Genomic DNA, 60,948 nt, shown 5'->3' with positions numbered 1-60,948 from the left:
ATTTCCTCGACTCTGTTCTCCAATTCTGCCCATCAGCAATGGGAGTCTGGGGGATGGAATTTGTAGCCTTTCTGATGCACTACAGTTCAGGGTATAGGACTGGTGTGGTGAAAGTGAAAGCTGCTCAGTCGTGTCCAACTCTTTGCGACCCCATGGACTTTACAGTCCATGGAATTCTCCAGGCCAGAATACTGAAGTGGGTAGCCTTTCCCTTCTCCAGGGGATCTTCCCAACCCAGGGATCGAACCCAGGTCTCTCGCATTGCTGGCGGATTCACCACCAGCTGAACCACAAGGGAAGCCCAGACAGGTGTGGGGCTGAGACATATTTGCTTACAGATAATCTATAACACTTACCTTATCCATTGTGATATTTTCACCATACATGTGACCATTCATTTGTAATACTGTCTCCTATTTGCCAGTTTCTAAGGAAGCACAGAGTCCCTTGGACTGCAAGGAAATCAAACCAGTTAATCCTAAAGGAAATCAGTCCTGAATATTCATTAGAAGGGACTGATGCTGAAGCTGAAACTCCTATACTTTGGCCACCTGATGCAAAGAACTGACTCCTTGGAAAAGACCCTGATGCTGGGAATGATTGAAGGTGGGAGGAGAAGGGGATGAAATAGAATGAGATGGTTGGATAGCATCACGGAGTTGATGGACATGAGTGTGAGCAAGCTCCGGGAGCCGGTGAAGGACAGGGAAGCCTGGTGTGTGCAGTCCATGGGGTCACAGAGTTGGACACAACTGAGCGACTGAACTGAAGGAAGCATATTTTATGACAGAGCACCATGCCAGTCCTTATCCCCTAAAATCACATTACTAAAATTCTACTTGGATCAAATGACCTAACTTGGTTCTGTTTAATTTCTCCATTTTATTCGTTGACCCCAGCATCAGGAAAACACCATTCCTAAGCTCTGCCTTAGCTTTCCTGTCACATTCCAAGTCTGCTAACTAAGCAGGTCAACTTAACTATAGAGAACCAAGATGACGGTAGTGTCTATACACATTTTAAGATCGGGGGAAACAATCTTTTGCATGAAATATTTGGCATTTTAGAGAGCGAACAAAGTGTATGCAGAGTGTGATTGCCAAACCAGTTTCTGAAGAGATCATCTAGGTAAAGAGACAATCTGGACTGAGTTGGATGCCTCCCTGTATTTCTGTGAATTTAAGAATACAAATCATAACTCCAGTCTTCACTTAACTCAGGCCGAGTTCAAATTTTTATTTTAAAAGAAGCTCTGGGTTTTGCTTCCAAGTGGGACTTGGTAGTCATTAAAAAACGTATCTCTGCTATGAAAATAGTGGACGAGGTCCTTTTTAAGGGGTAAACAAGAGGAGTGGGAGAAGTAGGGAAACTTCACCAAGGGGTAAAGATAAAGAGAGCCTGAGTGAGAATGGTAGAAGAGAATGGTGTCAAGATGCTTAAAGGCAAATAACCAGGTTGAGAACGGAGTGTTTGAACAGTAGATGGATTCGCTGATGCGAATTCCTCTTCTAATTATTCCCACAGGCTCAACTTGGGGAATGTAAATCCCCCAAACAGGCGCTGCCACGCCCCCTTTATCCGCTCTCCACAAGAGGCCTTCTTGCAGCCTCACCTAAAGAGGGACCTCACAGGCCACACGCGGGTAAGATCTTTGCCTGACAACCGCCGGAAGCGGAAGTCGTGCGCTGGAACGTTGCTAGCGCGCCTGCGTGGGCGAGAATTGCGGGCCAGTCAGGAACGCTGTAGTAACCGCCAGTATGAAAAACCGGCCTATGGCGCATGTGTCCCAGTCCAGCTACCCAGAGGACACCCCGGGCTCTGGGAGACAGCGACGCAGCTCGTCCGAGAGCCCGCCATCCGCGCAGGTCAGACACTCCCCGTGGGGCAGCCGTACTCACTCCCGCGACCGCGAAGGCCTCAGGCCTTCGTGGAGTGGTTCGGGTGCCGGAGCTTCTTACCCCTTTAGCCGCCCTGGGTCTCGAGAGCTGCCCCCCGGGCTTCGCAACTACGACTTCTCATCTTCTTTCTCCTGTGGAGGGTACCGTTACTATCAACACCACTATGTCGGCGACCGGCAGTGGGCGGAGGACTGTGAGAAAGAGAAGGAGGAGAGCTGTCGCCAGAGGCGGCTGAAAGAGAGAGAAAGGATTGGGGAGTTGGGAGCTCCTGAGGTATGGGGATTGTCTCCAAAGTTTCCTGAGCCAGATTCTGATGAACACACCCCGGTTGAGGAGGAAGAGGTAAAGACCAAGAAGAGCAGCAGTTCAGATTCCAGCTCCGAAGAAAAAAGGAAAAAGGCCAGTCGTTCAAAAAATAAGAAGAAAAGAAAGAAAAAGTCCAAAAGAAAACATAGGACATATTCTGATAATACTGACAGTGATTCAGACTCCGACACTAATTCTAGCTCTGATGATGATAAAAAGAGAGCAAAAAAACTCAAGAAGAAAAAGAAACGCAGAGCTAAAAAGCCCAAGAAAAAGAAGACTAAAAAGACTAAAAAAGAATCCAGTGACTCAAGCTGTAAGGATTCAGAAGGGGAGTTGCCAGAAGACATCTGGATTGAACAATCAAAGATTGCAGATAACATGGATCTAATAGGTCCAGAGGCACCTATTATACACACCTCTCAAGATGAGAAACCTTTGAACTATGGCCATGCTCTGCTTCCAGGTGAAGGTGCAGCTATGGCTGAGTATGTAAAAGCCGGAAAGCGTATCCCACGAAGAGGTGAAATTGGGTTGACAAGTGAAGAGATTGCTGCTTTTGAATGCTCGGGTTATGTTATGAGTGGTAGCAGGCATCGCAGAATGGAGGCTGTGCGCCTGCGTAAAGAGAATCAGATCTATAGTGCTGATGAGAAGAGAGCCCTTGCATCCTTTAACCAAGAAGAGAGACGGAAGAGAGAGAATAAGATTCTAGCTAGTTTCCGAGAGATGGTGTACCGAAAGACAAAAGGGAAAGATGATAAATAAGGACTTTTGTTCCATAGCAGGACTTTGAACAATTTTATATGACCAAAATTAAAAGGCTTTATGGTGCTGCTGTACCAACTATAAGTTCCTTGAGAAAAAGCTGCTTTTTGAGATTTTTTTAACAATTTATTTTGTTAATTTTGACTGTAAAAGTAATATGTGTACGTGTTTTTAAAAATATTCAAACACTACAGGAGGAGAGTCAGTAAAATGTGAGTCTTCTACTCCCATCCCTAATCCTTCCCTCCTAAGAAATCTCTTTTTGGCATTTTGTTTATCTATCCATGAGTCCTGTTTATGCACAAGCATGTGTATTGCAGGATAAAAGTTGGAGCTATTAACCTAAGCTGGTGGTGGTGTTTTCCCTGTTGCTCTGACTTTTCTCTGTTCCAGGGCTTCATTTCCTCATGGAGCCATTCATTACTCAGGGAAAACCAGGAGAACTCCAGAAAGAACAAAGGATTCAATTGAGTGTGTATTTCTGGTTTGCATTTAACAGAATTAAAAGTTAGTTTTATTGGCTCATTTTTCTCTTCTAACTTGTTTCCCTTAAATAATAGGCTGCCAAAGCTCCTGAGTTTGGTTATGTATTTCCTGGTCCACCTGTGAAGAGAGAAGGAAAATTTTTGTCTTGGCATTCCAAATAAGACTACTGAGACTCAGCCTAATTAGATTAGCTTAGGTCACATGCTTCCCCCAGACTTCCCTCCCCGCCATCCTTCCAGATATATCATTGCCCCGGAAATACAATGACTTACTCCTGATCCACCAAGTTGCTCACCTTATGGGCTATGTGAGCAAGGAATGGATACCTGAGTATCCATATTAGAGTAATGTTAGGAAGGCAGGGGTAGGCAAACAACAGGTGCCCACTACAGTTCTGAATGACTTTTTAAAAAAAAATGTATAGTACATGCGCTGAAAGCCAACATTTTCTTGAAAAACTTGACTTTGACTATCAGAAGCCAAGGACCTGATTGAAAGAGTCCTAGGGTTTATCCATAAAAATAGACATTAAAAAGATAATGATCTAGAGTACTTGGGTATTCCAAGGAGTAGATTAGGTGCCAGCTAGAGGAGGAGGAGAAAAAGCAAAAGGAGGAGGTATAAAGAGACGGTTGGTAGAGCTCATGAGAAGATCAGATCAGGAAGGACCACATGGACAAGAGAGTTAACGCTGAGAGACTGGCTAGCACCAGTGCTGGAAAAGACATTTAGAGTGAGCTCCACTTGTGGTCTATGATAAGACCTTAATTGTCATCTAGTGATATCTGAGCAAACTCAGACTTCAGTACAAATGAAAACTATCTAATTTGGATAAGCCCCTTTTCAAACCTCAAGACCCTGGAAAGCCCTGAAAGTGAAAGGATGTGGCTCTAGAACCTGGCAGGGCAGAGTTGATGTAGAAAGGCACTTTTACACCAGTATGTAACTTGACAGACACTGGATCACACTAGCTTGAGATTTTCCCAAAGAGAGTTGTGTGAAGGCCCTCTTGTTAGATATGTATATTTCCATTTATACCACACTATACAGAAGAATCTATACATAGCTTGGAGATGTTTTATATCAATGCATATAAATATATTTTTAATGACTTTATAGTATTCTAATGTTTGGGTGAACCATATTATATCTGATGTTTAAGATGTTTTTTGTATTTTGCTATTATACAATACTTGTGAAAATCTTTGTGGATGTATGAGTGTTATCATCTGTAGTGTGCTCATCTAAAAATAGAATTAATTATTGGGTGAAAAAGAATGCTTTGTGTCATCTAAAAATGGCCAGTTAGAAGTGGAATTATTGGATCAAAGGGAAGGTATGTACTAATACAAGTGCTTTCCATGTACTAGGCAATATAGCAGATACTAGGGATAAACCAAAAAGCAAATTAGGCTTGATACCTGCCATCACAGAATTTTACATGCTAACTGGGGAGACAGACTTTAAATAGTTAACAGACAAATAATTATAAATTGTAGTATGCTATGAAGAAAAGAAGGGGCTAGAGCCAGAAATGGTGGATGTTTTTGATAGAGTGGTCAAAGTCTAAGAATATTACATTTAACCTCAAAGTGCTTTTAATAGCCATTGTAACATTGCATTCCAAAGAGGATGCACTGGTTTACACACTCACCTGCCAATATTGTATTTCTAAACCTTTTGAATCTGAATCTTTGCCAATCTGATAGGTGGAAATGGCATTTCATTTTTATTTAAGAATATGGTTGAGTATCTGTAATAATTGTAATTCTTTTGTGTGTGTGTGTGAATTATCCATATTATATATTTGTGTATTTTCCTACTGAGTTTCTGATGTTTTTCTTATTGATCATAAGAACTCTTCAAATAATAAATAAATCAGTTTGTTATTACAAAACTTGAAGATACTTCCCCCTTATTTGACTTTTGAATTGCTTTTTTGGGAAACACTTGATCATGTTGCCCGTTAAGCCCTAAAAACTCTAGTAGCCATTCAGTGAATTGTCTTTCTCATGTGAGGAAAAGATACAGCTCAGAAACTGTGGCTCCTAAGTAAACCAAGGTAAGGTTGGTGGACTTCTGTCTCTCTCTCTCTTTTGGCTGCACCAAGCTGCATGCAGGATCTTATTTCCCTCTGCATTGGAAACCTGGTGTCCTGACCCCTGGATCCCTTGGGAATTCTTCGTTTCTTTGCTCTTAACCTAATAAATTCAGCTGCATTTTTATGAAGATACTTATGAAGTTTCACTATCAAGCATCAGGGAGGTTTTTTGGTTTGAGATATGTGTATGTGTGTGTTTTTCCATATAAAGGAAGTATCCATCTATTCCTATTAGGAGTTTCCCCATTTATTCAGAAATGTTTGCTGAATTTTACTAAATGACTTTTTAGCATTTGTAGTTATTAGGCTATTAATATGCTGGTTTTAAAGTTATGGATTTCATAGAATTAAACTATTGAGTTAAGTTTATTAAATTCATCTGGAAGTTTTTGATTGTTTAGAACAATGATTGACTACAAATTTTTCTATGTCATAATTCAAACTAATGAATGAGTATGGGTGGAAGCAGAGAGAATAGTGGAAACAATCATTACAAAAAGATACTTGTATCTCATGGCTATAATGCAGTAGTGCCTCTACTGATCATATAGAAAAGGAAGCTTTTATTTTAAATATCGTGGACCTGGACCTGATGGAAACATATAGATGACCATTTTGTTTACAGAAATGAGGATAATCTTAGAAAATGAAAATCTCAAGTTCAAAAATTGATTTGTTTTATTAGTGAAATGTAGCTGTTTTGGTAAAAATGGTATTTTGATTTATTCTCACTTTATCTACCTGTACCGCTTCCAAAAAATACAGCCTATTTAAAAATGCACACCTTGAATTCTTGTTAAAAAGCCCTTCTTTGTCTAGCTTCATTGTGTTTTTATTTTCATGGGATATCCAATGCAATGACAATAATCTCAGCCTTGATGATATGAGTGACATTTAAGCCAACCATGGTAGGGAGTTTGAAAGTGGGAATAAATGAATTAGGATATATTTGCTTCCTTTTAAAATTGAAATTTATGTTTACCTCTTGTATAATTTTTTGAGGGAAAGCTCTTGAAAAAAAATGAGATACGTATTTTCCCTTCAGGACAGAATTATTAACTTTTAATTAGTAAAATATTCGCATTGATTGGATTTGTGACCCTAAGGAAAAGTTTTTAAGTATATACATTTGACTTTAACTTTTTTTAAAGTTTAACTTTTAAAAGATATTTTAAAGTTTTTGACACACAAGGGGAAAAAGAACTCTCCTGATAATGGAATTTTTTTTTCTGTTATGATCATTTCAGGCTTGAAACAATATGAATTGTGTGATAAAACAATGGTTAGTAAGATATTTGTTTCAAATTTACCAACTGATTAAACCAGTTTGTTCAGATTTTTTAAAGGGTTTATTTTGTTCACAGATAGTAAAAATACAGTTTGTGATGATGTGGGCAAAAGAGGGTATACTTCTGTTTTCTTTGGCACAATTTAGTTTGGTAGTGACACCACCCTATCCCCCACCCCTACCCCTCACATACTTTGCAGAGAATAATGGTTGATTTATTCTCTCCCATAGTAATAGACTGTAATTGAGGAGGACCCTATGGGATCTTCCTGGTACAGATACCTCCCTCCTATCCTCTGCTGTAGCTCCTCTCTGATGTACATAGATAATAGTATCTGATGCACTCTCCTGGGTTGTTTTACAGATGCTAACATTACCACCAAAGGAAGAACTGCAATACTTGATGATCCATGCCTCTAGACCTACAGGCCCTAAGTACCGATAAAGGTGACTCAGATTGCCTTATTTGCCTGGGTAAAGAATCTGCCTGCAACGCAGGAGACCGGGTTTGGATCCCTGGATCGGGTAGACTCCCTGGAGAAGGGTATGGCTACCCACTCCAGTTATTCTTGCCTGGAGAATTTCATGGACAGAGCCGCCTGGCAGGCTACAGTCCATAGGGTTGCAAAGACTTGGACACAACTGAACAACTAATACTTAACTAAGTAGTAATGATGTTAACTGCTCTGTTACCTCAACATCAACCAATCAGAGAACTGTGCAAGAGCTGATCAGGTTCCTGACAACCCTGCCTCCCTCACCTGACTTTTAAAAAATGCTTTGATGAAACCCTTTGAGGAATTGGGGGTATTTTTGAGCACACACCAAGAGTTTTTCTTGCTTGGTCCTGCAATAAACCTCTCTGCTCCAAAACGCCCACATTTTTATTTCTTTGGCATACTGCATCCGGCACACAACCTTGCATTTGGTAACATTCCTTAATTTTTTGTTACCTTAAACCTTGCAAATATACATTCATTGTATATTTGCATATGTACATACATACATGTTCAACTTAAAAACACTTTTACATTTATTTTTGCCACTGTATTTGATAACTTTTTAAATTGGGGAGAATGGTAAAATATGTGTCCGTGTCTTAATTATGTGAGTGAGCAAAGTGGAATACCAGCTGTGATAACACTAAAATGAGCTGGCCTGTTTCCATGCGTGTGTATGTGTGCTCAGTCGTGTCCAACTCTGCAACCCCATGATCTAAGGGCCACCAGGTTCCGCTGTCCATGGGATTTCCCAGGCAAGAATAGTGGAGTGGGTTGCCATTTCCTACTCCAGGGGATCAAATTTGGGTCTCTAAAGTCTCCTGCATTAGCAGGGGGATTACCGCTAAGGTTGGTGATGGACAGGGAAGCCTGGGTGCGGCAGTCCATGGAGTTGCAAAGAATTGGACACGACTGAGCAACTGAACTGAACTGAGGGCAACCTGGAAAGCCCCAAAACACGCAAGGTTTCACGACTTTGCGTGTCATCTACATGAATGAAATAAATTTCGGGTTAAAATTTTAAGAAATCTAAAAACACACTTGGAGGCCCCTCACAGCCTCGGGGCACCCCTTCCTACCTCTGGACTCCAACAGCGCTCAACCAACCAGCCTGAATTTGGCCTCCTCCTGGGAGGCGGGGGCAGGAGGCCGGAGCAGGAGGCCATCGAGCCGCAGTCCTCCAGCATTCCTAGAGCGACGGTCAAGTGCGCCGCAGAGCGAGAGCGGCTGCTCAGTAAAGAGCTAGCTGACAAGCTACTTGAAAGCTTTTGGCTTTTCCCGTGGGTCCTTGGAGGGGTGAGTGGTGATTGTGCTCCAGTATGGGGAATAACTGCGGCCCGTGGGCTGGGGAGCAGCTGATTCCTGGGGGGTGCGGAGAAGCCTTACCCGATGGAGGAGGCGTGTGGACTCTGAGCGGGGGAGGACTGGAGATGTCAATCTTGGGGCCTAGGAGAGGACTGATGCTGTGGTTCTTGTTATAGAGGCACAATCTTCTGCGTGTGTGTGTGTATGTGTGTGTGTATATATGTATATATTTATCCATTGAGCTCAATTTTAATTATGTATAAAGTTAAGCCTTAGAAGGTGACTTCTGAGCAAAGCCTGAGGTTTAAAAGACCTACGTGGCCTTTGCGGTCACCAATCTTCTAGTAAGGAGCAACAGCAAATGCAAAGGCGCTAAAGCAGGAGCTTGCTTATTCTGGAGGAGTAGCTGGGAGTCCAGAGTGGTTGGAGCACAGTGAACAAGGGGAAAGTGTGTAGAAAATGCTGTCAGAGAGATGGGGGTAGGAGGAGGCCTGTAGAAAAAATGGGTATTGTGTAAGGAATTTGTTCATTTCTTAATGTGGAAAGAGTATTCGGAAGGTTTTGAGCAAAGGAAAAACACCTGACAGGTTTTTAAGCATCTACAGCTGGGAACTCAAGATAAGAACAGACTGGAGAGCAAGATTGGAATCAGGTGACTGGAAGGCAGGAAGAAAGCTGATTTCTCAGCTTGAAGGCTCAGGCAGGTGAATTCTCTTACCGGGGGAACATCAGCTTTTTTGTTCTATCCTGGCTTTCACCCGATTGGATGAAGTCCACTTACATTAATGAAAGCCATCTGCTTTATTCAGAAAACTCATTTAAATGTTAATCTCATCTGAAAACACCCACTGTAATGTTTGGCCAAATATCTGGGTACCCGGTGGTGCAGTCAAGTTGTCAAATAAAATTCACCATCATAATACCCAACTTTTTTCTGGCTAATGATCATTACTTCCATGGACATTTTTTCACTTCTTTTTTTTTCCCCCACTTCTTTTAAGAATACAGTTGACCCTTGAACAACACGGGTTAGCGGCCCATAGTGAAGTTGGAAATCCAAGTATAACTTTATAGTCAGCTCTCTCTACTCACAGGGCCACATTGCAGATTTGGCCTATTTGAAAAAAAAGAAATCCATGTATAAGTGGACCCATGTAGTTCACTGTCCTGTTGTTTAAGGATCAGCTGCAGCAGGATTGGCGTTTTGGATTCTAAATCCTGTTTTGACAAATAAGTATCAGCTGGGAGTGGTACTATATAACAGCGAACTGAATTTGGAACCTAACTGGGCACAGCCACTGAGTCAGGCTTTTTCATACTGATTCAGAAGTGTGTGCCAACAATTGGCAGATACTATTTCACTTATCTCTAGAGTCATTCAAGAGTCAAAATCAACAGTCCCCACATACCAAGAGCCTGTTCAAAAGTTTGATGGTATAATTCTCTGAGTTTTGTTTTGGTTTTTTTTAAAGGTTGTGCTGAGTCTTCATTGCTGGGCATGGGGGGTACTCTTCATTGCAGTGCATGGGCTTCTCATTGAGGTGGTTTCTCTTGTTATGGAGCACAAGCTCAAGGGCACATGGGCTTCAGTAGTGCAGCTTTTGGGCTCAATAGTTGCCATTCCTGGGCCCCAGAGCACAGGCACAACAGTTGTGGGACACAGGCTTAGTTGCTCTGAGGCATGTGGGATCGTCCCAGACCAGGGATTGAACCCATGTCTCCTGCATTTTCAGGAGGATTCTTAACCACTGAACCACCAGGGAAGCCTCTCTGAGTTCATTTTGACAAGTTGCGTTTGATAGGCTTTTGTAAGGTGTCCAGGAACCGGATAGCCAGAAGAAAAATCTGTCACTCTTGAGAGGTCTGGGTGGAAAAATAAGGAAATCATTGGCATAAAGATAGTAATTGAACTTACTAACATACCTGTCTTCTATGTTACACTCTGCTAGCTTAGGTCCTATTTCTCCTTTTCCTTTCAATATCCTGTTTTTTGAAAGAGTAATTTTTGCTTACTTGTGCCATTTTTCCCATTTTCCTGTGGCTGGGTGACTGTTCTCCCTATCCAATGACCAGAATTGCCTTTACAGAGGTTGCAGTAACCTCTGTTTGTTTGTTTTTTTTTAAATAATATTTATTTAAATATAATTTATTTGGCTGTGCTGTGTCTTAGTTTTGACTTGCTGGATCTTCCAGATGTGGCATGTGGGATCTAGTTCTCTGACCAGGGATTGAACTCAGGACCCCTGCATTTGTTGTGAAGGGTCTTGGCTGCTGGACTGTCAGGGAAGTCACTGACGTTTGTTTGTTTGTTTGTTTGTGTGTTTTTTAGAAATACTGATATAGTTATAGGCTTCCCAGATGATTTAGCGGTAAAGAATTCACCTGCAATGCAGGAGATGCAAGAGACACGGGTTTGATTCCTGGTTCAGGAAGATCCTCTGGAGGGAGGACATGGCAGCCTGCTCCAGTATTCTTGCCTGGAAAATCCTATGGACAGAGCAGCCTGACGGGCTACAGTCCATAGGGTTGCAAAGAGTCGGATGCTACTGAGTACGATATAGTTATGGACAAAGAGACATGGAAAGTTTTGGGGTTTTCTGTTTGTTTTGGTTTTAATTTTTGGCTGTGGATGGGTCTTCATTGCTGCATGTAAGGCTTTCTCTAGTTGCAGTGAGTGAGGACTACTGTTTAGTTGAGATGCCCTGGCTTCTCATTGCGGTGGCTTCTGGTTGTGGAGCACGGGCTCTCCGGTGAGGGCTCCGTTGTTATGGAGCATGGGCTTAGTTGCCCCATGACATGTGGGATCTTCCCAGAGCAGGCGGATTCTTAATCACTGGACCACCAGGGAAGCCCCCTTTTTAAAAAAGTGCATATGTTGTAGGTGAACTCATCTTACTGAAACATTTTACTCTTGAGACTGCCTCTTTAAATTCCAGTTAGAAATCAATTAGTTACTTTTCTTTTGGGGGGGAGATGGGGTGGTTCCAATGCTGACCAGAAAACTTGCTAAATAAGTTCTAAAAGAGCTGTATTTAGTTGTTATTCTTTATAATTACATATTATCTCATTTACCTCAAAACATGTCTCTGAATTAGGTATTATCTTCATTTTACAGATGAGTAAACAGTGTAGTGACAGAATTGGATTGGAACCCAGGCCAGTCAGAGGCTCAGGCTCTTTCCACCACTCCATACCTATAGAAATAGATCCCCTTGTCTCCTGGATTCTACTGTCTTTGTTTTTGTACCTTTCTGGTTGTTCTTCTTTCTTCTCTTCCTTACATGTAGGTGTTTCCCAGGTTCCAGCCCCACTTAGCCTTTTCTCAGCCATAACTAACAACCAGCCTGAACATGTGAGGTTTTCCAACAGCTCTGTGCTCAGATTTTTCTCTGTCTGGAAAACCCTTTCCACATTTTCTTGTCTGACTTTCACATGTCTTTTAAGAGTCAGAAGGGCTCACCTTCAAGAGGCCTTTTCTGACCTGCTAATAGGGATTAAGTGTCTTACCACTGAGCTCTGCTAGCATCCTGTGTCTACCTTCACCGTGGCACTTAATACATTTAACTGTAATTGCTTATTTACTTGATTTCTTGTGGGGCAGAGAGCTATAGAGGCCAGAGATTCTTTCATCTCTGTATCTTCAGCAACTAAAAGAGTGTGGTACCTAGACAATAAATGAGGTAAGTTGTGAACATCCTTATGTTCTTTTAGTTAATTCTGATAATTGGCTTTAATGAATGAACATACGAACAGCTTTATTCATTTTGTGCCTTTTTTCTCCCTCTCAACATTTGGAGAATTTTCAAATCTACTGAGAAGTTGTAAGAATAGTATGATCAATACTATATACCCCTCATATAGCAGCTTTTGTCAACTTCCTGCTATGTTTGTGTTTTTTCTCTCTCCCTTTCTCCGCATACCTCTCTACAGACTCCCCTCTCCTTGCAACATTTGAAAATAAGTACCGTCTCCTGAGAATAAGGCTATTCTCTTACATGACCGCAAAACTGTATCCCACCCGAGGAGACTCTCAGATCTGCACACTTCTGTGAAGGGCCAGAATAGCTGAGTTTTGCAGGTGGTACAGTCTCTGTGGTAATGCCAGTTGATCCTTGAACAAAAGGGTTTGAACTACATGGGTCCCCTTATACGTGGGTTTTTCCAGTACACATAGTACATGTATTTTCATTTTACAGATCTTTAAGTGGGGGAAAGTTTGTGTTTGGTTAGAAATCATGTGGAGTCAAAAGAACTAGAGTTTGAGTCCTGATCCTGTTGAAGCTGTTTTAGCTTCCTACCCTTGCTCACCTATCAGTTTGTTTTTGCAGCAGAGATAGTAAGTAGCACACAGATTTTTGGATTTTTGACTGAGCAGGGATCAGTGCCCTATTGTTCAAATCCTCAGTTCTGCTAGTGTATTTCTGAAAGCAGATGTAAACACTATCTGCCAAATGGGTTTGGCTGTATTCCAGTAAGAAAAAAATCAATCTTCCCTGTTGGTTCAGTGGGTAAAGAGTCTGCCTTCAATGGGGGAGACTCGGGTTCGATCCCTGCTTCCAGTAAAACTTTATGTACAAATACAGCCTTCGGGCTCTATTTGGTTTGCCTATATAGTATTCAGATTTCTGAATTCTTCTAAACATTTGCATTTTTTTTTTTACTCAAGAGCAAATTTCACTTGTTACGTTTTGCTGTATCTCTTTAATCTAGAGAAATACCTTTCCCACACACTTTATTTGAATGAAATTGGTGTTTTGAAAAGTGCATACCTCGTAGATAAGCTGCATTCTGGACATTCTGGATTTCTCTGAAAGTTTCCTTATTATTAGATTCGTGTTAAACATGTCTAGTAAAAATGCTGCATAAGTGATTAAGGCACGAGATCAGTTATCTTCCTGTTGGTGTTGCTAGGTTTCATTTGATTGCTGGATAGTGCCGTTCTTCCCTTTGTAATTCATAAGCACTCAGTGTGGTGATTCTTTGAGGCTGAGATTATCCTTTCCCCTTACTCCTTTTTATCCAGTGATTTCACCCATTTGTGGTCCTTGATTGAATCAGTTATTTCATCAAGGGCTACAGAATGGTGATTTTTCAAATCTGTTATTTATGCTGTTAGCTGGTGATCTTCGGTAAAGCAGTCTTCTCATTTTGTATGATTGTTTCAGAGAGAGAAGAAATGGGTAGTAATTATTGGAAATGTATAAATCCAACAGAGGGGTATTGCTATACCAGTTATTATCATTACTACTACTATTACTGTTTCTGTGATTCTTGTTATTACATTTTCAGGGGTATCCCTGAGGAGGCAGTCAAAAGAAAGTTGCCCAAAATAGAGCAGTCTGAAGGTGGGGATGGCGACAGCCTGGGGCACCATTCCTTCCCTGGCTCCTGTGAACCCGAAGAAGGAGGGGCTTCGGGTGGTGAAGGAGGATCACCTCTCTGTTCAGGAAGAGCGAGTCAAGCTGCAGGGAAACGGCACAGGCTTCCGGCAGGAGCCCTTGTGCAGGCAGTTCAGGCAGTTGCGCTATGAAGAGACCACAGGACCTCGAGAGGCGCTGAGCCGGCTCCGGGAGCTCTGCCGACAGTGGCTACAGCCTGAGACCCACACCAAGGAGCAGATCCTGGAGCTGCTGGTGCTGGAGCAGTTCCTGACCATCCTGCCCGAGGAGCTCCAGGCCCGCTTGCGGGAGCATCACCCGGAGAGCGGGGAAGACGCGGTGGTGTTCCTGGAGGATTTGCAACCGGAGCTGGGAGGAACAGGACAACAGGAGGTAAGGGTCAGGTGTGCCCTTTCGCAAGAAAGCAGGAGTTGACACGCTGGGCCAGAGCCGTGGCCTTGACTTCAGCAGTGGGAGGCTGCTCAGCTGGGGTTCATTTTCTTTGCAGTCTGGTTGTTTCTTGCTGAAGCTCTTACCTCAGCCACCCTGCCTCTGCTGGGAGGAAACTGAATGTGCTCCGGGTTCTCCAGCCTCTTTACTTTGCCTTTCTGTGGTTTCTCTTCGCTTCCTTTTCTAAACATTGAAGTGTTTTTCTGCACAGCAGTTTCCTTCTAAACCCATGTATACCTATTCACCCCTAGGACCCAAACCAGGCGAAGAAACAGGAAGTGCTCATGGAGGAGACAGCACCTGGAAAAGCCGAGCCGGAGCGGCAGGTCCAGCCTGAAAGTGACGTCCCACAGCCGGAGAGAGAGAAGGGTAAGAAGACTGCATCTTCGCATGCGAGATGTGGCGGGCTTTGTGGGTCTGCCCAGAGGCCTGACTCAGCACTCTTGGCATTTTGCTTTTCTGTTTTTGTTTTGAGTCAGGTTTATTGAGGTTAGTTTACATGCAGTAAAATTCACTCTTTGTAAGTGTACAGGCCAATGAGTTTTCACAAACATGAAATAATTACAGTTGTCTAATCATCACCACAATCAAGACAGAAAAGTTTCCATCTCCCCAGACATTTCCTTTTTCCCTAACCCTTGTTTCTGTTTTTGAGCGTTTCTAGTTTGGGTTTTTTTCTATTTAATTAAAACTGAATCCTTCTCCTGTGTGAACCTTTACCTTCCTCTTCTCCCCGTTACTGGGGGGCAGGGGTGTGAATTAAAACGGAGTGCTTGTTTCTCTCCCAAGGGAAAGAATTCCAGCCGCATGATTCACTACTTATTTTTTCTTACCACCTTCCAGTTATTGTAAATGACTACTGCCTTTTATTTCTAAATGTTGTCTGGATTTTCTTTTTTTTTTTTTTTTTTGCTCTAGCCTCTGAAATCTCTCTTTCTAATTTCTATCCCTTTCATTCTTCTCCTCTTTCCAGTCTGATACAAGCCCTGTTTTTCTTTTTTGTTTTACCGTCTGTCATCTTGGTGCTTCCACTAAAGTTAAATTACCTCTTATTCATTCTCCGCCGTTTTAACACAAATTCATTACTGTTGCTCCCCTCCTTGAAGACCTTCAATGAACTAAGAAACAACCCACCACCTTCAATCACTCTCAATAGCTCTTAACAGAAGCCTCACCTGGCATGTTCCGGCACTTGGGGACCTTGCAGCCTCGTGTTCCCTGACATAACCAGCTTGCCCCAGTTTGCTGGAGACTTTTCATTCCGACTGTACCATGTGCTGGGAAACCCCTCATTCCCAGACACACTGGGACAATTAGTCATTCTAGGTTCCATCGGCTGTCATGTGTGTTTCTTCTCATGCTGAGTCCATTTCCCATTTGCTTCTTGTCTGTCTGGAATACTTTTTCCTCACTCTCCCTGGCTAATTCCTACTCCTTCTTCACAGCTAGCTTAGATATCGCTTTCTCTGTCCTTCCTAAATCCCTCCAAGTCTAGATCAATTTCCCCACCTCTGCTGCTAAAGCTACCATAGAACTGATCATATTATATTAGAATTGCTGGTTTACTTCTCTTTTCCTCCTGCCAGACCCAAAGGACAGGGCTTTGTTTTGTCTCCTGAGTCTGCTACCATCCCTCGCCTATAGTAGACCTTCAGTATATATCTATTTGATGAATGGCTGATTTCAGTTGTAAAGCCTTCTTTTACTTACTACCTGGTTCCCCTGCAGTTTCTGAGTCTGCTTCAAAAATTCCTCTTCTTCTGGAAGCTTTCTGAGTAAAGTAGCCAAAAGCGAGAGGTCTACTTTTTCTAAACAGCCTTGCAGAAATGAATTTATGCCATGTAATCAATGACGGGTATATATTTTAAATACAAAAAGTAGATTTAGCAACAGTAGATTCTTGAAATTGTTCCTTACCCTCTAGATCTGTTGAAAAATGTTATTTTACACTCAAAGTTCAGGTTGTTTTTCAGTGTCGGAGGCCCCTGCATTCCCTTTTAGTTGTGTGTGTCATTCTGTCCTCACAGAATGTGAGGCCCAATGTTTTTTTGTTTTATTGGTGAGGACACTGAGCCCAGAGGATTTAAATCACCTAAGCAACACAGCTAATCAGTGATAAAATTGGCACCATGTCTGCATGTCTTCATTTCCAGTTCATTTCTTCATTTCTAATGCTATCCCTTTCTCTTAATTGGCCTGGGTATTTAATTGACCTAACTTTCTAATTTCCACATGGCAGACTGTTATCAAGAACATACAGCCATCGGCCGTACAGCAAAGTGAATCAGTTGTATATATATCCACACTTATAAATTTTTTATTGGTGTCTAGTTGATTTCCAATGTCATGTTAGTCTCAGGTATACAGTTTGGTGAATCAGTTATGCATATTCATATGTCTATTCTTTTTTAGATTCTTTTCCCACACAGGCCATTACAGAGTAGAGTTCCCTGTGCTATACAATAGGTCCTTATTTGTTTAATCTCACTTTTAAATACTTTCAATTGTATGTTCTTTTCAGATCCTGCAATTCTATATGCTTTTTCTTCAATTTTTTGACCAGTGATCTCATCATTTTGCCTAAATGAACTGAAGTTTTTTAAATAATGTAGCCATTATAAATTATTCAAATACTTAAGTTGTATAATATGTTCTTGTTTCCTGGTTTTGCCTGGTGGTTGATATTTTATGGTAATTTATAGAAAACTAGATTAGCAAAAAGCTCTCAAAAGTAAAATTGCAACAGTCATTTTTTTCTTCTGTGTTGCTGCTATGCCTGGCACAAACTTTATGTTATTTTCCCACTACTTGTTTATAATTCTGTCTCTCCTTTCAAAAAAGAGTTCATAAAAAATAAGTAAGTTTTTATCCTACTTGATAACCTCAGTGCCTACAGTAATGATTGGCATTTAGGATGGGTTTAGGAAGGAAGGAATGAAGGCAGGAAAATGTTCAGTATTTTCTTCACTGAAGCCATAAGCAGATTTTAAAAAAAAGAGAACAAAGAACTAACTTCTCTCTGTATGTATATATGCATATGTATCACATGATTAACTTCAAACCATTTAGAATAAGTTGTCTCTCACCATAATCTTCCCAAAGCAGCCACTGGGAAACATTTTCACATGTATCATTCCATGTATGTTCTGTGCAAACACAAGCATCCACATTTCCATTTTGCACACGTGGCTTGATTCAGTTTTATCCTCCTAATTGCAGATTCCTTTTCCTGAGCACCACAAAACAAGTAATTGGTGTTATGTACTTAAATGTTTCAGGTGAGGAGAAAAGGATTGCGAATGGGAAGGTGGTTGTAGAGACAGACTCCTGTGAAAGAGTGGAATCAACTGGGAAACCATCTGAACCCATGGAGGTTCATTACAAGGACCCTAACTTGGATAGGCAGCAGGCTGAGCCCAAGGAGAAGACTGACTGTAAATGCCCAGCATGCGGGCAGGGGTTCATCCAGCACTCAGACCTGATTAAGCATGAAAGTTCACACATGAAAGAAAAGCTCTGTGAAGCTGAAGTGTGTCAGAGTTCTAGTCTTCCTGGACATCAGAAAATCTGCTCTAGAGAAAAAGGTCATCAGTGTCATGAATGTGGGAAAGCCTTTCAGAGAAGTTCACACCTTGTCAGACATCAGAAAATCCATCTTGGTGAGAAGCCTTATCAGTGCAAGGAGTGTGGAAAAGTCTTTAGCCAGAATGCAGGCCTTTTGGAACATCTCAGAATCCATACTGGAGAGAAACCTTATCTATGTATCCACTGTGGAAAGAACTTTCGGCGCAGCTCCCACCTTAATCGACACCAGAGAATTCACAGTCAGGAGGAGCCCTGTCAGTGCAAAGAGTGTGGGAAAACCTTTAGTCAGGCCCTTCTCCTCACCCACCATCAGAGAATCCACAGCCACTCCAAAAGTCACCAGTGTAACGAGTGTGGAAAAGCCTTCAGTTTGACCTCAGACCTTATTCGACACCACAGGATTCACACTGGAGAAAAACCTTTCAAGTGTACTATTTGCCAGAAAGCCTTCCGATTAAACTCACATCTTGCTCAGCATGTGAGAATCCACAATGAGGAAAAACCCTACAAGTGTAATGAATGTGGAGAAGCCTTCAGGCAGAGGTCCGGTCTTTTTCAACATCAGAGATATCACCACAAAGACAGACTGGCTTGATGAAGTGTCCTCTCCTTATGGACCATCAGAGACAGTACGTTAATAAGTAGCACTTCAGGAAAAGTCATTCTGGCCAATTCTAGCAGAGAACTTGGGGGCCAAGTTGACGGCTTTCTGCCTGCACGCTTATTTTCCTTGTAGTCAGCTTTGGGCCTCAATATTTTGACCCTAGATGGTACTGTGGGATCAAAGGTAAAAGCATTCTTTGCTGCAGGACTTCTCAGAGCCTTTAATATGGTAAATGTGTAGTTATATGTCCCCAGGTAGCAGACAGCCTCATGATCAAGGGCTTGAAGTCATCAATGAGTCAAGTGTGTATAGATTTATAGGTTTAAGCAGAAAAGAGGGTTGATATTTTTGCACATGCTGCAGCAGCAGTCTCCTATACAAAAAAAAAAAAAAAAAAAAAAACAATGACTTTGGATACCACACTGAAAGGTACCTTAAAAAATTTTTTTTTCTTTTTTTTTTTTTTTTTTGCTGCATTGCACAGCACATAGGATCTTAGTTCTCCGACCAGGGATCAAACCCATGCCCCCTGCTTTGGGAGCGCAGACTTCCACTGGACTGCCAGGGAAGCCCCTCAAAGGTATCTTAAAGTGCAGGTTATTAATGGTGAACTTTTTCCCCACTGATTTTACTACCCCATCCCCACCCCAATTAGCAGAAGCATTTTGGAAAGCAATGATGATCTAATTTTACCATTTCTCAGCCCCATCCCTGCCGTATATACCTCACTGATTCAAATTAGAAACTAAAGTTTTATTTAGACTATGGAAGAGATTTGGTAAATTATTTGAATGAACCAGGCTGAATTAATCCAAGTAGCAACTATCTTACTTGATAACTTCAGTGTTAGTATAGTGGCTGCTGCATAGAAACTTTGATAAATGTTTGGGGAAAGAAATTGGATTTTTTTCCTTTAATACTGATGATGTAATTTTAAAACGCTGTTTGTTCTGGAATTTTGAAAGTCAAGTAATAAAATCAGCTTGGAAGAGATCATGATCGTCACATTGTGAATGCCAAAATGTCATGGTAATGGTGAAGACTAGTAAGCTTAGGGGAGTCTGACTTCTGAATATGTCACCAGGATGATAAACATCACTTGCTGATTGGTGGCAGCTGCTTGGGGTACCGCTATCTGGAAAAGACTTCTTAGTCTGTCATGTGAGTGGGAAGACTGGTGAACCCTCAGGTTTTGCTAAGGTTTTGTTCAGCTGCACATAATTCAAACACAAAAAGTGGGAATAACATAATAAAAGTTTTTCTTTAAATAGAAAAGGCCAGAGACAGCAGTCCAGGCCTGGAAGGTGGTTCTCTGACATCACTAGGGGCCCCAGCCTTTGCCTTTCATGGCATCATTCCTTAAAGTCATCATATGATGATCCTTGATGGCTGCTGAAGCTCCAGCTATCACATACAAAATGCAGACAGGAGGACAGAGGTGCCTCCCCATCAGTCAGCTACTTTTAAGCAGCTTTCCCATAAATCACTTCAGCACATATATCATAGGCCAAAACTAAAGAAAGGAAAACTGGAAAGTATATCTTATTCTAGGTTTCAGAGTGTCCAGCTGAAAATCAGGCTTCTGTCACTAAGAGTAAAGGGGAGGATGAAGGTTGAAATAGGCACCTAGGAGCCTTTGATCCACTTCCCACTGTGATCGGACTCACTGCAAGCTGACCAGAAGCAACAATTAATGCCATTTTCTGGAGAAGGACCAAATCTTCAGGAGAAGCAGCTGTAATCTTTCAAGAAATTTAATTTTACGGAAAGTCAGTCATATTCCATTGCTTAAGAAGCCATAAGGTATGTATCTTTTATTCTGCTTTTATTAGTAAAATTAAGTTGATACCAGGGAGTTTTCCAAGAGTTTTGAGGAAGGTGCTAAGGTTAATGCCTAAACATTTAGCTCTGTATCATAGTTTAGATCTATTTGATTCTGCTCAGTTAAGGAATTAACCTGAAATATCTTTAGTCTCATTAAAGAGTGATGATAATTTAAAAATTCAACGTATGAAGAATTATATACCCTTCAGTTCAGTCGCTCAGTCATGTCCAACTCTGTGACCCCATGGGCTACGGCATGCCAGGCTTCCCTGTCCATCACCAACTCCCAGAGCTTGCTCAAATTCATGTCCATCAAGTCAGTGATGCCATCCAATCATCTCATCCTCTGTCGCCCTGCCTTCAGTCTTTCCCAACATCAGGGTTTTTTTTTCCCCAATAAGTCAGTTCTTTGCATCAGGTGGCCACAGTATTGGAGCTTCAACTTCAGAATCAGTCCTTTCAGTGAATATTCAGTACTGATTTCCTTTAGGATTGACTGAAGCTTCCACATGGAGAAGGAAATGGCAACCCACTCCGGTATTCTTGCCTAGAGAATCCTGTGGACAGAGGAGCCTGGTGGGCTGCTGTCCGTAGGGTCGCATATAGTCGAACACAACTGAAGTGCCTTAGAATGCATGCGTGCATTGAAGAAGGAAATAGCAACCCACTCCAGTATTGCCTGGAGAATCCCAGGGACAGAGGAGCCTGGTGGGCTGCCGTCTATGGGGTCGCACAGAGTTGGACACGACTGAAGCGACTTAGCTGAAGCTTCCACAAGCCTCTTATCCTTATCCCTCAGAGGGTAGAGAGAATGGAAACCACGATTACAGAAAACTAACTAAACTGCACTTGGATCACAGCCTTGTCTAACTCAATGAAACTACGAGCCATGCCATGTTAGGGCCACCCAAGACAGACGGGTCATGGTGAAGAGTTCTGACAAAACATGATCCACTGGAAAAGGGAATGGCAAATCACTTGAGTATTCTTGCCTTGAGAACCCCATGAACAGTACATACCCTTAACTCTGGAAAATTAATCTTGGCTTTTTCTTTTCATGATTATTCTATAGTATAGATATTTCAAGCATCCTAAGTTCATTGACACTTTAACCAAATTCTTCCTTACAATTCCAAAGGAAGTGGTGTGTTCTTCTGTACCCTGGGGGCAGACCCATAAATAACCACCTAGGCACAAATGATGGGTAGAGATATATTTAAGTAATGTTTTCCTTATTCCTGGAAATTATAGAAACATTGAACAGAGGGCAGATGTTATAACAGATTCGATTGGGGTTTTGCTTACAACATAATACATCCTAGACACCCTAAAAGGCAGTTAAAAATCCACTCAGAGCAGAAAGTCAGGAAGACTGTACTGTATTGCAGCAATATCGTCTACTGATTGGCCACTTATGTTTGAGTTTACTTTTTAGAGTTTTTAAATAGTTTCAGTGTCAAAACTGACCATCTTTTCACATAGTGGTTGTTAATTAATATTAATTCTGATTTTGAACCACCATGTTCACCTGGGCTGAATTATTCTATTAGATTCTCATTTTACTCTTAAACCGCAGTGCCCTTAAAAATTAAACAGGGGATCTAAATTTAAATGCACATGCTCTTTGACAGATATATTCCAGTATGTATTTACCCTAGAAATATATTCATAAAAGCATATAAAGATATTCAGTGGTATTCTCTACTTATAAAGAAAAAATACAGTAGGGATAGTTAAGTAAATTAGCCCATACACCGGTATACTAATTAGCTCTTAAAAGATAAATTGGTATGGGAAGATCGCCAAGTTTTCTTAACTGAAAAAGATAAGATGTAAAATAATATCATGATGCCAGAGGTGGTTTAAAATTCATACTTACTAAACAAATGTTTGTTGAGTGCTATTGTGTGGCTGGTGTCCTGGGAGGGTATACACAAAATACTAACAGTGGTTAACTGTGGGGAGTTGGGATACTTTTCATTTCGGTCTCTGTGCAACTCGAGGGTGTCTTTTTGTTTTTTTATTATAGGACTCTTTAATATATTTTGATATATTGATACATTATCAGCAGGCTTAACTAAGTTATATATGCAGTTATATGCAACTTGAGTTTTAGTTGTGCGTCTTTGAATCTGTATATTTAAAATTTTAAAATATGTGCTGCTTGCTGTATTGCAACGTTTATTCATCTGTCTTCCCAGCAGCCTGTGAGGACTCTAAAGACAGAAACTCAGTTTTGTCTTCATCATCTATTTGGTTTTTAATTGAAGTAATTGCAAAAATTAGGGGTAGTTTGAGGATATCCGGATGGTCTGTCGGAGACTATGCTACTGAGCAGGTTGGGCTGTGGCAGCTGGAGTCCTCCAGGCGCACCAGAGAGACGTGCGGCCGCATTGCTAGAGAGGCACAGAGCCGGCTAGGCAGCCAAAGGGGCGAGAGGGGAAATCTCGGCCCCCGGAGTCCTGACGGCAGGAAGTGGGCCACGCCCACTAGGCGAGGCATCTGGCTTCTCCCGACTGCAGAGCTGGGCCTCCGCTCTCAGGTGGGATTTTTCACTGGGTCAGCTACGTCTTTGTTGTGCTTGTTCCTTGAACTTTTGGTCTGTTAGCCAGCAGTTAAGACAGTCATTCACCGAGTGCCCGCTGTATTCCAAGTGCTGGGTTGCGATCACTGTAAGATACGTTCTGGGCCCGCGGGACGTCTGGCATCCCAGTTCATCTCCGTTCGCTCAGCAAGACATCCGCCAATATTTGTTGAATACCAGGTACGCCGGCAAAGATAAGACCCTGTCCTCAAGGAGCAAGGGGTGGTGGTCGTGATGGGGGCTGTGACCTGTGAGTTGAAGGGTGAAGTGAGTTGGTGAGGCAGGTTTGGGCTCACTTTTCCATGGGAACCCTCTCCGCCTGAGTGGCTCAAAGGACAAGATTGTCTGTACGTTAGGTTTGGGGGTGGCATTTGCGCTGGGCCTTGGGGATTCACAGTTAGAAGACTGGTCGTGGCCATAACGTACAAGGTGGGTGGAACAAATTTGAGTATCAGCTGACAGTGACACGAGGCGTTTGAGAAGACGATGGCCTTCTTGCAAGTAGGGTCTGTGTCTTTTATTCCGGGGATAGCTCCTGGAAAATAATGATGTGCTCGATAAATGTTTATCGAGTGGCAAACACGTAAGCGAAACTCAGTTCTAAGATCGAATCTTGGGGAGTTTGAATTTAGTTCAACCAGGAGCAGTTGAAATTAGCATTTGGCTTGGGGTGGGGGGGGTGTTGTCAGATATGGTCCGAATTGTGCTTTAAGAAATACCGATCCAGTGATGATGAAGTGGTGGGGCAAGAATACCACACAGAAAATATTGTGATAATAGTCACTGTCAGTCATAATAAGGGTGTAAAAAGGAAGATGAAGCAGTGAGTGCAAGAGGCATTTTGGAGGAAGAACTGACTGGACCCAGGGTGATATGTACACTATATGTAGGCTGGCTTTGGCCTGAATACCTGGAAGATGGTGGTGATGCCAGTAGAAATAGAAAAATACAGAGTGAGGGCAGCTTTGAGGAGGCTGATTTCAGTTGGGGATGTGTTGAAATGACAGGGCAGGAAGGTCCAAGGCTGGAGGCATCCTGTGGCATTTCAAGATGTGAGTCTGCAATGTGAAAGGCAAGTCAGAACCAGATAGATAAGAGTGTTCTTAGAACAGAGATATATTGAATTTTGATGGAGATAACAAAAGGAAAAATGAGAGGGAGAAACAGAAGTCAAAATATTTCTACTGTTTATCTATTGTTACATAAAAAAGCCCCAAACTTAGTGACCTAAGACAACTTCAGCTTATTATTTCTTATGAGTCTGTAGGTTGACTGGGCAGTATTACCGAACTTACTCATGTGGCTGGGAACCAGGCTCAGCTCCGCTTCAGCTGGGGCTCTGTGGTTCTCATCCATGTGACCTCTGCATGGCTAGCTTGGGCCTTCTCACAGCATGGCAGTCTCATGGCTGTGTGCCAGGCACTACAAGAGCACTTCCTCTTACAGTGTCGTATCTGCCATATCTTATTGGTCAGAGCAAGTCACAGACCAGTGCAGATTCAAAGGAAGGAAAAAGACTCCACCCCATAATGGGAAAAGTAACAAAATCTTATCACAACAGATCTTAGGCGATGGAGACTTGGAGACTTTTGAAAGTCTACTTCACCTAAGCTAAAGTATTCTCTGAGAAAGACACAGAGATAGATGACCTTCCCTCCATCTAAAGTATAAGCTGCTCAGGCATTCTTATTAACCCTTCTTCTCTTATATCCCCTCCCTTTGGGCTCCACTCCCTTAGGAGTCAAGGTGTACTTCATTGATAAAACAGGCAAGCGGGCTCAGTTGTTGAGCATCACTTGGAGTGAGGACAAAAATATGTGTTACATAGCTTTTTGAAGCTCTTGTTATTTTCACATTACTGATCAATACTTATGCCTCAGGTATACATTTGGAAAAGCTAAGTGAACTGTTTTCTAAGCCTTAAAGGTCAACATGGATGAAGTTTTGCAGGACCCCGCTCCTGAAAATGGAGACAGCTTTGTGAAAGTGAAGGAGGAAGATCCCACATGGGAACAGACATGCAGCTCACAGGAGAGTGGCTACCACACTCGGGAGCTTTGCCGCCTGCGCTTCCGGCAGTTCTGCTACCAGGAGGTAGCTGGGCCCTGGGAGGCTCTGGCCCAGCTCCGAGAACTTTGCCATCAGTGGTTGAGCCCAGAAACCCACAGCAAGGAGCGGATCCTGGAGCTGCTGGTGTTGGAGCAGTTCCTGACCATCCTGCCCAAGGAGCTCCAGGCCAGGTTGCAGGCATGTTCTTTGGAGAGTGGGGAGGACGCAGTGACAGTGCTGGAGAGTCTAGAGAGAGACACAGGAGACTCAGGAGAACAGGTGGGAAGAGAATGTGTGTGGTGGTGTGGGAGATGTAGTGGCGAACATTTGTCTGTTAATTTTTAACTGAAATAATTTATAACTTGTATTGGGAGAGAAGTGCAGAGAACTGTGTGTACGATTCACACACATGTTAACAAAATGTTAACATTTGTTACAGGAATGTGCCACCCTTCTTGTGTGAGCAAATGCTCCCTCTCTCTGTATGCATACATATTATGTGTGCACGCACACACCCACATACAGTTTATGCAGTTTTTTTTCTTGAACCATTTGAGAATGGAATTAGTTGGAGATACCATGACCTTTTATCTCTAAACACTTCAGTGTGTGTTTCTGAAGAAGAAAGACATTCTTTTGTATAACTGGAATATAGATTATGTTTTGGGAAATTAAAATTTTTATGATGTTATCACCTCAGTAGTAGTCCTTGTTCAGATGTATCCATAATAGCCCAATAGTGTTCCTTATGACAGTTTTGCCCCAATTCCATCATCACACGTTTTTTAGTTGCTGTCTCTTCAGTCTTCTTAGATCTGGAACAGTTGTTCAGTCTTTGTCATGACAATGACATTTTTGAAGAGTACAAGTCGGTTACTTTTTGGAATGCCCCTCAATTTGGGTTTGCCTTGTATTTTCTCATGATAAGACCCTGGTAGTACATTTTGGCTGGAATACCACAGAAATGACATTGTGGTCTCCTCAGTGCATCACTTCAGGAGGCCCATGGTGGTGGATCGTCCTGTTAACTGATGAGGTTAAGTTGGTATATGTCAGATTACTCCACTATCAAGTTACCATTTTCCCCTTTGTAATTAGTAAGCAAGCTGTGGAAGACATTTAGAGATGGTGTACATATCCTATTTCTCATTAAACTTCCACACACTAGTTTAAGCATACATCTGGGGTTTTATTTTGTTTTCTAGGCAGGGGTTCTTTGCCTGTATTGTGTCTCTTCTTTGCCCAGCATGTAGAACAGAGCCTGGCTTTAGTAGGCATTCAGTCCAAATTTGCCAGATGAGTGAATGTCTGTGTCTTGCTACTTAGTCTTACTCTCTACTTAAGGATTAAATGAAGCTTGTCTGGTGTTCCCTTGGGGAATGTCCCTAACTGCTGTTCAGTCCAGTTCCCACCAGGATGCCTTTTCAAAGTGAATCTTTTGTCCCCAGGCTTCTGTCTACGCTCTAGGACAGGACCTGCACCTACTGGTGACAGAATATCAAGGAACCTCTTCGGAGTGTCAGAGCCCCCAGTTCCTGTTGGGGGTAACCACCCTGAAGTGTGAGCCTCCAGAGTCCCCCCAAGAGACCTCCCAAGAAGTGAGTGGTGAGTGCCAGAGGGTGAAATTAGTAAAGACGTTGGGAACAGGCCACTGACAGGTGTGTGGCCTTCTAAGTGAAAGCTTGTTTATCTGTGTTCTCAAGTTTTGTTTTTGTCTAACCGTGTACTTAAGCAAGCTTTTAAAAACACCTGAAATTGTAAAATATTAGAAATCTAAAATCTTTTCAACACCCTTAATAGTTAGGAAAACCAAAACTCAGAGTATAAATGACTTGCCCAGGGTCAGCAGAGGCATTGTCACCTGACCTTCTGACCAAGATTCTCTTTACTATATGAGTCTACTCCACATTTCTAATTCCACACCTGGAATTTAAATATTTACTTGGTAGCTTTCCATAACATTGCCTTTTTCTCCATGGTAACGTTTTCTTCAGTGGCCTCCTTCAAGATGCACTCCCTGTCATTCGCAAGGGCTTTTTATACCCTTGTAAGAAGAAGTGAAGAAGCGAAGTCACTCAGTTGTGTCCGACTCTTTGTGACCCCATGTACTGTAGCCCACCAGGCTCCTTGGTCCATGGGATTTTCCAGGCATGAATACTGGAGTGGGTTGCCATTTCCTTCTCCAGGGGATCTTCCCGACCCAGGGATCGAACCCAGGTCTCCTGCATTGTAGGCAGACGCTTTACCGTCTGAGCTACTAGGGAAGCCCCTATTTGTGTAACAAGGTTTTATTAAAGTATAAAGGAGATAGAGAAAGCTTCTGACATAGACATTAGAAGGGGGCAGGCCCTCCCAAATATTCGGGAGGCTCTGGCCAAGGACCTGTGTGCCTACTAGTCATAACCCAAGCACAGCTCTCCAGGGTACCAGAGACCAAATGAACGGAAGATCAATTCTCCAGGCTGCCTGCCTTCCCTCCCCTCCTGCTGGTATTTTCAAAGGGATAATAAGTCAGCCCACATGGCTGGAGGGTAGGGTTTATTTAGGGGAAAGGGGGGGTGGGGGGAAAGGTCAGTTGGGGCCATTTTATGGGGTGTTTAAATTCAAACCAGGAAGTTCAGACTTGGAAAAAAAGTTGGGTACCATTGAAGCTTTTTTTTTTTAACGTAAAAAATATGATTTACAGTGACTGTTATTTGTGTGTATTTGGTATTTCATTCCCACCAGTCATGGAACACTAGATTTAAAATGAAAACTACTGAGTACTTTAGTTTTGGTAGTCTCTTAATGCTCAGCTGTGATTCTTAATGTCAGACAGATTGTTAAATTTTAGATATGTTGATGGAAAAGTAGAAAAGACCTGGATATCATCTTATTCATGACAGCTTAAGCCCACTTTGTCTTATTCTGTCTTTGGCAGAGATAGAGAGCAATGGGATCAGTGTGGTGTGTGTAGTGAGCTATAATATGTTTGAAAACATTCTTCTACCTTCGTCCCAGGCTTAACCCTAAAGCTTTTCCACCTCAGGAGGATGATAAGGAGCAGTCGCAGAGTCTGGTCTGACGTTTGCTCTCAGATTTCCCATTGCTCTTGATCTCTCTGCCCCTCTTCCATTTTCTGTTGCCATCTTGCCTCTCCTTAGGTTAGCCCTTTCTCTGACAGCAGACCTGCTTCACACTGTGCTTTTTAAGCTGTTGGTTTTTTTGGCATATATGCATTGTGGGGAGATTAGGTAGTAATAGTGAATCATGGGCAAGGGTCTTTTATTTTCCTAGCAAGCTTTATTCTCTCTAGTATGAAGGAAAAGCACCAAAAGGATTCCACAGTGAATCACTGTTGAAGCAAAGAAAAGTAGCGCCATGTTCTGGGTTAGAATTATCCCCTGTACACTCTGTTTAGTAATTCTGGACTTCCACTATTGTTACCGTCTTGGCAATCTGTGGTACATTACTTTGTATGGGGTCTTAAAGGGCTTTACAGAGGGCTTTTATGTTATCTCAGTCTTCATTGCCTCTGTAAAATGGACTGTGTTCTCCCCCTTGTACAGATAAGGAATTGGAAAGAATCTTTCTAAGTAACAGTGCAGTGACAGGCAGTCATTATCACTGTTTGGATTGTAGTTTCCAATGCAGCAGATTCTCAAAAGTTCTCCTAGTTTGCCGTTAGCATCTCTTCTATGTATGACTGTGTGTCTGACTTTTTGGACTGAAGTATAGTTTATTTACAGTGTTATTAGTTTCAAGTGTACATGTATGAATTTTTTAGAGCCATTTTAGGTTAACAGCAAAGTTGAAGGAGATTTCTCGTCTCCCCCTGCCTCTCACACATACCCAGCCTCCCCCATTATCAACTCAATTTTTTTAATCCTTATTTTATCTTTTCATCTTTCTCGTACCTGCTTTCCTGTTGCCTCTTGGCTTTGTCTCTATTCTCCACTTACCTTTCTTCTTTGTTCTCTGGTTATTGTTTCTTCAGTCACCAGCTTCTTCCCTCTCCTTATTTTCATCTGTGATTTCTGATTTTTATGTCTGTGAAAGTGCATCACTGGAAAGCATCTCATGAGTTCATAAACACCACTTATTCTGTGGGTGGGAGACGCTAAAGCTATAGAATTTCTGACAAAACAGACGTGATATTCTAGCTTAAGATCTGTATCTTAGTTCTTGAATGTTTAACAAACATAAGATTTAGGGGCTGGGTCCCCCACAAAGGGCTCTTATAAAAGCTACTGTGTCTCTTCAGGACTCTTGTCTGCTCCGTCCACAAGTCCTGCGTCCCAGAGACCAGACCCTCTCCAGGAAGAGAATCCCAGAGACCAGGCTGCAGTACTGGGGTTGAACTCAGCCAGATCCCAGGTGAGCCGGGTGCCCAGACTGTGGGAACCTCAGTAGTAGCCCTCCTCCCCCCGCCCACCCATCCGTGCCCCTTCTCTTGGCTCACACTGGTCACCCCAAGCGCCTTTCAGGTGGCACAATCCCTGTGCCTTCATCTTGTCACAGAATACCACACACCATGTGCGCCTCATCCGGGAGCTCACACACACACAGTTGCCTCATTCCGCACCGTATGTGGAAGGCACATCCAAATCTCAGGCTATAAGAATAAGGGGCAGAGTGAGACCCTTGGTTTCAGAAAGTGCCTCCACTCATTTGATGCCCAGTGACAGATGTTTTCTCTTCTGAGGAACCTCTGGTTTCTCTCTGCAGTCTGAGAACCAACCTCTTCCTCACATTCCTTTATATTCCCAGGGTTCTGCACGAGCCCAGTTAATACTTGGTGATGGTAATGGCAGTACTGTGTATCTTCTTCACAGAGTGGACTCTTGTTCGTTTTTCCCCTTATTTTTAGTGGTCCAATTATTTTCTTAGTCATTTAGTTTAAAAGTATTTTAACTCTCCCATTTAAGTCCTTTTCTGCTGAGTTCGTTTCCTCCAAACAGGTTTTCATGCAGTCCTCTCCTCACTCAGTTTTCTTCTGTGATTTCTAATTGGTTCTTAATCCTATCAGACCCAGGGCCTCCTAGTCTCAATACTTTACCTTCCTGAAAACCAAGGTATAGCAATTGAAATGTCTAGCAAGTAAAACTTACCTTATGTATATTTAAATCAATGTAATTATCCTAAAATGTAACATAATGGAGAAACAAAGTAATTTATTAAGAAAAAAGAAAGAATTCCCTGGTGGTTCAGGGGTTAGGACTTTGCATGCTCACTGCCTCGGGCCCAGGTCTGATCCCTCATCAAGGAACTAAGATCCTATAAGCCATGTGGGGCAGCACCCCCCCCCCAAAAAAAAAGTATGTATTTAAAAAATGCAAAGGTTTGAACTCCAATAATACTAACTCCAATAACTCCCAAGAAATAATTAAATGTTGCACCCATGTGTAATCAAGTTTGAATTAAGTTGGAGTAAGAAGACCAACAGTCTGGGCAATGAAAGGGCAGAGATATGGGTGGTCAATAGAATGAAAGTAGTGTTGAGTCAAATAATGAAAGACCAGACAGAGAAAGAGAAAATTAATATTAATTGAAGTAAGGCTAAGATGAAATTATGGGTTGTATTATGTCCGGAAAAGATATATTGAAGTCCTAAGCCCAGGTACCTGTGACTGATCTGATTTGGGTCTAGACTTTTTGTGGATGTAATCAAGTTAAGATGAGGTCGTACTGCATTAGGGTGGGCCCTGCATCCAGTGGTCAGTGTCCTTGTACGAAGGCCACATGATGACAGAGACACACACAGAGAAGGCCATGTAACGACAGAAGCAGAGACCAGAGTGATGCATCCAGGGGACGCTGAGGACTGCTGACAACCCTCAGAAGGTAGGAGAGAGGCAGGATGACACTCCTCTAGACCTTCAGAGAGCAGGCCCTGCTGGTTGGTCCTACTGGTGTGCAGTGTGGTAGTCAGCACCCTTCACAACTAGACCCTTTATCTTTACCACAGTGAAGACTAAGAGGCCAGTTTTTCTCCTTGTAGACATCAGTGAAGACTGAGGAAGCAGCACCAGTCCTTGTCTCAGAGGAGTGGCCAGTTCCGAGTCTTGTTCAGGAGAAGGTTACAAACATCAGTCTCACGGGTAAGGACAGGCCCTTGGCTGGTGTCCACCTTTCCCATCGTTAACCCTGACTCAGCCATTGTGAACCCACATTTCCTACTACTTTCCCCTTCTTCTGGTCTCGATCTCCACGCTTCTCTCAGCCTGTCATTTTGTATCCCTCACAGTAATAGTACCTTCTGTTACTAATCACGCAGCCTACTGATTCCTGCTGTTCTCTTCTCTGATCATCCCTCTGTGTTCCCTGATTCCCTCAACGTCTCCTCCTTTGCTCCCCTTTTTCCCCCTTTGGAAGGGTCCCAGATAATTTGTCATTTCCACACATCCCTTAATATCTGGAGATTCCACAAACACCTTTGCTGTGTCCCTCTTTCACGTCAGAGGAAGTTCTCTTTACTCGGAGAGCACTACCGTCTATGTGTAATTTTCTTTAAATAGTCTTTGCCCCATTAGGCCTTCTCCCCTGGAAGCCGACCTTTCTTACTATCTTCCCACACTCTACCACATTTTTAGGATTGCTATGACTATGTTCCTGGGACACCTGTTGATTTTTGGTTTTAATTTGAAACATCCTATTCCCTACCCTGGAGATTTTTTTCTAGATTCAGGTGGCAATGACATTTGAATTATCAATGTGTTATTTTAGCTGAAGAAGTTGTAACCAAAGATGGATTTTTTAACGCAAAGCAAGAAACTTCTGAAGAAATGGAACGAGGTGCTGAGGCCTCAGGAGTAGCCAACAGGTGAGTGTCCATGTAGAATAGCTCCTACAAATGTAAAAAATTGGAATGAAACCAGAGAAACCAGTTGGTAAACGTCTCTTCCCTAGAATAATACAGAAAAAGTAACACACTTCTATGATCATAGCAGGCCCCATTCCAAGACACTGCCCTGTCAGTATATCATAATTACACAAAACCTTCAGTTGGCACATGGTTGCCTTCAAGAATCTTCTCTTGGTTCCTTGCGTGATCACTGTTCCCCTGGCTTCCTTATCTTTTTGTGGAGCTATAGATACTGAAGCCAGAAAAAGAAGACAGAGAAGGCAGAGGATTGAGATACAAGAGTGAGAGCTGCAAGTGAGGCTGTTGTCATGATGGTTAAAGAAATATCAGATCTGGAAAAGGACTTAAGACAGGAAGATAGGTAGGGTATTTTCAACCTCCATTAGGAGAGTCCTGAGCAAGAATCAAAAGGAGTGAAGCTGATGATAATAGACAAATTAAAGGTAGTAGTAGGATTTGCACCAGAGGCCTGGTGAAAACACCACCTGAGCCATTTGCCCACATACCCAGGGTTAATAAGGCGGGACCGAGAGCAGCACCAACAATAGTGTAGTTTGTGAACTCGCATGGTGGACAAAAGGGGACACAACAGAGCATACCACAGGTGAACGGCCGGAGGAGAAAGGGCCTAATAATAGAAAGCTTCCTTAATATGAGAAAGGAGACAGTCACCCAATCCAGGGAACACAAAGAGGAGAGTCCCATACAGGGTAAACCCAAGGAGGAACAAGCTGAGACCATACACTGATCAAACTAACAAAAATTAAATATAAATAAAAATATTAAAGCAACAAGGGAAAAGCAACACATTACAAGGGAATCCCCATAAGGTTATCAGCTGACTTTTCAGCTAAAACTCTGCAGGCCAGAAAGGAGTGGCAAAATATATTTAAAGTAATGAAAGGGAAAAACCTACAACCAATAATACTGTACCCAGCAATGCTCTCATTCACATTTAACAGCAATCAAAAGTTTTACAGACAAGCAAAAGCTGTGAAAATTCAGCAACACCAAACTGACTTTATACAAATGCTAAATGAACATCTCTAGGTGGGAAACACAAGAACAAAAGAGGAAGAGAGGAAGGGAAGAAAAAAGACCTTCAAAAACAAACCCAAAACAGTTAAGAAAATAGAAATAGGAATGTATATATCAACAATTACCTTAAATGTAAATGGATTAAATGCTCCAACCAAGAGACACAGGTCGACTGAATGGATACAAAAACAAGGCCTTGTATATATGCTATCTACAAGAGACCCACCTCAGACTTAAGGACACATACAGACTAAAAGTGAGGAGATGGAAAAAGACATCCATACAAATAGAAATCAAAAGAAAGTTGAAGTAGCAATACTCATATCAGGCAAAATAGACAAGAGACAAGGAAGGTCACTACATTATGACTGAGGGATCAATACAAGGAGAACACATAACAATTACAAATACCCAGTGTAGTATTTGACTTCTATATTGAGATGCTCTGAACAGCCATGGTCCTGGAGAAGGGAATGGCTACCCACTCCAGTATTCTTACCTGGAGAATTCCATGGACAGAGGGGACAGTCCATGGGGTCACAAAGAGTCAAACACGACTAAGTGACTACACTTGCACTTTAACAGCCATGAAAGGGGACATTGACAGCACCACAATAGTAGTAGGGAACTTTGACACCCCATTTACACCAACAGATCATTCAGACAGAAAATTAATAAACGAAGCACAAACCTTAAATGAGAGATTAGACCAAATAGACTTAATTGGTATTCATAGGGCATTCCATCCAAAAGCAGCAGAATACACTTTCTACTCAAATGCACACAGAACATTCTCCAAGATAGATCACATCTTGGGTCACAAGTTTACTGAGGCTTAAGAAAGTTGAAATCATAAAAGCATCTTTTCTGATCACAATGCTATGAGATTTGAAATAAATTACAGGAAAAAAACTTGTAAGAAACACAAACACACGAGGTTAAACAATGTTATTAAATAGCCAATGAGTCACTGAAGATATCAAAAAATACCTGGAGGCATATGACAATGAAAACATGTTGATCCAAAACCTATGAGATGCAGCAAAATTAGGGTGAAACCGATCACCAGCCCAGGTGGGATGCATGAGACAAGTGCTCAGGCCTGGTGCACTGGGAAGACCCAGAGGAATCGGGTAGAGAGGGAGGTGGGAGGGGGGATTGGGATGGGGAATACATGTAAATCCATGGCTGATTCATGTCAATGTATGACAAAAACCACTACAATATTGTAAAGTAATTAACCTCCAACTAATAAAAATAAGAAAAAAAAAAAGATGCAGCAAAAGCAATTCTAAGAGGGACATTTATAGCAGTACAGTCTTAAGAAACAAGAAAAATCTCAAACAACCTAACCTTACACCTAAAGCAACTAGAGAAGAACAAACAAAACCCAAATTTAGAAGGAAATAAATCATAAAGATCAGAGCAGAAATAGAGATAAAACAATAGCAAAGAACTAAAAGCTTGTTCTTTGAAAAGATAAAATGGATAAGCCTTTAGCCAGACTCATCAAGGGAAAAAGGAGAGGACTCAAATCAATAAAATTAGAAATGAAAAAGTTTCAATTGACACCACAGAAATACAAAGGATCATAAGAGACTACTATTAATACAAATGACTGTATGCCAATAAAATGGACAACCTGGAAGAAATTGGTTGGACAGATTCTTAGGTACAGTCTTCTAAGACTGAACCAGGAAGAAATAGAAAACATGAACAGACCAGTCACAAGTACTGAAACAAAGTTCGATTAAAAAACTCCAAACAGGGCTTCCCTGGTAGCTCAGGGGTAAAGAATCCACCTGACAAGGTAGGAGACATGAGTTGGATCCCTGGTCTGGGAAGATCCTACATGCCGTGGAGCAACTAAGTCTGTGCTCTAGAGCCCAGGAGCCACGACTGCAGAGCCCACATGCCACAACTGCTGAAGCCTGTGTGTCCTAGAGCCTGTGCTCAGCGACAAAAGCCACCACAGTGAGAAGCCTGTGCACCACAATGAAGAGTAACCCCTGCTCACGGCAACTAGAGAAAAGCCTGTGCAGCAATGAAGACCCAGTGCAGCCAAAAACAAAAAATTATTTTTAAAAAAGATAAAATGGCCCCAAAATGGGGAAAAAAATCCCTACAAATGTCCTGAACCAGATGGCCTCACAGGTGAGTTCTGTCAAACATTTAGAAAAGAGTTAACACCCACCCTTCTGAAACTCTTCCAAAAAATTGCAGAGGAACACTCCCAAGCTCATTCTACAAGGCTACCATCACTCTGATACCCAGATCAGACAAAGATATCACACACACACAGAAAAGAAAATTACAGGCCAATATCACATGAACATAGGTGCAAAAATCCTCAATAAAGTACTAGCAAACTGAATCCAACAACATATTAAAAGGATCATATACCCTAATCAAGTTGGCTTTATCCCAGGGATGCAACATGGATTCTTCAATATATGCAAACCAATCAGTGTGATACACCACATTAACAAATTGAAGAATAAAAACCATATGATCATTTCTATAGATGCAGAAAAAAACTTTAGACAAAATTCAACACTCATTTATGATTAAAACTCTAGAAAGTGGTTTTAGAGGAAATCTATCTCAACATAATAAAAGGCCATTATACAGCAAACCTACAGTTAGATAGCCCTCAGTAAGCGAGAAAATATTTGCAAACAAAGCAACTGAGAAGGGATTCATCTCCAAAATATGCAAACAGCTCATGCAGTTCAATATTAAAAAAAAAACCTCAATGGACAGTTAGTTTGGAATGGACATGTACAAACTACTATATTTAGAACATAACCAACAAGGACCTACTATATAGCACATGGAACTCTGCTCAGTGGTATGTGGCAGCCTGAATGGGAGGGGAGTCTGGGGGAGAATGGATACACATATGTATGTCTGAGTCCCTTTGCTGTCCACCTGGAACTGTCACAACATTGTTAATTGGCTATTCCCCAATATAAAAAGTTTTTTTAAAAAACAAAACAAAACAATGAAAACATGGGCAGAAGATCTAAACAGATATTCCTCCACAGAAGACACACAGGTGGCCAAAAACACATGAAAAGATGCTCAGCATCACTAAGAGAAATGCAAATCAAAACTACAGTGAGGCATCAACTCACACTAGTCAGAATGGCCATCATCAAAAAATCTACAAACAACAAATACTGGAGAGGATGTGGAGAAAAGGGAACCCTCCTACACTGTTAGTGGGGATGTAAATGGTACAGCCACTAGGGGGAACAGTATGGAGGCTCCTCAAAAAACTAGAGTTGCCATATGACCCTGCAGTTCCATTCCCAGGCATATACCTGAGAAAGCCATAATTCAAAAAGATACATGCACCCCAGTGATCACTATTTACAACAGCCAGGTCATGGAAACCACCCAAATGTCCATCAACAGTGGAATGTATAAAGATGTCATACATCTATACAATGTTAGCCACAAGAAGGGATGAAATAATGCCATTTGCAGAGACCTAGAGACTGTCATACACAGTGAAGTAAGGCAGTAAGACAAATGTTATATAATATCACTTATATGTGGAATCTAGAAAAATGGATGAACTTATTTGCAAAGCAAAAATAGAGTCACAGATGTAGAAAACAAACTTACAGTTAGGAATGGGGGAAGTGAGGGGTGGGTTGAATTGGGAGATTGGGATTGACATGTATACACTACTGTACATAAAATAGACAGCTAATAAGAACCTACTGTATAGCACAGGGAACTCTAGTGCTCTGTAGTGACCTAAATGGGAAGGGAATCTTAAAACCAAAAACAGTGGGTATGTGTATAACTGATTCACTTTGCTGCACAGCAGAAACTAACACAACGTTGTAACTCAACCATACTCCAATATCAATTAAAAAAATAGTACATACACAAGTGCCAGTTGTGGAATGAATGAGTGTGTAGCATAGGTGCTCCTGAGGCAGAGACCAGATCATGAGCAGAAGGTGGGCTTCTGGTGAGACCACCAACTCCTTGGAGACCGGAGTAAAGAAGAAAAAGGAAACAGCTTCGGATAATTATATTGAAGAGCAGGGCACAGGATGAGAAGAATTCTTGACATTTGTTCATCTTAGGGAAACAGGGACCACAATTTCAGTTAAAAGAGAAATGCCTTAAAGCTTGAGAAGTGAAATCTTCATAAAGCTGGTGAAGCCTGAGCCAAGCTGTACTAAGTGAAGAGAAGTAACACTGTGACTTAGCTCAGGATTATAATTAGAGAATACAAATCTGCTCATGTGTCTGTCAGGTACGTTTACACCAGATAACTGAAACCATGACTCACAGTGCCTCTGAGAATCAAGATATCTTACTGTTTGATGTGACAAGAAGTCTGAAGGGGTAGGCTGTTCTAGGTTTGAGGCTCCATCATGATATCAGAGATTGAGTGACCCCCAACATCCTCACTCATTCTGTAAACAAATTATCACTCATATTCAGAATCACATATAATACAGAGACCCTACCTTCAGTAAGACGTGTGAGGATACAGCAGATAAGTGAACACAGAACACAATGCAGTATGACTTCGTGCCCTGTAGCTATGATAGATCTTGCAGCAGAGAACCCAACTGAGATCTGGATACTGGAGAGGGTATCCCAGAAGAGGTAACATTTGAAACAAAACCTGATGAGTAAGCCGGCATTTGTCAAATAAAGAGGAGGCAGATCAAAGAGAAACAGAGAAAGAAAATGCAAATGCCTAGAGAGGCTAGAAGAACTGGAAGAGAAGAGTCACAGATCATTTTGAAGAATTCTGGGTCCTCTTTGGAGTAGGAAAAAAATGATGTTTGGAGATACCAAGAACTGAGTACAAAGAAGATATGAGAAGAGTGATAAACACTCGTTGTGGGGAACTGGGAAGAAAGGGACAAGAGGACATGAGAAGGGTTTCTGGGCAGTACTGAGTAGCTGAGCTTCAGAGACCATCATTATTAGCTGTATCAGTCTACCTCGTTGTGTGATTTCTCTGGCACTACTCACTCCTGGATGAGGAATAGAGAAGACCAAGGAGGGGGTTGATCTGGTGCTGAATTTTGCTGGTCCAGCACTGCAGACACTGGGGCAGGGTGATTGATGATCCTGGCAAGAGAGGGACTAAGGCAATGGATCATGAAGTCTAGATGGAAGAGCAAGGGAGGTAAAATGAGGAGGGAATGGAGGAGTCAGAGTGAGAGTGAAGAACCAATACCATGGGACAACAGTATGAGGAGGCTAGAGTGAAAAGAAATTGGGAACAGAGAGTGAGCTTTTGGAGTTTTCAGCAATGGAAAGTTCAGTGTAGTGAAGTGACAATTCAAGGAAGATCCCTGAAGTTGAGGATGTCAGGGAACTTTTAAGATGGATGTGTTGAATGGATCATACACACAGATATTAAAGACATTCAGGATGATAAATGCTCTGAGCAGATTATATATGTACTGTAAATTATACTGGGCTTCCTAGATCGCTCAGTGGGTAAAGAATATGCCTGCAGTGCAGGAGACCCAGGAGACTTGGGTTTGATCCCAGGGTCAGGGAGATCCCCTAGAGTAGGGCATGGCAACCCACTCCCAGTATTCTTGCCTGGAGAATCCAATGGACAGAGGAGTCAGTGGGCTACAGTCCATGGGGTCACTGAGAGTCAGACACGACAGCATAAATGCTCTAAGCAGATAAATATATGTACTGTATATTATATTACACCATACTTTTTTCACTGCTTTTTTCTCCCTTATGTCTTCTTAAATTAGACCATTTACTGACAGGACATTAGTAAATAAAATGCAGATTTCTAGAATTTAAGGAGTTTGTGTGAAATAATAGTTTTCATCTTAGTAACTTTAGCATAATTCTTTGGGAAACCCGTAAAAATCAGTTTAAGGGCAATCAGTCTGAGTTTCTCTTTTGTTTCTCCCCAAAACAGTGTATCCACCAGATGAATGCAGAACTAGAAGAGGCTAAATCCTCCTTTGTTCAGAAAGTCTGTTAGAGATGAGGGGGCTCAGTAAATAACCACCCATTTCTTTGTCCAAATTCAGAACCAATTAATAGAGACATAGGAGTAAAACAGATAGTTCTAGAAACCTCAGCTTTATGACTGGCAGAAGCTAGACCAATAAAGCTGCTCAGAGGCAGAGAGAAATGGATGCATAGTGACTGCAGACCCTTTCCGCATAGGCCTTCCTGACCCATCTTGACTGGGGGAAGGAACATGGAATGTCTGCAACCTGCTCATAAAGAGGACAGCCCAGTTCCTTCTCCCAGATTCAACAGTTAAGTCATGAGGAGTGAGCTGAAAGAGGGGAGGCCAGAAATGCTCAGTCTGGCCAGAGCCCTCCCCACAGAAACACAGGGAGTGAGAAGTATTCCCCACAGATGAATCTTTAGGTGTCAGTGGATTTATCCTGTATCAGTGAATGAGACTGAGAATTTTTACAGCCTATGTTTTTTCTTTTTCAGAGACTGCGTACCCCAGACTCCTTGTGGTACCCCTGTTCCTGCTGAAAGGACACTTGTGCATTTGAACACTCTCAAGGACCGTCATCCGGGTGACTTGTGGGCTCGGATGCACATCTCCTCCCTGGAATATGCTGCAGGAGACATTACCCGAAAAGGGAGGAAGAAAGACAAAGCTCGAGTGAGTGAACTGCTCCAAGGCCTTGCATTTTCTGGTGATTCAGATGTGGAAGAGGATAGCGGGCCTGAGACCCAGCCTGCTTCAAAAAGGCTAAAGGGGTCAGGTGTCCCAGAGAAGAACTGGACCAAAAGAGATATTAAACCCAACTTTCCGTGCTGGTCAGCACTGGATTCTGGACTTTTGAATCTCAAGAGTGAAAAGTTGAACCCAGTAGAGTTCTTTGAGTTATTTTTTGATGATGAAACATTCAACCTGATTGTCAGTGAAACCAATAATTATGCCTCTCAGAAAAACGTCAACTTGGAAGTCACAGTTCAGGAAGTGAGGTGTGTATTTGGTGTCCTGCTTTTGAGTGGACTCGTGCGGCGTCCCAGCAGGGGGATGTACTGGGAAACGTCTGATGCTGACCAGAACCTGGTTAGAGATGCCATCAGAAGAGATAGATTTGAATTGATTTTCTCATACCTGCATTTTGCAGATAATAGCCATCTAGATCAAAATGATAAGTTCACAAAATTGAGGCCTCTCATAAAGCAAATGAATAAAAATTTTCTCCTATATGCTCCCCTCGAAGAATACTACTGTTTTGATAAGACAATGTGTGAATGCTTTGATAGTGACCAATTTCTGAATGGTAAATCTATTAGAATTGGCTATAAAATCTGGTGTGGTGCTACCACAGAGGGTTATCTGGTTTGGTTTGAGCCTCATCAAGAAGAAGCAACTCTGATGGCAGGTAAGGATCCTGCTCTTGGTTTCGGTGGAAACCTCGTGATGAACTTTGCTGATGTTCTTTTAGCAAGGGGTCAGTATCCATATCATCTGTGCTTCGATGGCTTCTTTACAAGTGTCACATTGGTATCAGCCTTGAAGAAGAAAGGGGTGAGGGCAACAGGGACAATTCGTGAGAGCAGGACTGAAAAATGTCCCCTTATGAGTGCAGAACATATGAAAACAATGAAGAAGGGGTATTGTGATTTCCGAGTAGAAGAAAATGATGAGATAATTTTGTGTCGTTGGCATGGTGATGGTATTATCAGTCTGTGTTCCAATGCTGTTGGCATAGAGCCAGTCGATGAGATACACTGTTTTGCCAGTGACAAGGAGATCCCTCAGATAAGTCAACCATTCATAGTGAAACTGTATGATGAATGCAGGGAAGGTGTAGCTAAAATGGAACAGATCACTTCCAAATACAGGGTGAGAATAAGAAGCAAGAAGTGGTACTCAGTTTTGGTGAGCTATATGATTGACATAGCCATGAGTAATGCATGGCAGCTGCACAGAGCCTGTAACCCAGGTGCCTCTCTAGACCTCGGGGATTTTCGAAGATACGTTGCACATTTCTACTTGGAGCATAATGCAAATATGTCAGATTAAGGCAGGTGAAACAGACACAATGAAGACATTAATAAAACAGAAAAGTCACAACTATACAGCAGATTGTACCTAAAGCAAACATCATGTATGTATACAATTAAATAATATTTCTTTTAAAAATATAGAGTTTCAAAAACTGTTAGAACAAATGATCTGTAAAAATGTTGAAATCTATTGGTACCTTTTGTATGTCTAATTTTGATATAAACATATGGGAAATCCTTTATTAGTTGCATTGAATTGATTATCCATTTAAAGAACGAAATCCTGCCTTTTTTTTTTTTTTTCCTGGTAGTTTTCTCTGGGGAATGCCATTTATAAATGCAGGCAGAATTTAATATAACCCCTATCAAATCACTCATTAAAATTTTTCACAGAACTAGAAAAAATAATTCCAAAATTTATATGGAACCACAAAAGACCCAGAATTGCCAAAGCAGTCCTGAGGAAAAAGAACAAAGCTAGAGGTGTAACCCTCCCAGACTTCTGACAATACTACAAAGCTAGAGTAATCAAAACAACGTAATACTGGCACAAAAAACAGACATGTGGATCAATGGAACAGAATAAAGAGTCCAGAAATAAACCTACACCTATAATCAAACTTCGACAAGAGGTAAGAATATACAAAGTAGAAAACAATCTTCAAGTGGTACTGGGAAAGTTGGACAGTCATATGTACATCAATAAAGTTAGAATACACCCTCATACCACATACAAAAATAAACTCAAAATGGCTTAAAGGCAATAAGACTTGACATCATAAAACTAGAAGAGTGTTTAGACAATTTATTCTCTGACATAAATCGTAGCACTTTTTCCTTAGGTCAGTCCCCCAAGTCAATAGAAATGAAAGCAAAAATAAACAGATGGGGCCTAATCAAACTTAACAGACTTTTGCACAGCAAATAGAAACATATAAGCTTTTGCACAACAAACAATAAACAAAATGAAAAGACAACCCATAGACTAGGAGAAAATATTTGCAAATAATGTGACTGACAAGCCACAAATTTGGCTTAATTTCCAAAATATACAAATAGCTCATACAACTCAGTAACAGAAAAATAAACAGGCAGAAGACCTAAATAGACATTTCTCCAAATAAGACAAAAGTCCAAAAGGCATGTGTGAAAAGATGCTCAACATTGCTAATTGTTACAGAGATGAAAGTTAAAGCTACAATGAGGTATCACCTCACACCAATCAGAAAGGCTGTCATCAGAAAGTCCACAAATGGGTCTTCCCTGGGGCACAGTGAATAAGAACCACCTGCCAGTACAGGAGACATGGGTCTGGTCCCTGGTTTGGTAAGTGCCTCAAAGCAACTTGCACCACAACTATTGAGCCTGTGCCCTCAAGCCCACGGGCTACAACTGCTGAGCCCGAGTGCCACAAATACTGAAGCATCTGCATGCCTAGAGCCTGTGGTCTGCAACAAGAGAAGCCACCACAATGAGAAGCCCACACTCTGCTACTAGAGAAAGTCTGTGTGCAGCGACGAAGACCCAGCATAATCAAAAGTAAATTAAAAAATTAAAGACTACAAATAACAAATGTTGGAGATGATGTGGGGTGAAGGGAACCCTTCTGCACTGTTGGTGGGAATGTAAATTGGTGCAGCCACTATGGAGCCTGGGCTTCCCAGGTGGCTGAGTGGTAAAGAATCCGCCTGCCAATGTAGAAGTCATGGGCAGATTTTCCTGAATTGGGAAAATCCCCTGGAGGAGGAAATGGCAACCCACTCAAGTATTCCTGCCTGGAAAATTCCAGGGGTAGAGGAGCCTGGTGGGCTACAGTCCATGGGGTCACAAAGAGTCAGATGTAACTGAGTACACACTATGAAGAAAAGTATGGAGTTTCCTTAAAAAGCTAAAAATATAATCCAGCAATCCCACTCCTAGGCATATATCAAGAGAAAAACCCTAATTCAAAAAGACACATGTACCCCAGTGTTCATAGTAGCACTGTTTACAGTAGCCAAGCCATGGAAGCAACCTAAATGTCCATTGAATGGATGGATAAAGATGTGTGACATATATACAATGAAATACTACTCAGTCATAAAAAAGAATGAAGTAATTCCATTGGCGGCAACATGGATAGAACTAGAGATCATCATCCTAGGTGAAGTAAGTCAGAAAAACACAAAATCACTAATGTGGAATCTAAAATAGGATACAAATGAACTTATTTACAAAGCAGACTCATTGATATAGAAAACTTATAGTTACCAAAGGGGAAAGAGTGGGAGAGGGATAAATAAGGAGTTTGGGATTAGCAGATACGCAGTACTATATATAAAACAGGTAAACAACAATGTCCTACTGTATATAGCACAGGGAACTATATTCAATATCAAAATAATGGAACATAAAAACAACCACAGGATGGCACTGAATCCATAGTTGAAAATCAAGACAGATCCTATGAGGTCAGGAAGATCTAAATAAAACATAGGTGTCAGAGGCCGATGACCTGAGCATTGGTATAACCACTTCCGATTGTGTGCAGGCAGGGATGCTGAAGGAGTGTTCTGTAAAGGGAAAACGAGGTGACGCAGTGTCTTTGAGTACTGAAACGAAAAGTGTGTCCTATTGGGGGTGTGGAAATTGGCAGCAGAAGCCAAAAGAGTCAAGAAAACAGGAAATATGGAGCAAATCAGGGTAACAACAGAATCATCATGAGAAGAAAGGCAGTGGTAGCAGTAAGGTTGACATAAAGCCTATGGTGAAAACTACTAAGGGGATTAAATGAGTCCAGGATTCAAGTCATCAGAGCAGGAAACCAAAGGAGAAATACTTGGGGGTGGGGGGGAGTGAATGATGTGAACTGTGACTCTTTAATGCTAAAATTTAGTACTGATGAATTAGACAGATCTCACTCATTTCTGTGTGACATGCATTGCATTCCTTTCACACCCTAACCTGTACCTTCCCAATCCTGGCTGGATGGCAAGTAGTCCGACTTGAATTCTTTCAAAAGGCGTGAAATTACCCACATGCTGAGGTGCAAGTGTAAGCCATGCATAACAGTATCAGATTCACTTACTCCACACTCAGATGCTCAAATGTTATTTTCTTTAATTAATCTGTTATTCCTTGTGAAATACATCACTAAGGTTGATTGGCTTCTGCTTTCAGTGGAATGTCTGGTATCTATGTGAAAGTGTTAGCCACTCAGCTGTGTCCAATTCTTTGCAACCCCATGGACTGTAGCCTGCCAGGCTCCTCTGTCCATGGAATTTCCAAGGCAAGAATACTGGTATCTACAAATACCCACTTACAAGAGTATTAATAGAATGCGGGTTTGAATTAAATGATAAGGGACTTCCCTGGCACTCCGATGGTTAAGACTGTTTCCAGCGCAGGGGGCATGGGTTCAGTCCCACTGGGCCACATGGCCAATACATAAATGATAAATGACTAGTACAGATTACTTACAGAATAAACTCTTATTTCACTTTCTATTTTGATCTTTAGAGCCGTCTGTCCCTCCTCTACTTGGCAGTTATCAAAGGTTGTATTTATTATCTCCCCCTTCCAAATGTGTTCTTCTCAAGGGCTCCATAATTAAATACATAAATGACTTCAGTACCCACCCGGGACCATAGATGTCATCTGTGATTCCTTCCTACCACCCACCTCTTAATCTCTCTTGAGTCTGTCTGTAGCTCTCCACCTGGCTTCTTTGACTATCATTTAGATCACAGTTCTGTGATATCAAGGGCTTCCCAGGTGGTGCAGTTGTAAAGAATTTGCCTACCAATGCAGGAGACACAGATTCAATCCCTGGGTCCAGAAGATCCCCTGGAGGGTGAAATGGCAAACCACTCCAGTATTCTTTCCTGGGAAATCCCATGGACAGAGGAGCCTGGCAGGCTATAATCCATGGGGTCGCAAAGAATCTGACACGACTGAGGGACTGAGCTCATGCCTGCACACATAGACACAGTGATGTAGCCTGGCTGCCTGAACATGCACGCAGATGCTCTCTCACACACACACACACAGACACTGTGATGTGGCCTGACTGCCCACCACAGCCTCCCTCCACCACCACCATGCCCCCCACCCAAGTCCTTCTCTGAACCACATCCACAGTGAGACCTCTAAAAAGCAAATCGGCACCAGCTATGCAGGAGGTAGAGACAGTGTAAGTAATATTTATAAACAGCATAAATGTGGCACTGGAAAGACTTTGCTTTGGGCAGAACACCCTCTCTGAGCCTGGCCTACACTCTTACCATGACCCTCAAAGTGGCTCCACAGTTAAGAAGAATCAGTGATCCAAGGGATGTGGTGAGGGACTCTAGTCCTAAGACTAAGGCAGAACTGGCCCAGGCTAGCTATACACACCAGGACCTGCTCAGGAAGTGATGGAGAAATAAGCTAGAAGGAACCTAGATCCCTAAGTGCTGGAACAGAACCCTGGCAATCGCCTTCCTCCAAAGTTTACACGCGAGGACCTAAACTTCTGTCTTGGTGAAGTCATTGCTCCTGGGGGGAGAGAAGGTTGGGTCTCTGTTACTCCTGTATCTCCCAGAGATGGCCAGAGTCAGGCCCAAGGAAATCCTGGTAGCAGAAGTGCTGTTTGCAGACTTCCTGCTGTGAGGGACTCTTCCCTAGCAGGCTAGATTCCTGATTCTCTGTGAAGCTGGTTTTTTCCACTTTGACTGGTGTAGCCCTTTTTTGTTCCAGAGGGAACTGGCATGACCACGACTGGGACTTCTCTTGCTTCTCCAGATAGTCCAGATAATTTAGTGGCAGGTTCACTCTACCTGAAGTCTGGGATTCAGCAGAACTCCCATTCAGTATCTTATGCTCCAGAGGTAGTTCAGTTTTTTTAATGACACATATATACACACACACATATACAAGTATACACATACACAAATGTACACACATATTAATATGGATTACTTAATAGATATTAATTATAGGGCTAATATATAGACTAAAAAGAATTTCTACACATCAATAAGGAAAAGTTAGGGAATTCCCTGGCAGTCCAGGGGTTAGGGCTCCATGCTCTCACTGTTGAGGGTCCAGGTTTGATCCCTGGTCAGGGAACAGAGACCTTCCACAATCCACATTGGTACAGCCTGGGGAAAAAAAGGTTAAAAAGCCCAAAAGGAGGCTGGACAAAGGATGTGAATCAGGAACTCACGAAGGAAGAAAGGCAAATGACCCATAAACATATAAAGAGAGGCATAATTCCATTAATATTTGGAGATTAAAAATAAAAACAAGACACCATTACACACCTAACAGATTGGCAAGTATTTAAAAGTTTAACAAAATATTGGCAGGGATAAGGAATGTAAATTGGCACAGCCAATCTGGAGGTACTTAAATATCAAAAAGTTAAATGCATAAATGATGTGATACGTTAATTTTATCATCCCACTGTCCTTGAGAACTAGAAGTCTAAACATGGGAGGAAAGTGTGGTAGGCAGGCTCTAAGATGTCCTCCAGTGACCACAGTTTCCAGTATTCAAAACTTTACATAATCCCCACAACCTCTAAATAGTGTGCTTCTAACCAATAGAATGGGCTTCCCTAGTGGCTCAGATGGTAAAGAATCTGCTCACAATGCAGGAGACTTGGGTTTGATCCCTGGGTTGGGAAGATCCCCTGGAAGAGGGCATGGTAACCCACTCCAGGGTTCTTGCCTGGAGAATCCCCAAGGGCAGAGGAGCCTGGCGGGCTACAGTCTGTGGGGTCACAAAGAGGCAGACACAGCTGAGCAACTAAGCACATACATCCAGTATATACAGTAATGTTGAGGGGATGTCACTTCTGTGAATAGCTGACCAAAAACACTGTGATTTCTGTTTGGTAGCTGATGCTCACCCCTGGGGATTTTGATGAAGCAAGCAATCATGATTTAAACAAAACACAATCTATAGACTGCAAGAGAATAGTTGCAAGTGATGTGACCAATAGGGATGATTTCCAAAATACACAAACAGCTCGTGCAACTCAATAACAACAATAAAAAACCCCAAGCAACCAAGTAAAAAAATGGACAGAAGATCTAAATAGACACTTCTCCAAAGAAGACATACAGAGGGCCAAAAGGCACATAAAGTGTTCATCATCGCTAATTATTAGAGAGACACAGGTGATACAATGAGGTATCACCTCACACCAGCCAGAACAGCCATCATCAAAAAATCTACAAACAGTAAATGCTGGAGAAGGTGTGGAGAAAAGGAAACCTTTCCACAGTTGTTGGGAATGTAAATTGGTATAGCCACTATGAAGAACAGTATGGAGATTCCTTAAGAAACTAAAACTATGATCCTGCAATCCCGCTCCTGACATATATCTGGAGAAAAATATGGTTTGAAAGGATACATGCACCCCAGCGTTCACTGCAGTGCTATTTACAATAGCCAAGACATGGAAAACCTGAATGTCCATCAACAGATTAATGGATAAGCAAGATGTGCTTACCATTGCACCACCTGGGAAGCCCCAGCAAATACAATGCAATAGGAAAAAAGAAATGAAGGGGAAATCTAATTGAAAGAGACAAGACCTACCAGTCAAACATATCTGGCAGATATCATGGGGGTCCTGGTTTAAGCAAACATTTAGAGACATGCCCTTCATGTCTTTCCACTTGGGCAGAGAGAGGTGAAGTAACTCACCTAAAGCCACACCAGTGGACAGGAACAAACCACAGCACAGAAGCGCCCTGCCACCAAGAAGCAAACGTGTCTCTCCTTCTCCCACTCTTCAGCTTTTCCCGCTCCTCTTCCCGTCCAGCTCTGGCTGCCTGCAGAGGTCCTGCACCTGGCTGTCCTCACTCCCCGTGTCTCCCATCCTATCACCATCATCATTAACATCACCTGACCTCCAGGAGTCCATCCATATATATTAACATAAAGAATTGGAATGTAAACACTTACTGGGTATGTAATGATATAAGGTAATCACTCCCTGGGTCTCCCGCCCCCCACCATTAGCATCACCTGACCTCCAGGAATCCATCCATTTCTTCCTCTTGTGCACCACCAGGGTATCTGCGCCACCCCCTCTCCCATTGCTTTCAAGACAGACCTAGTCACACAAAATACTTGACACCTGCTTAAGTGGTTTCACCTATGTTTTCTGGATAAGGAAGAACAACTTTCTGGGGGCTGGGGTAGGTTGCTGTTGCTCAGTCGCTACGCTGTGATTTTTTTCGACCCCATGAACTGCAGCATGCCAGGCTTCCCTGTCTTTTACTATCTCCCTGAGTTTGCTTAAACTCATGCCCATTGAGTCAGTGATGCCACCCAACCATCTCATCCTCTGTCACCCCCTTTTCCTCCTGCCCTCAATCCTTCCCAGCTGTGGGAGCTTGGGGAGGACAAAGTTTCAGGACGCTTAGTAGGAAACAGCACTTGACAGTCAGTCTCAAATACTTTGCTCAACTTCGCCTGCTTGGGAGGTGACAATCACTTCATGTCGCAAGCTGTTTACTCAACAGTGAATGTGGATGGTAAATTGCATGTCTTCCTATTCTAGGAGGATGGTAAGGAGCACCTGTGAAACCCCAGGGGAAAGCTTTTTAGTCTACACCATAAGGCCTCTGCACCAGCCCATCCCCTTCCTGGGTCACCCTCCCACGCAGCACCAACTCCGTCACCTGCTCCAAATCTTAGCTCAAATGCCTCCTTCTCAGTGAAGCCTTCCCTGACCACCCGAGATAATGAAACCCCACTCCTTTATCCTGCTCCATTTTCTTCTGTTTCCAAAACACTTTATTACACTGTCATTTATTATGTGCTGTGCTTAGTCATTAGTCGTGTCTGACTCTTTGTGACCTCATAAACTGTTGCCCACCAGGCTCCTCTGTCCACGGAATTTTCCAGGCAAGAATACTGGAGTGGGTTGCCATCTCCTTCTCCAGGGGAACTTCTGGACCCAGGGACTGAACTGGTGTCTCCTGCGTCTCCTGCACTGGCAGATGGATCCTTTAGCACTGTGTCACCTGGGAAGCCTCATTTATTATACTTACTGTTTATTGTTTTTCTCAAGCAGGGTTCCCTGATGTGTCCCAAGTCCCTGCAACAGTGCCCACTGGCCCAAAGTGGTGCTCAGCAGATGCTGCTGACTGGCTGAGTGCCCTGCTCACTGCCTGAACTTCCCTTCTTTTCTAGATGCTCCTCTGCTCACAGGCACTGAAAATCCTTCATGTCACTGTCGTGAGGCTGAATGCGGGAGTGTGTTATCAGTGACTAGGACACTTTGGACTAGACTGATGAAAGACAAACTGAAAAAAACAAAACAAAATAGCAACATTCCCCATTTCTCCCTTCGGTTTCCTTAGGTCGCAGGCCTGCCCTATTAGGCCCTTTCCTCCCATCTCTCCTCTCCTCCTCTGTGCTTTTCCCCTTTATGCCTTGGGCCTCTCTTTTATAGCTGCCTTCTCCTTCGTGAGCTTTCCTTTGCCTTTCTGGAAAGGTGAGACAGGAAAGGGCTGTCTGAGCCCTGGGGCTGGAATCTCAGAGGGACCAAATTGAAGGTCGGTGTTGAAGGCGAGTGTGGTCTGTAGTAGCACCCCAGCTGAGGACATGCAGCGGATCCTTGCCTTTGTGGCCTGAGATGCTGCAGGGGGCAGGGCCGTGAGGACTGCAGGTCTGCACTGTGCTTGTAAACATGGACAGTTCCTTTCCCCTCACCCTGGGAGTTCATGTGAAGGGGAGAGAGGAGGCATAGCGGAAGCTCTGGAGCAGCGGCTTTTTCCTAAAGCAAACGTTTACAGGAACTGCTTAGACTTCCCAAGTGATGAATCTGCCTGTGCAGAGCAGAGAATGCCGCCTGGTTTCCCAACCACCTCAGCCAGCTGCCCACTGCACTTCAGGGGCATCTCACTCCTCTGAGGGTGGGGCTGGCAGTGGGGAGCATAGGTGTAGAGGCAACATGCAGACATAGGGGTTGCAGTGGGAGGATGAGAAGGAAATGGATTTGCCTGACACCTCTAGCTGTAGAAGGACCATCAGGATCGTCTGGGGTCCTGATATTCAAATGTGCTCCATGAACCAGCAGCATCAGCATCACCGGGAGTTTGTTGAAAATGCAGATTCTGGGCTCCACCATTACCTTTTGAATTAGAATCTCTTTTAACAAGATTCCAGGTAATTTGTAGATAATCTAAAATTCAATAAGCACTGTTCTGGGGACTTCCCTGGTGGTCCAGTGTTTAAGCCTCCATGCTTCTACTGCAGAGGGCATGAAGTTCCATCCCTGGTCAGGGAATTAAGATCCTGCATGCCGTGAAGTTAGGCTAAAAAAAAAAAAAAGCACTATTTTAAATAGTCTGCATTTAGCTAATGTTCTGTTTCCAAATGAAACAGTCAAGGAATTTTAGTTTTCGTTGTTTTTATGGCCCCCAAGCTATAAGGAAAACCAAATATATATATATACACACACATATATACATATATATATATTTACATATATATACACACACATATATATAGGCTTCTTTAACTTTTTTAAAACAAACTTTGAAGACATACTTAGCACAGTGTATTTTTAAGTTGAACTTATAGTTCCTTTCTTTTGAAATTCTGATTAAGATTTTGACGGTGGAGAAAAGTATGAGACTGTCAGCAGAGGCATTTAACATTCCATTTAGTTCAAACAGGATACTTAAAATTCCACCTACCTTCATTAGATGGTATTATTTCTTAGGTAAATCACAGTGCACATTTATTGAATTATAGTTTCAGTGCTTTACAAGTCTGTATTAATCTCATGTATCCTATGAGAAGGGTACTCTTATCCTCTATTAAATTTATAGATAGGGAGACTGTAGCATAGGGACATTTAATTAAACTGCCCAATGTCACAGAGCTCACAGATGGAGAGGCAGGTACTGAACCTGGACAGTGTGGTGCCAAACTTGTGTGTTTAACCCTGACAGTAAATGGCCTGGACCTGCTGGTCTCCCGAGTTAAGCATAAGCTGCCTGAGGTCAGAGGCTCCATTTCTTTATAACCTCAATGATGCTGCTTACAGTGGCCTTCCACCTGGCTAAACTTCTAAAGCCTGTGACAGAAAAGGCTATGAATAAAACAGGCACATTGCAAAGGGTTTATTATTATTATTATTGGCCTCATCACATGGCATGTGGGATCTTAGTTCCCTGACCAGGACTCGAGCCTGTGTCCCCTGCATTAGGAGTGTGAAGTCTTAATCACTGGACCACCATGGAAGTTCCACAAAGGTCTTAAAGTATCATTTGACTCGTTATTTGTAACAAAAATGGGAACCTTAAATATAGTAATGACCTGCACTGAGAATTTGGAGTTCAATATCAAAATGGGACATGGATTTCTAAACCATCAAATCTATAGGCTTCACACCAGGGGTAATGCTGCTTAGTAAATGAGTTTGCCAACCATTCTGATGAAAGTATCAAAGAGAACATCCATTACATTCCTGGGGAGATTGTTGACAATGATAATGATTTTCTATAGGAATAGGAACAATTCTTATTCCCCCAAACCTTATTGTGTTTAAAATGTTACTTTTACCAAAAAAAAAAAAAAAAAAAAAAAAAAAACCCAAGAAACAAAAAACTCACCTCTGAATATCCTTTGAGTATATACACAAATGCTAGTCATTTAGAGTTGTTCAATATTAAGTATTACTCAATAATGGCCCCTACATACCAATTTATTTCCAGGTAAGATTTGATTGCTTTAAGGGAAACTGTTAGAAATGAACCAAGGGATAGGGAAGAAAGAAACTGCCCAGCAAGTGCCCACATGCCCACACCCACAGTCAACCACTCAGGAGACAGCAGCACGTGGTCTGCAAAAAAAATCATGCATTCCAAAGCAAAATAAATTTCATAAGAGTAAAATAAGCCATTTGAATATCTTACTTTCCCAAGGATCACCTCATTGAAGGGCCCTGGTGGTCCACAGGGTTAGTTTAGTCCAATTTGACAACAGTATGGATTCTAAAATGCCTAATGAGGTTGCAATGATGACTGAAAGCTTTCCCACATTCATCACACTTATACGGTCTCTCTCCAGTGTGGCTTCTCTGATGTTTTATAAGGAGTGTTCGACTACGAAAGCTTTTACTGCACTGACTGCACTGATAGGGTTTCTCACCAGTGTGGATTCGGAGATGCTGGAAAAGCCCTGCATTCTGACTGAAGGCTTTTCCACACTCATTACAGCGATAGCGCTTCTCTCCAGTGTGTATCCTCTGATGCTGAACAAGGTACGAGCTCAGGCGGAAGGCTTTCCCACACTCTTCACATTCATATGGTTTTTCCCCCGTGTGGATCCTTCTGTGTCTAATGAGGCCATTGCTGGCACTGAAGGCTTTCCCACAGTCCTTACATTGATAGGGTTTCTCTCCAGTGTGGCTCCGTTGATGTTCAATCAGGCCTGACCTCTGGCTGAAGGTCTTTCCACATTCTCTACATTCATATGGCTTCTCCCCAGTGTGGATTCTCTGGTGCTGAATGAGAACTGAACTCTGAGTAAAGCTTTTCCCACACTCATTGCACTTGTGACGTCTCTCTCCAGTGGGCTGTTTGCTCTGTTTTTCTGCCCTGCTCTCACGTTTACGCATTTCTCTATTTTTAGAATCTAAAGGAACATCTCTTTGGAGTCTGCTATTCTCAAAATGTCCCATTTCTTTTAAGACTTCCTGTTTTGATGTCAAGTCCTGGTTTTCAAGTACAGTTTCACCATCTAGAATAATAAATAGACCATGTCATTTTTTTCCTTTATGAAAGAGTATAACCATGAAAGAGGTATAACTTATGAAAGAGGAAGATTCATGTCAAATATACACATTTTAGGATCCAAAACTGGCAGTGTAATATAACAACCTAAATAGAGATCTGGAGACAAAGTAAGGGGTAACCAGCACCTGCTGAACTGGCTGGAGGAGGTCACGCAGACAAGGTGAGACTTCTAGAGAAGATGTACGCAAGCAGGCACTGTGAAGGGCTTACTACAAAGCAGGTGCTGCTCTAAATGTTTTATGTATATTAACTTATTAAATCTTCAAATGATTCTCTGACTCTGATTATTTCCATTTTACAAATGCATAAACTGAAGGCACAGGAAGGTTACTTGACCTGTTCGATGTCACATAGCTTCTAAGTAGCAGTGCTTAAATTCTAACTGAACAATTTGGCCCCAGAGTCCACAGTCTCAACTATTACTCTATACTGGACCACCAGAGTTCCTCTGAATGGACCTGAAAATGTCCTTACCTTGTTCTCCAAATTTGTGGAGCCCAAAAGATTCACATTTGAGCTGTGTCACTGTGGACTGAAGCTGGAAAGCTGTTGATTCCTGCTTGGCCTTCAAATGCACTGCATCCCCTGAGAGCATTTCAGCAAGTCCATGTTCACGATCTGGGGCCTGAAGGCAGGTAGGTATATTTGGGTTGATAAGAGGAAGACTACTGGAAACTGGACTCACACTCAATGAGAGCGCTCATATGGAACTGTATGAGACATTTTACGCAACTGCACAGTGGAAAGCCCAGAGTTTAATTCCACACCCAAAAGCAGAAGGGGAAGAACAAGAGTGGCCCAATGAGGTGTGATGGTTTAAAATATGTTTGTAAGCTCTTCAATGTTATTTCTACTAAAAGGTGGAGCCTGATTTCTCTCCCCTTGAGTGAGAGCTGTACTTAAAATGGCTCATTTCTACTGAATAGAATGTATGGCAGAAATCATTGTATATAACTTCTGAGACTAAGTCAAAAAAACGTGAGGTTTCATCCTTATCCTCTCTTCCTCTATTTCTGTCTCTCTCCCAGGGAAGCCAACTGACATGTTGTGAGGACACTCAATGAGCCCTAAGGAGAAACCCAGTAAAGACCCCTGCCAACAACCAGTGAGGAACCAAGGCCCCCTACCAACAACCATGGTAGTGAGCCATCTTGAAAGTGGATCCACCAGCTGCAGTAGGTCTTCAGGGGACTATAATCTTGGTTGACATCTTCACTGCAACCTCATGACAGATCCTCCTAAGTGGCACCCAAAACTTGACTCAGAAACTTGGAGGTAATATTTGTTTTTTTTTAAGCCATTAAAGCTTAGGGGATTACTTGTTACCCAGCAACAGAGAACTAATACATGTGGCTACAACCAACCAACCTGGGTCACCAAACTTCACCCTTCATTTCATAGTCTATGTCCAGAAGGCCATCTTCTTCCTCTCACCTGGTTCTCTGGCTCACTGAGCTCTCGCTCCAGGTCTTCAACTGCAGCCACTGCCTCCTCCCCACTCTTGGGATGGTGCTCACGTACCCAGGCCTGGAGCTCCTCAGGCAGGATGGTCAGGAACTGCTCCAGCACCAGGAGCTCCAGGATTTGTTCCTTGGTATGTGTGTCTGGCCTAAGCCACTGATGACAGAGTTCCCGAAGCCGGCTCAGTGCTTCTCGGGGACCAGGAGTCTCTTGGTAACAAAAGTGTCTAAAAAGTTGGCAGGAGGCTTCCTGGCCAGAAAAGTTGTTCTCTCGAAGGTAGGTTTCTTGGTCCCAGATAGGGTCCTCTTCCACCTTCACAATCTTAAGTCCATCCTGTTCCCCTGATGAAGCCATTCTGGGATTAACTTAGAAGGGCTCAATCCAGCCTGGGGTGGAGATATAACTGATTTAAGATCCTGTGATTTAATCTTATTCAGGAGGATGCACCTGATGAGAAAATTATGTCTTAATGAAATAAGTAATGGGGAAAAAAACAGTATAAGAACAATAATATCATGCTATCATTCATGTTAATAAAAGGTATACATATGTATGTTTAGAAATTGAAATTTTAAAAAACGCATGTGGCAGAATACATTACTGACCCCATTCTTCACCCTTCCCTGTAGACATGGACTCTGTTGTGTGCTCCTGCTGTGATTCTGGGTTCAACACATGACCTGACTTGGCCAGTGTAATACTAACAAGTGTGACAGAAGCTAGTGTGATTGCTCTTGCATGCCTGTGCCCTCTATAACTGCTAAGAGGATATACTGGCTTTCAGATGGAGCAGATAAGATCATCCTAGGTCAGCTAACAGCCAGATAACCTCCCCTCCTCCTGCCCCACCCCAACATGTGAGTGACTCCAGCTGAGATCTGCAGAGCTCACAGCTGACTGCAGATGTACAATTAAGCGCTGCCTAGATCACCAAACCCAAAAGACTCATGTACTAAATAAATGTTTATTGTTGTTATCCTGCCAAAGACTTGTAACTGTTTGTTACACCACATTCTTATGGCAATGAAAAACTACTACAAAGGGATGGCCTCCGGGAAGAGAACTAGGTAACTTAAGAGAGGAAGGACATTTTACTTTTCACATAATACCCTCTATATTTTTTCTGATTCTTGAGTCATTTGAAATAAAGTACGTATTCCAAAAAAATAAACAAAGGGACTCCCTGGTGGTCCAGGGTTAAGAATCTGCCTTGCAGTGCAGGGGATGTGGGTTCAATCCCTGGTCAGGGAACTAAGATCCTGCATGCTGCAGAGCAACTGAGCCCACATGCCACAATTAGAAGTCTGCAAAAAGAGAAGATCCCAAGTGCTGCAACTAAGACCCAAGGCAGCCAAATTAATTAAATTTTAAAGAAAAGAAAAGAAACAAGAGGCTTTAACCAAATGTCTATAGAGCAAAGAGTAGGAAAAACATAATTCTGACAAAGTGTGAAGCACTGAAACAATGTGGCTTAGGAGCAAGTACATTTGAATTGGGCCTGAAATAACTAACAAATTAGTCAGGCAGAGAAAGGGCCCTGGCAGGAGATTCAACATCATAGGCCAAGCAAACAACAGACTCTAACCCTAACCCATTTAACATGCATTAGAGGATAAACAGGAGAAGGCAATGGCACCCCACTCCAGTACCCTTGCCTGGAAAATCCTATGGATGGAGGAGTCTGGTAGGCTGCAGTCCATGGGGTCGCGAAGAGTCAGACATGACTGAGCGACTTCACTTTCACTTTTCACTTTTATGCATTGGAGAAGGAAATGGCAACCCACTCCAGTGTTCTAGCCTGGAGAATCCCAGGGATGGGGTCGCACAGAGTCGGACATGACTGAAGTGACTTAGCAGTAGCAGCAGCAGAGGATAAACAAAAGAATGGACACAACTGAGAGTAACAGTGATTATGAGAATACTGAGACTTTACTCTGAATGCAACAGGAGATAATAAAATATGAAAGAGCAGTTAAGAAGACAGAATATTTCATATATATATCTTGTTAACTGCTCTTTCATACATATAACATGTAAACATATATACATATTATAATATAAAATATTAAGACACTACAACATTAATATACAGGAGCTTCAGAAGAAAAGAATGTAGTGAATTACTGAGAAATAATAGTTGATGAGAAAAAATTAAGAATTTTCTAGAAATGAAGGCCTGACTTCTCAAATCAAGAGTGCACACCTAGACATAATAGACTGAAACTGAAATCTATTGAGGATAAAGAGACAATCTTAATAGCTACCAGAGGAAAAGAGATTACCTGTGAAGGAAACACAGCAAAGTGCTCACTAACACAGTCTAGAAGGCAATCAGAGTGGAGAAATGACTGTTAATACAGAATCTACCCTGAGCTAAATATAAGTAAATAGAGCAAAATGAAGTCATTTACAACCCACAAACACTTCCTACGAGAGTAAGTAAAGGATATAGAGTTCAGCAAAGAAAGGTGAACTCAGAAAGAAGGTATGAAATAGAGGAAACAACATAAGCTCAAGAACTGATAAAATATGGTGATAAATTTAAATGATTATGGGGGGAAATCTCTTGTAATTTATTCACTCACATGTAAAATGACGTATATAAAAGGTTATTTACTGCAGCACTGTGAGACAAAGGTTGGAAACAACCCAAATGGCCACCAAGATGGGACTAGGCAAATAAATTATAGTAATCCATATAGTAATCCATAACTACTGCTATGCAGTTTTTTGAAAAGAGGAAGCTCTTTATGTACAGATATGAAAGGATGGGCAAGATCCATTTAGTGAAAAAAGCAGGGTACAGAGTCACCATGAAAAATACTAACAAAAGGGAAAGGGAAAGAAAAAAAAAAAAAATATATATATATATATATATATATATATTTGGATACCTGAGCAACATTACTTGTCCCTGCGAAAGGGAAATAAGTGGTTGGGAGCAGGTATGATGTGGAATTTTTCAATGGATAACCCTTATTACATTTTTTACATGAGAATATTTTACCACACAAAAGGGGAGGAATATAAAACTAAAATTCTTTATAATAACAAGATATGGTAGGTGGTCAGTTCAGTAAAAGGAGTGTATTAATGCCTTTGGTGTCAGGAGAATAGAGATACTGAACAATAGACTTCATTTTAAAAATTCTAAAAGTAAATACACATCTTATAATTTAAGGGTAAATCAACAAGGAATTGGAGCAAATGGAACTCTCATACATTGATATGATAGTTTAATGGATACAACCACTTTGGAAAAATCTTTAGAACTATCTCTTAAAGCTTGAGAATAAAAATGTTCTGCAGCTGTGGTATCAAGTAGCCCAGAACTGATGTATTCAATCAACAATTCATTTCAGAGAACACATTTTTGTAAGTCCATCAATTAGTGACAACATATAGCTTTCAAAAATCAGTTAGTCGGGAATGACTTGTTCCAATAAACAGCTCTGAGTGCCAACTAATGAACAAGTTTGTCCCATGAAACCATGTCTCCACAGATGTCAGCCCACTGAACCCCATGCTTCTCAAAACCATTATGTAAGAGCAGCAACCTCTTCTGTACCTAGTGAGGACTGTACCTAGGTCCTGGTGAGAGGATCTCTTCAGCTGTCTTTTCATTTCAGATACTGAGTGATGGTCTCAACATTTTTTGACAAGATGAATGTCTGTGTACCCCTTGATCCAGTAATTCCACTGTTGGATTTATACCCCAAAGAAACAAGTACTTATGCCCACTAAAAGCTAAAAATACAGGAATGTTCAGAGCAGTTTTATTCAAAATAGTTCCAAACTAGAAATAACCCAACTGTCCCTCAACCCTCAACTTGCAGAATAAATAGAGTAGAACCGTGGTAGGCAGAATTCTAAGACTGCCCTATGATCTCCATCATGTTATCATGTCCCTTAAGATTGTTAGTTTACATGATAAAAGGTATTATTAAGATGTAATTAAGTTTAGCAATCAGTTGACCTTAGGAGGTCTCTAGGTGGGCCTAACCTACTACATAACTCCTTTAACAGCAATTTTTTTTAGCAGAAGAGGAAGTCAGAGAGTTGAAGCATGAGAAGGATTAGATACACAACCACTGACTTGCTGATGGAGGGAGCCACCTGTAAAGGAATGCAGGCAGCCTCTAGAAGCTGAGACCTGTCACCCAGGGGCAGCCAGCAAGGAAAGGGAGACCTTAGTCCTACCATGGACTTCAGTTCTACAACGGAAAGAAACTGAATTCTGTAACTGGTTTAAGACTCTTGTATTTTCAAAACACAGTCAATAAATTTGGTGCCATTTACATTAACTACTCAAAGTTTTCCTTTTTGATTCCTTCTGCTGTCCTGCTTCTCCAGTACTCTTGCCTGGAAAATCCCATGGATGGAGGAGCCTGGTAGGCTTCAGTCCATGAGGTTGCTAAGAGTCAGGCACGACTGAGCGACTTCACTTTCACTTTTCACTTTCACGCATTGGAGAAGGAAATGGCAACCCACTCCAGTACTCTTGCCTGGAGAATCCCAGGGACAGAGGAGCCTAGTGGGCTGCTGTTTATGGGGTCGCACAGAGTCGGACACGACTGAAGTGACTTAGCAGCAGCAGCAGCTATCCTGCTTAATGGCTCTGTTTCAGGGAGAAGGAGTCCCTGTGTTGCTGGAACTTTCACTCTAATGGGGAAGATTTAAAAAAATTAATTAACAGGAACAACAAAAGTAAGGAGGCAGATAAAATAATGAGCAGTTGTAATAAGTACTGTGAGGAAAACCAACCAGCATCAAGTTATCAAATAAATGTAGGACCTATTAAGATAGGATGATGAGAGGTGAGGTAGCTAATGAGCCCTAAGAACAGTAAGGACTGAAATCTGCAGAGCAGAGGTGGGGCGTAGGGAGAGAACTGTTCAAAACACCCGACAGGACATAGAAGCTTATTTTTTATTCTAAATGCATAGGAAAGTCACTGAAGGCACATAGGAGGGTCAGTGACGAGACCAGGTTTATGTTTTAAGAAGCTCTGCTACTGGATAGTAAGCAAGCTAAGGGAATGAAGATGGAGGCAAGAGTGGAAGAAGAAAAGGCAAGCATTGAAAGAGTGGAGGTGGAGGCTAGTGCACTGGATCCAAAAGACAGCCAGTTAGCTATAATGTCAATACATTCATCAAATTAACTTTGAAAAAATACAACTGAAAGGCAAAAGAGCTTAACTTTTGTTTGAAAAAAGAGTTTTAATCTTTGGGCAGATATTTACGAGCTGTGCTAAGAGCTGGGTATACACAGGAATTTATAACTCATGGGGATAAAATTATAATACAGTGAAAGCCATAATCTTGAAGATGTGTACAAGGAAGTAGGACAATTCATCCTAAATTCAAGATTCAGTTTCTATGTATTACATGTTATCCACAAAGGGGACTCACTTCAAAAATATTCACTAAGTGCCTATATGTGTCAGGCAGCAAGTATATGATAAAACAGTGATACAATTACAGAATCTGAAGTGTCCTCATCTTCCTTAATTGAACTAAAAAAACCACGAGGTGGCAGAAAGAGTGTACAAGAGCATTTCTCTTTCTTTTTTCTAACACCACACGTGTGCCACCCAACGATCGTAGTTCCTTCACCTGGGCTCTAACTTGTCCTGTGCACTGCAAGAGCCAGGTCCTAACCACTGGTCTGCCAGGGAATTGCTGAGCTTTTTTATTAGCTTCAGCATATTAGCAATTACGAAGAGATAATGAAAATAATAAACCACCTGCATTGTAAAATAAATTCCAAAGGAAAACTGATCACAATGGCAAAGAAAAAAGGAATAACTTAAATACCATGAGGAAACTGGCACATTCGGAAATGGAGCCACTCTAGGAAAGGACTGGAATATCCTTCAACCAGGTAATGGGGTGGGGAGAAAGGAGGAGAAGGATTATTGTTATTGTTTAGTCGCTAAGTCGTGACTGAGACTTTTGAGACCCCCATGGGCCACAGCCCGCCAGGCTCCTGTCTATGGAATTTATTTCTCAGGCAAGAATACTGGAGTGGGTCGCTATTTCCTTTTCGACCCGGAAGGGGAACCCACATCTCCTATACTGGCAAGCAGTTTCTTTACCACTGAGCCATCAGGGAAGCCCAAGGGAAGCATAGAACTGTTTTAAATTAAGAAACTTAACTACATGCAACGAATGGTCTTTAATTGGACCCTAGTGGGTGTAAACCAATTGCAAAAAACACCTGTAGGACAACGAGGGTAAATTTGAATATGCAGTAGATGTCAGGTAATGTTAGGGAATGCGCTTACGTTTAGTTGGGTGTGTTGATATTGGGGTTATGATTTGTGTATGTAAAATGTCCTTAAGTTTCAGAGATGCACATACAAAACTATTTAAGGGTGGCAAGTCACGATGCTTGTAATTTATTTTTAAATATTTAAAGAAAAAATAGATGAGATAAATACTGTTTAATGTTAACACTTGTTAAATAAAATTGATGGGTATATAGGAAGTTGGGCTTTTGACAGGGAGCGAAAGCAACTTCCGGAAGCCCTTCTTCCACCTCCTCACCTCGGGTCTGGTCACAAAGCTCCGCCTCCACAAGGGGGTCTTCAACGACCCCAGCGGGGGCAGCGGCGGGACCTCCTTCTACCCGAGGCCTGTGTCCAAGTGACCACGAGAGGCTGGCGGGGGCCACGC

At 42.1% G+C, this 60,948-nt stretch overlaps 4 protein-coding genes across 10 annotated transcripts in view; 3 read left to right on the top strand and 1 right to left on the bottom strand.

Annotated features, from left to right (window-relative positions):
- The first annotated feature begins 1,735 nt into the window (after positions 1–1,735).
- On the top strand, positions 1,736–5,264 carry NKAPL (NFKB activating protein like). Its single transcript, XM_065912027.1, has one exon. The coding sequence runs from the start codon at positions 1,758–1,760 to the stop codon at positions 2,970–2,972; it is 1,215 nt and encodes a 404-aa protein (XP_065768099.1). The 5' UTR covers positions 1,736–1,757; the 3' UTR covers positions 2,973–5,264.
- Positions 5,265–8,543: 3,279 nt separating this feature from the next.
- Positions 8,544–19,660, top strand: ZSCAN26 (zinc finger and SCAN domain containing 26). 3 transcript variants are annotated; one of them, XM_065912021.1, is made up of 4 exons: positions 8,544–8,643; positions 13,942–14,423; positions 14,732–14,849; positions 17,759–19,660. In XM_065912021.1, exons 2-4 carry the CDS (start codon positions 14,004–14,006, stop codon positions 18,658–18,660), a joined length of 1,440 nt encoding a protein of 479 aa, XP_065768093.1. In that variant the 5' UTR covers positions 8,544–8,643; positions 13,942–14,003; the 3' UTR covers positions 18,661–19,660. The 3 variants fall into 3 exon arrangements, with proteins under 3 accessions (XP_065768093.1, XP_065768094.1, XP_065768092.1); XM_065912022.1 differs by having other exon boundaries at positions 8,568–8,643; positions 10,982–14,423; XM_065912020.1 differs by lacking the exon at positions 8,544–8,643 and having other exon boundaries at positions 8,739–14,423.
- Positions 19,661–19,799: 139 nt separating this feature from the next.
- PGBD1 (piggyBac transposable element derived 1) lies at positions 19,800–41,294 on the top strand. 4 transcript variants are annotated; one of them, XM_065911992.1, is made up of 8 exons: positions 20,576–21,504; positions 23,148–23,257; positions 24,996–25,405; positions 26,575–26,731; positions 29,370–29,482; positions 31,107–31,206; positions 31,832–31,928; positions 39,480–41,293. In XM_065911992.1, the coding sequence occupies exons 3-8, from the start codon at positions 25,010–25,012 to the stop codon at positions 41,035–41,037; spliced, it is 2,421 nt and encodes an 806-aa protein (XP_065768064.1). In that variant the 5' UTR covers positions 20,576–21,504; positions 23,148–23,257; positions 24,996–25,009; the 3' UTR covers positions 41,038–41,293. The 4 variants fall into 4 exon arrangements, with proteins under 4 accessions (XP_065768065.1, XP_065768064.1, XP_065768062.1 ...); XM_065911990.1 differs by having other exon boundaries at positions 22,695–23,257; XM_065911991.1 differs by lacking the exon at positions 20,576–21,504 and adding an exon at positions 21,517–23,035.
- Positions 41,295–45,882: 4,588 nt separating this feature from the next.
- Positions 45,883–60,948, bottom strand: part of ZSCAN31 (zinc finger and SCAN domain containing 31) — a 15,234-nt gene continuing 168 nt past the window's right edge. Inside the window, exons 1-4 of one of the 2 annotated variants that reach the window (XM_065912024.1) lie at positions 60,820–60,948; positions 54,245–54,718; positions 53,285–53,435; positions 45,883–52,754 (exon numbers count right to left, since the gene is read on the bottom strand). The exon at positions 60,820–60,948 is cut by the window's right edge and continues 132 nt beyond it. In XM_065912024.1, the coding sequence (XP_065768096.1) occupies positions 51,979–52,754; positions 53,285–53,435; positions 54,245–54,625 (1,308 nt within the window). In that variant the 5' untranslated portion in view covers positions 54,626–54,718; positions 60,820–60,948 and the 3' untranslated portion in view covers positions 45,883–51,978. The remainder of the gene's footprint in view (positions 52,755–53,284; positions 53,436–54,244; positions 54,719–60,819) is intronic. The other variant, XM_065912025.1, reaches the window with a different exon arrangement.

This window comes from Muntiacus reevesi, chromosome 20 (genome assembly GCF_963930625.1).
Source record: "Muntiacus reevesi chromosome 20, mMunRee1.1, whole genome shotgun sequence".
Classification (NCBI taxonomy): Eukaryota; Metazoa; Chordata; class Mammalia; order Artiodactyla; family Cervidae; genus Muntiacus; species Muntiacus reevesi.
The sequence above is the reverse complement of the archived record's forward strand: the minus strand, read 5'-3'. Positions and strand labels throughout refer to the sequence as shown.

What these genes read in the sequence shown, in the direction of transcription:
- NKAPL (XM_065912027.1), top strand. Translation starts at nt 1,758, where the DNA reads ATGAAAAACCGGCCTATGGCGCATGTGTCCCAGTCCAGCTACCCAGAG.
- ZSCAN26 (XM_065912021.1), top strand. Translation starts at nt 14,004, where the DNA reads ATGGCGACAGCCTGGGGCACCATTCCTTCCCTGGCTCCTGTGAACCCG. An exon ending in GAGGAACAGGACAACAGGAG is followed by an intron (nt 14,424 to 14,731) that starts GTAAGGGTCAGG and finishes ATTCACCCCTAG; the next exon opens with GACCCAAACCAGGCGAAGAA. An exon ending in ACAGCCGGAGAGAGAGAAGG is followed by an intron (nt 14,850 to 17,758) that starts GTAAGAAGACTG and finishes TAAATGTTTCAG; the next exon opens with GTGAGGAGAAAAGGATTGCG.
- PGBD1 (XM_065911993.1), top strand. Translation starts at nt 25,010, where the DNA reads ATGGATGAAGTTTTGCAGGACCCCGCTCCTGAAAATGGAGACAGCTTT. An exon ending in TGAACTCAGCCAGATCCCAG is followed by an intron (nt 29,483 to 31,106) that starts GTGAGCCGGGTG and finishes TTCTCCTTGTAG; the next exon opens with ACATCAGTGAAGACTGAGGA. An exon ending in TACAAACATCAGTCTCACGG is followed by an intron (nt 31,207 to 31,831) that starts GTAAGGACAGGC and finishes GTGTTATTTTAG; the next exon opens with CTGAAGAAGTTGTAACCAAA.